This window comes from Protomyctophum bolini (assembly GCF_963924005.1).
Source record: "Protomyctophum bolini genome assembly, chromosome: 7".
Classification (NCBI taxonomy): domain Eukaryota; kingdom Metazoa; phylum Chordata; class Actinopteri; order Myctophiformes; family Myctophidae; genus Protomyctophum; species Protomyctophum bolini.
Window position 1 is genome coordinate 29,115,025 of NC_137868.1, and position 72,089 is coordinate 29,187,113.

The 72,089-nt window shown below is 41.3% G+C and overlaps 2 protein-coding genes across 2 annotated transcripts in view; both read right to left on the bottom strand.

Moving 5' to 3' along the window:
• The window catches only part of slc6a3 (solute carrier family 6 member 3), a gene marked incomplete at both ends in the record, with an annotated part of 17,548 nt that extends 17,344 nt beyond the window's left edge, over positions 1-204 (bottom strand). Inside the window, one exon of the mRNA XM_080767411.1 lies at positions 118-204. Within this exon, the coding sequence (XP_080623537.1) occupies positions 118-204 (87 nt within the window). The remainder of the gene's footprint in view (positions 1-117) is intronic.
• A 10,782-nt stretch (positions 205-10,986) lies between these two features.
• Positions 10,987-43,938, bottom strand: LOC308318192 (lysophosphatidylcholine acyltransferase 1). Its single transcript, XM_080767634.1, has 14 exons — positions 43,686-43,938; positions 40,251-40,390; positions 34,006-34,220; positions 27,760-27,872; positions 25,912-25,972; positions 23,681-23,739; positions 23,040-23,074; positions 21,617-21,671; positions 21,312-21,394; positions 17,812-17,937; positions 16,560-16,713; positions 16,062-16,160; positions 14,048-14,189; positions 10,987-11,933 (listed from the first exon to the last, which is right to left on the bottom strand). The coding sequence occupies exons 1-14, from the start codon at positions 43,800-43,802 to the stop codon at positions 11,704-11,706; spliced, it is 1,629 nt and encodes a 542-aa protein (XP_080623760.1). The 5' UTR covers positions 43,803-43,938; the 3' UTR covers positions 10,987-11,703.
• Positions 43,939-72,089: the final 28,151 nt, after the last annotated feature.

Here is a 72,089-nt window from a genome sequence, read left to right on the forward strand (position 1 = left end):
GGTTGGATAGAATTAAAAAGTCAGATATGGATGGATGCAGATGGATGGATGGACAGACATAACACTTTTTTCTCTTAAGCTCCCCTGATTGGCTAAATGTTTGATTTGCCTACTCACCTCTTTGGGACCCATGGTATTTGCGTCATGTTTCTCTGGGGCTACCACTGGAGACATCAGGCCAACAGGGACTCTCCCTCTCAGCATGGAGGGGCTCACAGCCACAAGGAGAGAAATGCCAGAGAGTGGCACAGAGAGGTATGCTACATACGGTAGTAGGAACGTAGGTGTACAGTACCAAGGGGAGAGAGAACGATGGATACATAGAGAGACAGGGAGAACGCAGATATATACTGTAAGTACATACACACATGCATGCATACAGTACATGTACATAGTATGTGCATAGATACATAGAGAGAGCGAGGGATGGGATAATCAGTCATTTTGTTCACAGTGCCCGGCTTGCCGATCGCTAGCCATCACCTGTTGCTCAAGTGCATTTGAACTCCAAAAGATAAAATATGAATTATAAACCAAGTTCATGTAACATTGTTTTACTACCTTTTTGATGTGTGGGGGGAAAAAGAAGATAAAAATAGGAACATTTTCAGCATGGATACAACTATGAACATTGTCTATAAAAAATAAACCATACCTAAAACTGTTGCCATAGAAATGCTCAAAGTAAATTATGTACTTTTGCCAATACAATAAGCCGAGATTTAAGTAAATTATGTACTTTTGCCAATACAAAACGGAAGTAATGAAAATATACGAGGAAGAAAAGAAATGTGTGTTCAATTCATTTTAAACACAATTTTTAAAACTCTCACCTTGTTTAAAAAAAGAGAAAAAATAAAAGCTTTTCCAGTCCTGGATGGTTGACTTGATAGTTTATTTCCAGCCTCCCCGCGTCTCTTCTGCGCACTGCAAAATGATACTGACCATATTTGAAGACCCTCTCTATAAATACAAGACTTGCAAGAAGGGCAGCCTGCAGGCAAGAAGGGAAAACACGATAAGGAGGTAGCAGAGAAAGAGAGAAGGTGAGTGTGGAGGACAGTATAATCTGTGATGAGTTGGAGTAGCTGTGGAAAAGGCGCAGTGTACCCTGTGGTCTGGGTCTGGGATGAAGATCTGTCTGTGGGACCACTCCAGAAATTTGAGACCCAATCACAACATGCGACCCCCCTCCACTCTCCCTGTCCGTCACTCCCCTAACTGTCGTCTTCACTGTGTCCACCCCCTACGGTCACCCTCCTCCACCCCCCCTCCTTCTCTCTCTGTGTCCTCACTCATTTGATCAGGTTGTTGCTTGATTTGTGCGTCGTTTCTTTCTCTTGTGACTCGTACTTACCAGATCAAGGTATCGTTATAGGGCTGCAACTATTGCTTATTTTTTTGATTGGTTAATTTTGTCAATTAATTTTATAATAGCAGAAGCAGTTTTTTTAAACCCCCCCCCCCCCACACACACACACAAACACACACACACACATTTATCATCAAATCAGCGCAAAATTTGTATTTATTTTTATATAATAATTTTGTCTGTTTAACCACTGTCGTGCAAAAATAGCGATAACAGCCGATCTACAAGCTCACAACATTTTACATTGTGAAGTTTGTTTATTTCTTTTGTTTGTCTGTTTTACATTTGGTGAATGTTCTTCTCCAAAGCTTTGCAAATGTTTGATCCAAGACACCCCTCAGAAACTGATCAAACTGTGAGCTACTATTTTTTTTACAGCTAGCAAGAATAAACAATCCAATACCAAATAAGGTGCTGAGAAAACTGCTTGCACACTTCTGGGCTCCAGTTTATAACTGATTTATTGCACCAAAAGAGTGCCCCGAGTGACGGTTTGAGCTCACACACAATTAGTCAGTCTGATGAAATCTCATCATCCTTTATGCATGTGTAAGAAACTGACTATAAGGCAGGCTTTTCTTTCTGGGAGGGATAGAATGATAGATTGAGTAGTCTAAGAGACTATTTGTGTCTGGGGGTTTGGTGAAGAGTGTGGTGTAGATGTCTCTCCCATTATAGATTACACACGTGTCCAAAAACCTTACATTAGTGACTATCACATTCCACACTGAATTCATTTGAATCAATGTATCTGAGAAACTGTGAGCCTGGAGAAACAGCGGACCAGTTTACAAAGTCTAGACTAGAGGGTTTAAGTGGTACAGTGTAAGGATGAATGTGGTATATTCGTTCAAGTTGTACAAAAGATGTATCAGAAAGTTGGGTAACGTAAAACAGCTGCACAATCAAAATAAATCCACAATGTCTTGTAGGAGAAATTCAGACTGCTGCAATGTTTAATTTATGCTCTGTCAACCAAAAACGTTACACGGCATGGAAACCATGCAAGGCACCAACCTGCTCAACGGGAACAGTTGGAGGTTCAGTGTCTTTCTCAAGGACACCTCGACACTAAGTCAGGGCAGAGGGAGCCCGGGATCAAACTGGGAACCTTCTGTTTCCCCAAGTGGAAACAGAAGGCTTCCTCCTGAGCCACTCCCACTACAGATTCAAGTTATTATTCAACAGTTATTTGTACCGGGAGTTCTTGGTGTCGGTGGCAGTGGCCAGCTAGTCTCATCATCCTTACTGCTATCTTCTCTGTTACACTTGGTAATGCCCCGTACAGACTCGTACAGGGCATGATGTGCTCGTCCTGGTTGATGTTCAGTACCACACGTAACATTCTGGTGTAGCACCGCCCAGGGATTTCTGTAGGGTTTGTGTTAGTGTCCAGAACTAGACTTTAGTTTAGGCCATATGAATGAAAGCTTTTCAACTAATGGTCTGATGTGATAATCAACTAGATACAGCAGGCAACTCATCAAGAAGTCCTACTTTGAACAACTTGTTTTTTTAGAGAGAGAGAGAGAGACATGTACTGTGTTACATGCAGGTTCAGGTGTCTGGAACCGTACTTTCTGACATATCACCATCAGGCCACAGCAGTCCCGTCTCTCTCTGTCTCCATCTCTCACCACACCATGCATTTCTGCCATTAGGCAGAAATCTCATTACCTGAAATGTCCAAGCGGCCTTAATAGAATCAATCGTAACACTCGGGCCTCTCCCATTTCAAAGTGAACCAAACCGGCACCGGGGCATCAAATAACACAATCAGCCCGGTCCCCACGGAGACATTTATGATACACGTGTCCAGAATGACAGCTTGTTGTTTGCAAGCCAATCATAACGATCAATCTCAACCCCAACCCTGCTGTCACCACACACATTTTGAAGTGCAACCCATCAAAACTCAGCATGCATATCAGAAATCGTTGAGCTGATGCGAGCTGGTTAGATAGACAGGTTTCTCCAATGATGACAATGTGGGCATAATGGAGAGTCTTGTTTTCATAAATTCAACAGCTGAGACCCAGTGAACAGAGGTGTGAACAGAGTGAAGAAGACGCAGAAGAGCAGTGGTTCTCACAGTGGGGTCCCCAGCTAAATGATTGATAGTTAGGAACTGGTCTATAACTCTGAGAGCGTACAAATGGAACCCTTTTTGAGAGCATACATTTAGGGCCTGCTATGTTCTATTTTATTATATAATACTTGACTAGAGACCGGTCCAGGTGTGCCTTGGTAATACAACTTATAAACAATTCTGGATTACATTTTAATTCAGTATTTTCCAACACAGTGGCAAATTCAATATCCTGATCGATCAACAAAGCTTTCACACTCCCGGAATAAAAGTCTAAAAGCAGGTGCGTAAGTGAAGTGGTGAACATAAACAATAAAAGACGTTGCCTTAATACAGGGATTCCAAAACGGTGGTGCGTGAGCTGCGGTGCATGACAATAGTGTAATGGTGGGGGTGGTGATATTGAAAATAAATAACTACTAAATACATGATTTCAAAATAGAATTTTCATGATATAAAAAGTTTGATGTAATGTGCAGTACACGTAGTACAATACTTTATTACTAAGGATGACCATCTCTGTCTGACTGATATATCTTCGTCTATCCACCACTTTACTCCCAAAAGATATCTGAAAGTGGATGAACCCTAGCTACTCACTTAAACTTTATATTCAGCAAACTAACAAAACATTAGGTTTTAATTGAACTTTAAATGTACATGAGCTTCAACAAACCCATAAGATTACTTACTTTATTATAAACTACTCATGTTTTATGCTGAATCTATATCCATCCATCTGCTTATCCGGAATCAGATGGCAGAGGTAAAAGTTCCATATCCATTTCTGACCTTGTCAATAATCCTGACCTTCTCCCCCAAGAGTGCACGCTCTAGAATAGAAATACAATGTTCACAATGGCATCATTTCATTAATGTCACATACTGGTACCAGGGGATGAGAACTATGCACAAAAACAAACTCCACCCACTTTGTTTTACTGTGACGTGACAATAAAGCTGATTCTCTGGTTCATTACTAATACATTCAAAATAATTCTAAATTCTTCCTGGAAATAATCATAATCTAATAAGTGTGTACCCCTGCGACATACTAGCGACATGTCCAGGGGGTGTACATCAAAGCTGCCTCATGCTACAGAAACAGGCTCCTATCTGCCCTATGCGCCTCATGGCTCGGCAAGGGCTTCATGGCTCGGCAAGGCTTACTTACTTACTTTACCTTACTTTAAGTGTGGTAAAGGCATCCTTGCTCTGACTCCAGCATCAACTGGGACTGGTGCAGCTCTAATATCACAGTGGATTAGAAGATGGCCTCACTGAGAAACAGTAAAAAAAATCAAATAATAAAAAAAGCTAATAGGGATAAGAATAACCTATCAGGTGCTATATGATTCCTATAATCTATAATAATAATATCTCAAATATAGCACTTTTCGCAAGGACACTTTAAAAGGGGGAGGAGAAAACAAAATACGTAATCAACTATTGGGAAAAACACAAAGCTAAACTTATTGAATGGAATATTTGATGTATGATGCATCTCTCAATAGGTCATTCGGGTCTGTTCAATTGGACCCACCCTATCTTTGCCTTCATTGATTACATGTTGTTGCCTATATGGACATAATGTCTCTCATAGTCATAACCTAAAGAAAAAACCCCACAGGGTGTCATTGCTTGTTTGAGACACTGACGCTTCCTTTGGCAATTGATTGATTGATTTATTTTCAAGCAAAACATAAAAGAATTAAAAGAAATCACACCCGCGTGACGTGAGGGGCGCTCTTATCGTACATCATCATGACGTAAAATAGACACTGTCTATTTGCTCAGATACCATGAGGTAAAATTGGCCATTCGTCAATGGGAATTTAATGTTTGTGTAGGACAAACATACAACATATGGAATGTCAGAACAGGTAAGCTCCATACAGTATATGAAGATCTAAGAGTGGTAGCGGGGACAGGGACATTCTCTTGAGTGTACAGGGTTTGATGAGGGTCCAGGTAGGGCCGGGCCTTAGTTTTCGGGCCTGTTGAGAACTCTAGTTTTCACCGGCTGCGGCTGCACTAATAACTTTGGGGCAAGCCTGTCTAGAGTTTGAATGTTGAGAACTCGTTTATATGGGCTTAACTGCGACAGCAGGTCGCATTTACTATGACATCAGGGATATCCATACCTGATGATGTCACGATGACCTTGGGCGGGCACCATGTATGGGGGCTGATGTCACATGATGTCACGATGAACTGAGCAACATATATGGTGGCTGATGTCACGATGACCTGGGGGCTTTCCTGGTGTGACACACTGACGGGAAATGCAAGATTCCATGGTAAATGCAATAAAATGGACACAGACATAATAACTGGGTGGGGCAATGGGCATGCATTTCCAACTTGCATTGTTCCAAGTAGGCCAGTGCCCAACAGGCCTGTCTGCTGTTATAGAAATGTCATTCTTATGTTGATTCCATACAATGGAACAAGCTACCACTAGAATATAACAAATCAAATCCTCTTTAAGGCTTTAAGGTTGAAGACCTGGCCTACATAAAGCATTACTTTTGACATGCCTGCTATTTACGAACGTAAATAGTATTGCATATAGTGAATGTTGTAACTCATCAGGCAGACAGCCACCAACTTACCATGAATATGAACATTCATAACAGCAAGGACCACAACAGAAGAAGTCCATGACTTATAGTTTCACCCTTGACCATTTTCTTACATTCTTAGATCTGACATACAAGACAACAAGTATCATTAATTGTCTAATGAACTACCGGTAAATCTCTTGAAAAGTGTAACTGGACAAAGCTGGATGGAAATGCACTCAGGAAAACACGAATATTGTATCCGACGTCCGTAGGAGACCAAGTTGAAGCGCTTGTTTAACACCGCCGGCTACTAGTAGTTGAAAGTAGTGGGGCTCCCGTGTGCGCGGGGCTTTCTTACATTCTAATACAGCCAGAAAACCCCATTCTGGCAGCCAGCTTGGTGGTAGTGTGCCTTGCTAGTCATTAGACTCCCAATCCACACCTACAGACTACTTTTTGTTGGCCGATAAAGTCGGTTTTGTGAGGTTAAGGTTAAGTTTAGGCATCTTTTTTGTGAGGTTAGGGTTAAGGTTATGTTTAGGCATTATTTTTGTGAGGTTACAGAAACAAAGGGCACAAGGATATTAGCTATGGAAAGAACATACAGAATTTCACCTCAAGAGGGAGACATACACTTACCTATAAGAAAGTCTGAATGGTTTCGTAAACACAAGCTTCAGCATCAGGCCCAGGACCTCCAATTTAAGACTCAAGAGGAGGAATCAGTGAATCAGCAGGTCAGTGGAATTCTAGAAACTAAAATAAAAAGATACCACTGCAGTGTCAGTACAGAAGTGAGACACATTCAAGAGACATGCATCTTTCATTATGTTTTACACTTTAATCCAAGAGTCACATACGTAGACAAGTTATATCATAGCAGTCCTGAACAGACACATCCAATGTAGCCTGCAGTATTAACTCTTTATGAAAATACGTTAATAAAATAAAACCTCAAGTTGAGGAATATAGAAAAAGGACATTAACAGAAAGGTACAGAGAAAACAGCAAGCCCGTGATTCCATCCACTTACAGTACTCAGCCATCAGAAAGACACAGCACCCTGTTCAAACGTCAGAGCACACGGTCCTTCGTCTTAGGCTCTCTGCTGGACAAACCATTGTAAGCAGGCAGCGATAGAATAAATAGAATATTAGCTCTTGCATGTTGAGATTTTTTTCAGATTGACAGCAGTTAGAAAACTTGAACGATTCTCTGTGTGAGGTATTTGAATTCAAACGGAAAAGAGGAATGTGGATCAAGAGTTTAAAATGACAAAAGCTGACCCACTTTAGAGCTCCAGTCAAGATTTGTCTGACAGCGCCTAAACATAACAAACTGCCTATCTTTGAAGTAACACATAAATTACATTAATCTTTAGTAAAGAAAATTATTCAAAACAAAACATTGAAACCTTTAGTGGTACAATGCCTCAAACATCAGGTGCCATTTTTCAAATCCAGACTGGAGCCGTGTCCAAAATGATTATACTCACTATATAGTCCACTATAATGTATAGTAGGCAATGAATGAGTGAATGATTTAAAACTCAGCATGGGTCTTAAAAAATAAAATAAAAACCTTCCTTGTTCAGTCCTTATTTACAATTCACAGTCATATTACATGCTTGACAAGACATGTTATCAAACATTGTACAGTAACACAGCAAATGGTGAACATTGATGGTGCAGTGTCACCAGGATACATTGATGCACACATTTTGCCTAGACATTCCTCTGAACAGTATGGAGGCCTTCATGAGTCTCTTTTTTTAACCATCTGATTTACTACTATTTTTAAGTTGCGCACCACTGAGCCATACATATTAAAGCATTAAATATTCCCATCACATTTGATGGGAACATCTAACCATTGTTGTAACCAACTAAATGTTCTTCTTAAAACTGTGTGTGGTGGGAGCTCAGGAGAAGCTGTCTAACATTTTCTCTTCAATAGCTTGTGTATTCTTATTATATAATAATAATAATAATGATAATAATGAAAAAGAATAACAAATCAACGTTCAAATTATTCACATTAGCAAGATTAAGCTACAGCACTGTAACCTTAACATGCATTACAGCATTCAGGCATGAGGGAGAGGGTCAGAAGAGAAAAATAGTTCTATAAAGTGCGAGCACGAATACATAGTTTGTGTTACAACACAAATAACGTGTGGTGATACAATCTAATTACAGGAATGTTTTGGGTTGATTTTTCATGTGCAGCCCGTCATATGCGTTCAACATCACCTCAAGGCTTGACACATCAACCTGCATACTTCAAACATAAAAATAGTTAATGCATGTAGAGGATTCAAATAGGATACAAAATAGAAGCTGGAAAACAACTACTTCTGAGTGAAAATACTACGTACAAGAGCGGCTTTGAGGAGCTTCTGATTGTGACAAGATTGTCTATACATTCTTTTTAATCATTAAAAAATAAATCATAAAATAAAATAATTATATATTGTAGATTCAAGGCTATCGGTTTCCATACAAAATCTTAATTTTGTATCTAAGCAGTCAACTCAGCAATAGTCATAATAGTAGTATAGCAATAATATAACTTGATAAAACTTGCTTGAGGAATACAGCATGGAAAAATTGCAGTATTATACAAAGGGGGGGGGGAAATAAAAACCCATGAATACAATCTGCAGAGGAGAGAAGATCACAGATCTTTTGTCATGGCAGTGAAAATAAAAATAATTAATATACATACATCAAAAATTCACAAAATGCCCTGCATTTGGAATATTCAAAATACATATCAGAACTCTTCAAAAAGATCAATCTTGACAAGGCTTAGAGAAGATGTAAAATATTGCTTCACTGAAAGCTGTAATGCAGACACAAATGTACAGGGCCATGAATGTGATGGAGAAGTCATGTACACAATGCTCACAAACATGCCAGACTTTACGCATAATACATGTCAAAACCTTAGTTGTTTTGACTCATAAGGGACATTCAATGTCAAACACTCAAATTAGTCAAACTATCAACGCACAGCTCTAGATGAGTCCTTTAACAACTTGAACCCCAGCATCCATATTCTGGGGAGAACATTTGCCAGAAATAGTAGATCTACAAGCTCAAAATGACAAATGAGCAACACGTTTTGAGATTGTAGATCTGCTATTTCTTTGGGCAATGAGATTTGGTGTAGACAGAAAAAAAAGTGGTACAGTTGCAACTCAATGTCACTAAAACTTAAGGTTTTAACTCAAACTTGAGGGTTTAAGAAAGTAGTTAAATTGTTTCACATCATCTGCCCTGCAATGGTATACATTCCCCCTTTACTTTCAGAAGTGTTCTTTCAAACGCTCACTGTGTCATTCATCAATAGTTGGTAATAATAATAATATAACAATTTTTGGGTTAGTTTCTCTACCCCCAGAGAAATATCTAGCAACTAGTTGAAAACAAATATTCCTTCAAATGTAAGCAAATTATTGTAAGTAATATTCAGGTAACATGTGATAGTATAGTATTATTATAAAAAGAAGTGCTATATCATAGTATAAAAGATTTTCCAGAATGTTGAAATTCTATATGCATTTTAAACTGTTTTTGTGAATAAAAAAGAAAAGAAAAAGAAGAAATCGGACCAACCACATGATGTGTAGGCTACTGTATATAGCAGCACATCAAGTACAACAGATTATTTGTAATACGACCTGGAAAGGCAATTCTGTCCAGACTAAGAGAGTCTGATTTTGAAGTTTGGCTATCTGTATGACTCAGTCTTAGATCGCCAGCTCCTTATATATATTTTTGCAATTTAACGTCGTTTTCTGAAGTGTATGGCAGACCGAAAATAACCATCATATCTTTCTAAAAATTAAGTTATACTAACATCCACTGCAGGCTTATAATACTGTACATTTAAAGCTCACACTGAGCTGTCACGTGTAGCAAGTCAAACGATGAATCAATCACCTATACAAACGGCACCATGGCTGGGGCATTTCAAACTCCAGGTTGGGCCTTCAAACACGAGTATGACAGTGCAAACATTTAAATAAAAGCACCAAAGCACCAATTGTGCTGTACTAAAGACCAAACAATACAACATCTTCCATGCATATAGGCAAACAAAACAAGGAAGACAATTTTGGTAACGCCTGCACGTTTAGCATGGTGAACGAGATTTTGAAGCGAAAAATGTCTGAGTATAAAGCCACTATTATGCTTCTGTGGAACAAAAGTCTGACGTGACGTGTTGCATGCATTTCTGTTGCAGATTTTTGTTGCTGATGCATATGAAGTTTAAATGTTTTGTAAAGTTATGATTATTGCATCCCTCACAAGTTGCTCACTCCCATCTCTGTATAAAAATGCAGTATACCAGAACAGCGGAAATGTCCATGAGTTGACTGAGATATACTGTAATAGGATGGTGTGATGCAACCGGAATGCAGATTGTAAAGTAATACAGCATGGTCTTTGGAATGATCATTGACCAGAGTGAGTGACAAAAGTGAGCATGGTTTGATACCAAAAGTTACACATTCTGATACAAAATCACATTTCCCTACTTAAAGCCATTGCACCACTGAATTGAAATGGGCAGTAAAATCTAAAAGACATATTCACTGACTGTGTTTTTGGTCCATGTCCATTAAAGTTTCAGACATAAAAAAGAGGGGAAAGCTCTGCATATCTTATTAGAAAGAAAAGCCTTGGTGAGGATTGTTTGCGTGTCGAATGATAACTCATGCACACAGGAGCAGCCCAGTGAAATGTGAAAAATGACGACATCATACAAGTTTAAATTGTTTTTGTTACTGAACCCTGAGCTAAATGAATATATATGTATATACATATACATACATGTACACACACACACACACACACACACACACACACACACACACACACACACACACACACACACAGTATGTATATATACACACACACACACACACACACACACACACACGCACACACACACACACACACACACACACACACACACACAGTATATATAATGTATATAATATAGTATAATTTATAACAGACTCATATTGATTATAACCACCTCTCTAAAAACACTGTGTGAGCACCTCGAGTTTAACCGTTAAAGTTTAACACTTCAAGTGGTTAAAACATTTGTCACTGGTCCTCTGTGGTCTTTCTCCTACAGACATCCGCTATACTGCTCAGACACATATGAGCCCATGCATTTAAGTAACGCATTTCAGTTCAAAAAGGCAGCTACCATTAAAAAGAAGAAATAAAATAAGTTAAAAAATAAAACCCACTGATTTCACTAAAAACTAGTTTCCTTTACATAAAGGGCCTGCTTGCTTCCCTCATTGTGAAAACATGCACAGTCAAGTACCATGTTGAAAAATATACCCCAGGAAAATCAGGAATTTTTGAGTGCTTGCCCTTCAAGTATTCAAGCATTGTATCTGAAACTGCCACCGTTTGGCATTTAGACGTTCTTCCACCAAGAACAACTTAAACAAAAATAATCTAAAAGAAAATAAACTCTTATCAGACAAAAAATAACCCCAGAAAATGTTCTGGAAAAGATAATAAAAAAGGGGGTGAATGTCTTCATTTTCGTAGTTTTGGCTAATCACTCAAATACAGCTTACTAGCCACACACACATTCCTCCACTCTCTCACCAGGAGAGGTGAGGACCCCCCTATAAACTATTAGGTGTGTTTTTTAAGTCTGTCTATTGTGCTGTAATGGTCTTTAGGGCTGAAGTCAGGGCAGATACCGTTGGCTGTTTTGGGAGTGGCAGTGACTTTGTTGTTGGTGACAGGGAGGCTGGGTTTGACCTGGTGTCCACGGTGGTGGCAGTTATGGAGGACTGCATTGTCTGTATACAGGTGCTCCTCAGCGAAGTCTGGGTGCTGCTCCACAAAGCTTCTGAAACTTTCTGCAGCAACACCACAAGAGGGCGCCAGACACAAAGAGGAAAACGTTAGACGATTACATCATTCTCAGAGAAACTGGCATTGCTGAAGGGCCACTGTTATCATTGACGACACAGCTCTCAATGATGACTTGACTGTCTCGCACTTAATAAAAGACACTGGAGAGATGATGAATGACTGGTGACTGGGGTGTGATAAAATGAACTGACAGTGAATATACCACCCCGAGCTTGGCCACATGGAACATCAAAGTACTTTTATTGATGTGAATTATATTAACATTATTATTTCCCAAGCAAATTATATTAACATTATTATTTCCCAAGCAAGAACTCCATTCAAATGGAAAATCCGGAACAGTAATTAAGACCTAGGAGACATTTTAGAAGATGTACGAGATGGGAGTCACTTTAGATTTAGTCTATGATTAGTGGAAACTTTTTATTTTCTTCTTTTTCTTCAAGTATTTAAGGAAAAATACTTGAAGGATTTTCCTTCAAGTATTAATTAGTTATTATTTTATTTTGTATTTATTTTTGTTGCAGAATCTAATTTTCCTTCATGTAAAAGAAAAATGATGGGGCGCTCAGGTGCCGGGGTACAGTACATCTGGCTTTGTCGAGTGTCTACACAAACACAATTGGCCCGTGTTGGGGGAATGAAGCTGGGCAGGGAGGGTGATATTTGTGACTTAAGCAATATTACACGAGAGGGTGTTGTTTAATGGGATTATTGCCACGACAGTGATGCGGTCAGGAACGAGACGAAGTAGAGTTCCGCAAGCATCACTGAAGTGGCAATAATCACGTTAAACAACACCCTCGAGTGTAATATTGCAATTCTACAACAGTTACCCTTAAAACTAAGAAAATCGCTGAAAAAATATATATGTTTAATGACAGATGTAGTCACTACGACCACAAATGTCCCAAGAAACTAGCTAGCCTAGCCACGAGTTTGCTAGCGCTCTGGGAGAACAGAGCGGCTGAATTCTTTGTTTTGATTAGGTGGTGAACAGTGCTGGTTTGATCCACGGCTAGAAACCGTTTCAACCAATCAGATTGCTTCCTCGAAACGACCTGTTGTAGAATGCACATTCTCATACGGGCTGGGGCGGCACCTGTCAGAATGGAGTGTTGGGCGGGGGGAGTAGGACGAGAGCTGAACGTCCACCCGGTGGGAGCTCCTCACTGGCAGGTGAGCCAGTAGGATACAACAGCAGCTCCTCACTGGAAGGTGAGCCAGTAGGATACAACATACAACAGCAGCTCCTCACTGGCAGGTGAGCCAGTAGGATACAACATACAACAGCAGCTCCTCACTGGCAGGTGAGCCAGTAGGATACAACATACAACAGCAGCTCCTCACTGGCAGGTGAGCCAGTAGGATACAACATACAACAGCAGCTCCTCACTGGAAGGTGAGCCAGTAGGATACAACATACAACAGCAGCTCCTCACTGGCAGGTGAGCCAGTAGGATACAACATACAACAGCAGCTCCTCACTGGCAGGTGAGCCAGTAGGATACAACAGCAGTGACAACACACATAAATGTGTGGGGAGGATACATTTCCATAATGGAAACTCTAAAAGAAAAATGATGGTACAGTTTTAAAGATTAAACATCTTAGAGACAACTACAATGGAGACAAACGTGACAAATTAAAATAACACAATCTTCCTTCAGTGTACACCGTACATGTGTCTCATTGTATAAATTATACAAAACCCATTCAATGAGATTTGGTCATGCAAAATGAAGGTTGTGATATTCAATTGTTGAAGACTGTCTTGGATAATTAAGGAATTATGTGCGAAGGATAAAGACTTAATGATTGAGATATGCAGAGCTTTTTCCTCTTTTTTTATGTCTGAAACACAGTCAGTGATTATGTCTTAGAATTAACTGCCCATTTAAATGCAGTGGTGCAATGGCTTTAAGTGGGGATTTTGTATCTGAATGTGTAACTTAAGCCATATTTTATACTTCATCATATGGCGGTGTCACATGGTGATGAGATTGTAGATATGTTATTGAAAGTGTTAAAACAAGTAAAGAATAATACATGAATATGCAAATTGTCCTGGGAAGCATCAATATATGATAATAATTACCATATGTGATCTTGCCCGTGTCTTCCACGTCAATGGCACTAAACAGGTGTGACACACTGAGGTTGGCCACTCCCAACGCTGTCTTTAGGATGATGGCCAGCTCCGTCTCTGTGATGGCTCCATCCTCCTCTGCCTCAAACATCTGGATACATTATGGATGAAAATATGCATTTGTGAGATTTCCCGCCAGGTGTACAACAAAAGAGTTGCTGTCAGATAAACAAGCATATATTCTGTACAGGCCCACAGTGTGTGTGGCAATAACCAAGTCATTTCCTTCTTGTGTATTCCCCAAATTAATGAATGTATAAGTAAACAAACAAATAGTTGCTGCTTTGGAACAGCTGGTGCCATTCTTTTGTTTTGTTAGATTGCCAATGAAGAAAATGAAATGAAATATTATTGAACAAATACAAACAAAGAACCATCATGTAAACCTTATGGGATAATCTGTCTCTGAGTGGTGTCCATGACAAGAGCAAAAGCCTGCAGTTTCTTTATAAACCATGAATTAACTTCAATCTAAGCTTGTAGTAACAACTATTAGAATAGTATGCACCTGTTGCTAATTTTATCATTTGCACTAGATCCATAATTGACTGACCCGCAGGGATCTGTTCTTGGTCACCTAATTATTTGCCTCACAAAGACTCTTCACTAAAATGAGCAGATCTGCATAATGTGCATATAAGCATTGCGAGCTTGTATGCTATTGTTTGTCAATGTGTACATCTTTTTGCCATATGTGTTCGTCTATTATGACATGCCAGGAATAGGGATGTTGCATGTGGCTAAGTGTGCCACTGCCAGGCAATAAACATAAAACATTTACAATAAAGGTGGCACTACACTAGCCGATAATCGGGCATTATTGACGCTCGGGGTGTGCCCGACTCAATCGATCAGGGCCACTCAAAGCGCAATCGTGATTGGCCTGATCAACATCAAGAATGTTTGATATTTGCGCTTCCCCACTCCGATTATCCTGTAGTGTGTGGTGCTATCAGATTATCCTGTAGTGTGTGGTGCTATCAGATTATCCTGTAGTGTGTGGTGCTATCAGATTATCCTGTAGTGTGTGGTGCTATCAGATTATCCTGTAGTGTGTGGTGCTATCAGATTATCCTGTAGTGTGTGGTGCTATCAGATTATCCTGTAGTGTGTGGTGCTATCAGATTATCCTGTAGTGTGTGGTGCTATCAGATTATCCTGTAGTGTGTGGTGCTATCAGATTATCCTGTAGTGTGTGGTGCTATCAGATTATCCTGTAGTGTGTGGTGCTATCAGATTATCCTGTAGTGTGTGGTGCTATCAGATTATCCTGTAGTGTGTGGTGCTATCAGATTATCCTGTAGTGTGTGGTGCTATCAGATTATCCTGTAGTGTGTGGTGCTATCAGATTATCCTGTAGTGTGTGGTGCTATCAGATTATCCTGTAGTGTGTGGTGCTATCAGATTATCCTGTAGTGTGTGGTGCTATCAGATTATCCTGTAGTGTGTGGTGCTATCAGATTATCCTGTAGTGTGTGGTGCTATCAGATTATCCTGTAGTGTGTGGTGCTATCAGATTATCCTGTAGTGTGTGGTGCTATCAGATTATCCTGTAGTGTGTGGTGCTATCAGATTATCCTGTAGTGTGTGGTGCTATCAGATTATCCTGTAGTGTGTGGTGCTATCAGATTATCCTGTAGTGTGTGGTGCTATCAGATTATCCTGTAGTGTGTGGTGCTATCAGATTATCCTGTAGTGTGTGGTGCTATCAGATTATCCTGTAGTGTGTGGTGCTATCAGATTTCAGATTGAAAAAAATCGGCTAGTGTAAGGCCACCTTTAGATGTGCTTCAATTTATCAATCTTCCATTATGATTTGAATGTATGATTTGAATGTTGTAGACAGTCTGGACTGAATGACATTTAATTGTTGGAAATTATATGATGATCCTGTAAGCAAGCATGGAAAAAAGTTATTCCCACGTGCCGGCTAGATAAGCATGAAGCCTGGAACACAACGTACCTTAAAGGCCAATCTCATCGTGTCCAGAGTTTTTGCAGGTCTGCATACAACAGATAAGGCAATCACATATTCTCTGATATCCATGGAGTTGTCTTCATACTGGAAAATAAAAATAGGCATGAGAATCGAGCAGATGGGGTCAATTATTTTCCCTTTCTGCTCCATTTTTCTTTGGTAGAATTGAGTGGATGTAATTTTGATTTACTAAGACCTTCCTTTTATTTGACACTACGCTATGGTGGCTGTATTGGAACCACACCAACATAATTAATATAACAGGAACCGTGGGTTAGATCGGTCTCATTTATCCCCTTTCGTTTTTGATTTGCGAGTGCATGGGAGTGATTCGTGTACAGTGTATTCTGTGAAATCAATTGCTTTCAGTTAAATAAACTAAATACTAATAGTACTAATGCAACTAATACTAATAACATTAATATAATAATAAATACATAATAATAATAATAATAATAATAATAATAAACACTTAGTCCTGACCTCGTCAAAGAGAGAGAACAGGTCTCGCAGCAGGTCTGAGACGGGCACATCCAAATACTGAGCAAAGTCCTCTAAGCTCAGTTTCTCTCCCTCTAGCTTCCTGGCTCTGTTCCCATAATCCTGCAGAACCTTCTCTGTGTTTTGTGGTTTCAAACTGCCACAGAGGAGAACAAAATATTTAGAAGTTAATACCTGGCGGGTACTCTGGTTTGGTAGACTGTGATGCCATTCCATCATCCAAAAGCAATGAGGAGAATGAAGACCGTGTACTGTAGTTAGTTAGTAGACCCACTCCGACACACTGCTGATCATCCCTAGACGTAAACTATGCTTGTTTACAGTTTACAGGTTGCATAGAGTTCCCACTGCCGCCTCAGTAATGCAAATGTTTCTATTATGTTACATTACATCCCACTTGTAATGTTTCCTTCAATGTTACCAATCAAACATGCTTGTGTCGTGTCTGTGTATAGCCCACCACACACCGGCTGCGACCGTCTGCGGCGCGTTGCCGCGCGGCGCCGCCTGGAAAATAGAACCGTGTTCTATCGGCGCGCCGGGCGGCGCGGCTCCGCGCGGCGCGGCTCCGCGCGGCGGACGGAGCCGGTGTGCGTTAGGTTCATTGAAAATAATGGAGGCGGCTGTGTGCGCCGCGCGGCGCCGCGTGGGGGACGCAGCCGGTGTGTGTCGGGCTTATGTGTGTGTGTGTAATTGAGCTCAGAAAACCCGAAAACCCCAGAAAATCTACTGAATGTTAAAAGTTCAGGTTTTTTGGGTGTAATTGAGATCACAAAAAAAAAAATTAATGTCACAATCCCTTTAACATGTTTCCCATGCTAATAAAGCCCCTTTGAAATGAAATTGTTTTGAGAGAGATTAGTAAGGAGGCTTTTTGAGGCCTTGAGTGAGAGAGATAGCGAGAGAGAGAGAGAAAGAGAGAGAGAGAGAGATGACTGATGCTGTGCATCATTGTGCAGCAAATAATTAATAATTAAGTACTCAAAGTCCCTGGATATACTGTATATCATACTACACTGCACTTTGTTACGTGACATGGTTTCAACTCATCATTGTATAATTCAGTACTGTGGCATTCGCTAAAACAGGGGTTCTCAACCCGTGGGTCGCAACCCCTCAGGGGGGGTGGCCAAATTCTTTTGGGGTGTCCCAAAATGATTTAAAATAAAAACAATGTATGTATGTATCTTACATTAGTGTGGGAATAATGCTTAAGGAGGTTCAAGGGACTCACCCCAGCCTTCTTACAAGCTTGGCAAACTCTAAGAGACAGGTGTCCACTGGAAGTCTGAGTGGGCCCTCTGCCATGGCCAGCTGGCAGTCCTCAAATGAGCAGTCAGTGATGGGGACCCCCAGAGCTCTGGAAGACAGCACAGAGTAGACAATGACTACTACAGTAGTAGTAGTACTGTATGTGCAGTGCACACCATACAGTACATGCTTTAAGACAGTGGTTCTCAACCTGTGGGCCGGGGCCCACCGGTGGGCCGCAGGGGTATTGCACGATTGATTGGAGCAGCATCATGCTGTTCGTTTGGCTCAACTACAGTAATGAAGTCAAAGTGGTTGCATTATGATACCAGTAGCCTGAGAGAGAAGAGCTCAGATTAAATTATTTATGAAATGAAAGCGAACGTGCTATAGATCATTTGATGCTGCCAAGCTTTTTCATTTCTGTTGGGAAAGGGATAAAATAATAGCTGGAGTCTCATTGAACAAACATTAGCAGTTATTTCAGTTATAAAATAATTTGACGCAATGGCTATTCATGGCACTTTCCCATAGTAAACTGGTACACAATCAAATTTAAGTATTTCAGTAATTGTTTCACCTGCAAAACCGAGAAGACTTGAGAAACTGCAATTATTTTTATTGCAACTAGTAGCTTTTAAGTTATAATTGTTAGTATAGCATGAGCTCAAGTACAGGGGGCGTTTCTACGACATACAGTTGAAGTTTTGGTATTTCTGCCACCCCCTATGGGCAGAAGAAAACACAATTTTGAGGGTGTAATCTATAGAGACCAATCATACTATAATTCTAACAATGTCTGTCTGTCTGTCTGTCAGAAACACCGCCTTATCTCATCATTGCCTGCACCAATCACTCCTTTTCACACAGGCATTGACCATATGAATATGGAGGTATTAAAGGAGCCCTTTTTTCGATTTGACACATTCATGATTAATAATGAATTTATTAGTGAATAAAAAATGCGCCCGGGCGCAGTAGCCCCGCGGCCACGGGGGAAAATATCTCACAACAGGTAAGGGCTAGTATTTGTAATTGATTGGATGTTGCGTTCGTGATAGTGTATTTTTTTTAATTTATTTATCCCACGATATTGTAACCCATTTTTCACCCCTGTGTCAATTATCTAATGTGATCCTGGGCTCTACACACCCTCCACCAACCTAGCCCCCGACATGGGGAGAGCAACAGACTTGAACTCATGCTTCCTTCATGACTGAGTGTCCAAGTTGCTCCTTTAAACCTGACAGGGGGGGTTTCCCTAGTTGGACGTAGCGCATGGAAGGAACATGTTATTCCAACCAGTTCCTTTCCCCTCCATCAGGCGCCCAGGCTGGCCAGGGGGAGGCAGTTTAAAGACCAGGATTACTGCATGTTTTTTGTAAGGGTACCTACCTACCCTAGGCCCTAGGGGACACGGGGAGAACATGCAAACTCCACTTTCGCTAACCCCGCCTCGGGTATGGGCACTGATGAGGAGGAGGAAACACGCCGCCAGCACCCACAGCGTCCCGAACGGGAATCCAACCCAGGACCTTCTATGATAGTGTATTTTTATGGCAATTACAGGAAAACAGTATTGGGTATAAAAATTGTTTGATGCTCATTGAATCACATTTCTGCAACAAACACTGACACCTGAACGTCAGTGTTTGGTAAAATATGGGACAAAAATGTGTCGATCGAACACTGCATTCATGATGTTTGCAATTTTTGGGCCCCTCACGCAAACATTGGAAAGCAATCATGAACAATGGGAATGAAATATGAAAAATCTGAATGATGATTTGTGTGAGTTTTGGATAAAATATGTAGCAAAAACTGTTTTTTTGTGTTTGCACTTTAAGAGTTTATGGGCTGGATTTTGAAGGTGCGTTTTACCATGTGGTAATACATAAATTGGCCTCGCTCTGCGCACAATCGTATTATGAAAGCCTTATCGTCCCGTGTTGAACGCACACACATATGGAATACGACGTTGCTGAATATTTTAGCATTGTGGGAGTGTCCATATGTTAATTATTTTCGCTTTGCGCAATTTGCTATTAAGCCCCTTGACCTGCGCATAACGATTAGACGTGGGTCTAGGCACCTCATAAACGCAAAAAGAATTTAAAGCACTGTTTGATTTTACACTTGAGCGGCTCTGGGACGCTGCTGGAGTGTTGACAAGTCTGTTTATTATAAGCGGCTTCTTTTTCTGTAAAGTTGCTTGTAAATATTGGTAGTTGTGGTTGCTTTTCTTGTTTCTAAAGGTTTCTCCTAATGTTGTTTAAACCAGTGATCCTCACACAGCACATTCACATGTCAAGGATCCCCAGATTAATGCATTTGCCCAACTTAAGGACGGCTAATACAAAAATGTAATTAAAATGTTACTTTTGAAAATAGCAGATCTACCAGCTCACAATGAATCACATTCATTCATTAAAACTATGAACTCTGACTGCAGGCGGATATATAATGATCATTATAACAATGTGCAAGAAAATATTTAAAAAGATGGAAGGACTTTATATTTGTGGACAATCAAAATATGTTTTTTATTTTAATGTGGTGTCATTAAAATTAATCTGGATATAGCAGACTCACTATCTAGAAAATAAAAACATGGCACTTCATTTAAAATAGGTTACAGACCCCTGTTATATGCGCTTATTTTGGGATTATTTTTATAGACCTATTTACTTGTTTCTATGAGACATGGCAACAGCCAGCAAAAGACGCATCCATTCTTTTTGAAAGGTTGAGATTAGAAACGACCATAATTATTTCATTTCTCAACCTTAAAAATAAATAAAAACATCTCCATAATCCTTGAGAGGTTTGCTTTCATACGCTGTATCACACTCGATCCAAGTCTTCTTCAATAAAATGCTACGAGCGAAGACCATACCATCACGGGCATACGCACCACGCATTCAACTCATTACTCATTTCAAATATAATATAATTATAATTTAAATTAAAATATAATTTTACTGGTGTTTCTCAATAGAAACAACTTATTTTGAGGCATAAAGGTGACAGCATGCAGTGCAATAGGAATAATTAACCCAAATGTGACAAAGTCATATGTCATGTCTTCTATGGTGCCAGCCTGAAGAAATGTAATAATAACGATCCCCAAAGTGCGCATTCCGTATGTGACATCAGCTGACTGGTAAAGAAAATAGTACGGACATGTTGATTGGGTAACTCTCAAACACGCCTTAAACACTCCCATGACTAATTCAAGGCCGTTTTGCGCACTCCACGGGGTGTCGAAAGCGCTTCTTAACATGCTTAAAATTGCAATATGACATACCTCACGCCCCCAGCTCATATTACTGTAATAGGTAAAACGCACCTTCAAAATCTAGCCCTAAATCATCACAAGTCATTAAAGAACATTGTATGGAAGACTTCTGTAACAGCCCTGTTAGACATAATTTGCTTATTATGAACAATTTAATGTTAGTGTCACTTTAAGGTACCACTTACTTGGCCATGATGCGCCTGACATTGTTGGCAAAGAGAGCAGGATTAATTTTCTCTTCCTCAGAGGGTGTGTAGATGGGAAGGAACTTCAGAAATGCAACAGGTGAACAGGAGAACAATGTCATGATAACAAAGGCATCCAACAGTTAGCGAAGATATTTTGTATAGAAGGGAAATAAAGGAGGGGGCCTAGTATAGAGCCCTTGAGGATGGTGGTCAAATCAGTAGGGTTTGACAGGTTAAAAAGATTAGGGCTTTACTTACAAATGTTCACACACATGTACACACAAACCCACTCTGGCACTCACCTCTATCTCAAACTCATTGTGGAGCTGGCACAGTGTCAGCCACAAGATCTCAAACCTGGCAAATTAGACAAGATAGCAAATCAAGTAGCAAAAGTATACCAGTAACGAAGTATACAGAGCTTACGCAATAGACCCCCCCCCATTCATATGAAGCACTACAGTCAGCAGTTCTCAATGCAAGTCAGGTAGTGTGTTCTTGAAACATGAAACGAGAGACAAGAGTCATCCGAGAAGGCAGACAAAACTGTTCAAGAGTTACAAGTGTGTGTGTGTGTGTGTGTGTGTGTGTGTGTGTGTGTGTGTGTGTGTGTGTGTGTGTTCAGTCAGTCAAGCCAGACTGTATGCAGTTTTGCTGCTATAATGGGAAGGCAACTAACAGCACCCTGGAGACTATAAACGAGTCAAAAAGGGTCAAACTCAGTCAGAGGATACTGTGAAGAGGATAATAACCACAGCCTTTCTGCCACAGCCACAACTAATCACTTCCCAGGCCATTCGATCTCTTAACGTTGTACTTTGAGTTCATATGACAACTCTTACATCTACAGTATGAGGAGGCACGTGAGGAATGACAGAATTATTCAAGAGACAAAACACCTCAAAATCTAAATCATGACTTGCTTCAAATAAAGTAGTGTGCTTGGGTTTGACTGAGAAGGATAAACAATACAATGATAAACATGTTCTGCTATTCAATGAAAGACTACAGCAACACAGCCATTACTTTAGTTTTAATTCAGATGCTGCTGTAGGGAGTGTAGGGCTGTACGCTACTGTATGTAATACCGAACAAAGTATCTGGTAGTGTACCACAACTTACCAGTTACATTCAAAATGTCCCAGAATTTGGTTAGAGGCTCATGCCTCTACCCTACAAGTAATCCACAGACTTGCTAATGTCACGCAATTTGTCACATACTGTACATGGTCAAAAACCATAAGCCATAATAATAATACTGAAGCATTTATGGTTTATCAGGATTGCTCTAATTCCATGTTTCCAGTAAAGCATGATTAATTCTCAACGCATATGACGATTGAACTAATCATTCTTGACAGCCAAAACAGATCTAAAAAATATATAAAAAATATAAAAGCTCAATTGCCATTTATCTACAGCAATGGCGTTGAGGGTAGCATTGATTAATTTGCTTTAATTGTCGTACATTAATGGCAATGGCGCAGTAAGTGTTAATGTGCTATTACTAGAGGCTTAATACCTGCACATACTGCAGATGCGAAGAACAATTTAACTGGCCAAACAAACAAAAACAAAATGTACTGAGGAAGATTCAACAGACTGAACAGGCATATATTGCCAATACTTGAAATGTGATCCGGGGACCACTTTAAGAAAACAGTCATCACAATGAACAAAACATAACAGGCATAAGGCTTATTTAATGGAAAATGATGTACTCACGCTCCAGGCCCCTGCCACGTCCATGTGATTGTGTCCTAGAGACAGAATAAATGAAAAGTAATCACTGGAGCAAATGACTGCATGTGGAATGGAATGCAAATTATTTTAAATTTAGTTTTCTGAGATCTGGGTTATAATGAAGGAAGACCAAGGCAAATATGGCATCTGTTTGCCAAGTGTGTGCTGTTTGAAATATTCAGCAAAACATTTCTGACAGTTCCAGGCAGAAATATAGCAGCTCCAGACCCAGTAGAGAGCCATAATCACAATTGTACACAAAATCCACCATGACCTATACCTGGCAGATGATTTTGGGGTGAGGAACACTCGCACACACAATAAACATGCATGTTCACTACAGTTTGTACACACAAATTATGTATGAAAGGACATGCACCGCACACACTCACACTAAGACTCACACTCACACACACACACACACACACACACACACACACACACACACACACACACACACACACACACACACACACACACACACACACACACACACACACACACACACGGTATGTGTACCTATAGTAAATTTATGGCAGAATTTTATATTTTCATTGTATCCTAAGCAAGGCCAGCTAATATGCATGTCATGTTTCAGTTAATCCACTACATTGAATTCTTACCATTTTATTTGGATATCGAAACACCACTGGTTGCACTGGCACTCCTGGGATGAATGCTCCTATAAGAAAAACATGCCAATTAAAGTAATATATCACTTTGTCATAACATTGTGTGTTATAGATTAATTAACATTGTGTGTTATAGGGGTCTGGATGTTCCGGGGACCCCCGGATGGTAACTCTGTCATTTCTCTAACGTTTCGGACGCAGGGTGGCTCGCCGGAACCGGGCCGTCACCCTGGGTGCGTTCCTGTGGGTCTGGAATTTCCGGGGACCCCCACACAGAGTTGAACCACTCACTTCACACGGGTGCGATTTTTACTTACGATTTTACATCATTGATGATTTTTATTTTCTGGTGAAAACCGATTAAATAATCTGGAGAACGGTATTTTGAGACCAATCTGATGCTATTGATTATATCATGCATCCCTAGTTTTTTTGTTAAAGCAAAATGTACTGACTGCACTTTTGAAAGAGAAAAACTAATGGAACACCAATTAAATTTTAAGATTACACATCTGCAGGTCATCTATAATTGATTGCATTTTGAAAGTAAACTTGACCACCATATTGGAAATGTCTATGAAGGCCACAGATGCAATATTATTATGGTATTGCTTTATTTGTTCACTTTACTTAAAGCTCCCAATGACCAAATACAGTGACTTATAATCACACTACAATGCATTATATCAGTGATTACAATGCATTATGAAATTGTTTTAATGTATTACCACACTGATAATAATAATACACTAATACACCATGAAAAGCATGGTGATAATGCATTGGTAGAAAGTGTAACCAAATGTTCCAACAATGTGATGCTCAAAATGAAAAGGCAGATTGACTAAAACATTCTTTCTGGTATTATCCAGTCACCTCTGGAGACAGCCCTACAGTATATACATACTTAAAACAAAAACAAAAAAAGTTTGATTTAAAAATAACTTTTAGTATGGCAGGAGCAAGACTATTAAGGATTATTTCCTTAGTTATTTGGGTAACAGAGAAATTGGACTCATTGAGATCACTCTTTCATTGCCTTGACTGTATAAGACAGTGTTCAGTTATAACACAGACGTCCCTATAAAAGTAAATTGGAAGTACAGTAGTTCTAGAATTCTCCCACTGTAATCTTCCCTTGACATATTAAACTATAAATACACCCACAGGAAGTCAGGTCATCTCAGCCCGTCTCTGACTTAAAATACAATGACTGTCGTCCTGCATGAACGCTGTACTTCATGGTCAATTAGTTTCCAATTCGGTGACTGCTTTTATGTCTATAGAATGTATAGAAACTTTGACAAGGAGAGTAAAAAAGGAAGCATCCATGCGTATGAGTGTGTTTGAGAGCAGAATCCAATATTTATGTTTTTGTCTTAACTGGCAAGGTTGGCTGGTAGAAAAAAAAGCTGCCCAGACATTTTATTACCGGTCAAAATGATTGTTTTCTTTTGTAATTAATTAATTCATAATTTTTATTCCTATTTAGCATGTAATCTCATATGTGAGTATCAATCAATGTTATAGAAAATATGTGGCCCCATCTTCTGTTTCTGCAGCGTGATGTACAAGTACACCCTCTGGACATGATGCTTGCGTCACTGGGACTTACCCCAATGCAACCCTTGATGTCATTGGGTAACAATGGGTCATTTGTACAGTCTTTTGTATGATTCGGCTGGGTATTGAACCGCACCCTCCCAGTCTCAGGATGGCCACTTTAACCACAAGAACACTGAGCTGGTCACTAAAGTGTAAATCACTAAAAAGCATGTTGCTTAGCAATAATAGACGTTATCTTGTCTATAATGGCGAAATAGAACAGTAAGAGTTATATTCATATGAACGTGACTCAGGAAGTTGAAGCAGGTTCAAAATTGACAAGCCACACCTGCTGCAAGACATTAATTTCAAAACAAGGTCATTCGGCAGAATAAAAGCTTGTTTTGCAATACAATTACGATCTGAATTGATACGTTAGCTGCATCGATTAAACATCATGACATCATGAGTCATGACTGACTTGAGAATGGTGGCTTGCAACACAGGAGCTTTAGCATACTGAATTGACAACAAATCAGAAGCTCTATCCAGATTCATTATTATCCTATGGGCAAGATTGGCGTGTGTGTGTGTGTGTGTGTGTGTGTGTGTGCGCGCGTGCGCGTGCGTGTGTGTGTGTGTGTGTGGGTAGAAAGATTAAAAAGAAGCATCCCCACCTGGTTTGAAAGTGATTAAACAGGATCTATTGGTGCATGTTCCTTCTGGGAATATCATTATCTGTAGGAAAGACAGGAAATTCTACATTATGGATCACGTTATGGATCACGTGTTAGGGTATTCACACTATCGGCCTATTCAGTAAAACATGCAAGTACTTTTTCCACCACTGGTGGAGGATGGCACGCGCCCACACCAGACTACCACTGGTGAAGGATGGTACGCGCCCACACCAGACTACCACTGGTGAAGGATGGCACACGCCCACACCAGACTACCACTGGTGAAGGATGGCACGCGCCCACACCAGACTACCACTGGTGAAGGATGGCACACGCCCACACCAGACTACCACTGGTGAAGGATGGTACACGCCCACACCAGACTACCACTGGTGAAGGATGGTACACGCCCACACCAGACTACCACTGGTGAAGGATGGTACACGCCCACACCAGACTACCACTGGTGAAGGATGGTACACGCCCACACCAGACTACCACTGGTGAAGGAAGGTACACGCCCACACCAGACTACCACTGGTGGAGGATGGCACACGCCCACACCAGACTACCACTGGTGAAGGATGGTACACGCCCACACCAGACTACCACTGGTGAAGGATGGTACGCGCCCACACCAGACTACCACTGGTGAAGGATGGTACACGCCCACACCAGACTACCACTGGTGAAGGATGGTACGCGCCCACACCAGACTACCACTGGTGAAGGATGGTACACGCCCACACCAGACTACCACTGGTGAAGGATGGTACGCGCCCACACCAGACTACCACTGGTGGAGGATGGTACACGCCCACACCAGACTACCACTGGTGAAGGATGGCACACGCCCACACCAGACTACCACTGGTGGAGGATGGCACGCGCCCACACCAGACTACTGCAAACCCTGTCCTGGAGCTCTATCTGGATGAAGCTCAATTTAAAGATGGAGTGCCACAATCTTTTCCAGTTTTTCATGTGTCTATGAGGTGACAGTACTTCATTCGACACCCTGGAGTCGTTTTTATGTGCAATAGTGTAATAACGTTGTATTTAGAGTTTCTTCCTGGAGGCTGAACCCTTGACAGTCAAACGGGCCAATGATATAAACACTGATAGTGTGACGTATTACTATTGCACACACACACGCACCTCCCCCTCTATATATATATATTTAAATAAGACAACCTCTGTGGGCGGAGCTGCCTGCCACAAGTGCCACATACACACGTGTGAACTGAACGGCGCAGCCAGTTTGCTGCTCTGTGCCTAACTGTGTGGCAGATTTTCAAACAGTAATTTCACACATTACCAGTTCACAGCAGAGCAGACTGTTTTTCGTTAGATTGGAAGCAAGTAAATGTTCACGTCGGGTCCTCAGGATTAATCAAGGAAACCACAACAATCCAGCTAGCCTTATAGCCTACCTGCTCTGCTGTAGTTGCTCTTGCTGTTCTCAAGGAGTAGGTTGTTTATTTTATAATCACATTGGTCGGGCTTTGATACAGAGTGTAGTGTCACAGTGTGGATTCTTGTTGGCTGTTAATATGTAGGTCCTAATACTTATACAATTACAAAAAAAAAATCACGGCACTCCATCTTTAAAGCTTACGGGTACTTCAGGCCAACGGTGCATTCACTACTTATTATTTATTTAAAATATAAAGAGCTCGAACTCAATGTTTTCTTTATATCTGCCTGAATCTCCTCCCAGGTTATTCTGTGCATCTACACTAGTACTGTACATATGGTGTGTGTGTGTGTGTGTGTGTGTGTGTGTGCATCCATGCATGCATGCATGTGTGCGTGTGATCACTTCATCTACCCCCACCTACGTACCTGAGGCCATTGGCCTCCAGAGTGTGCTCTCCGTTTGATCTCCTCCACGGTTTTCTTCCTGGAATCCTGGTCTGAGCGTGACACAAACACCGGCCTGATGTACTTGATCAGGGCTGGAGGACAGAGAAAAGACAACAAGAGAAAATATAAACACAGGAGGGAAACATATATATATATATAGACTAATAAAGTGCTTTCTAATGATTATGAATATATATATTCTGTCACAGTGCACGTTTTTAACTCAAATCTTTGCTTCAGATCATATTTTCACACACACACACACACACACACACACACACACACACACACAGGGGGCTTTTGCGCGCGCATAGCGCGCATGGACATTTTCACGAGTTGGGGGGGATATCCCCTCCACTTTCGCGCTGAGGAGGGGGGGGACAAAATTACACAGATGTGTTGTGTTTTCCACAGATTTCAAGGCAAAACACTGCTAACACAGTTAACACAATTAAATTAAAATGCAATACAGATGTATTAGATTAATGAAATGCACATGAATTCATGAAGATTTTATTCAATTAACTCCATGAATTTTTCACAGCACCTTTACACAGAACCAGTACAGTTGTGGTGTGTCTATTACAGTCTATAACAAGTCTGTGACCAGTGACATGGTGTGGATGCCCTGCCTGCCCAGCTGCCGTCTTGCTGTTGTTGTTGTCAGTATGTACCTGAACATAAACCATGGGGATGGGGGTTATAATCTTTAAAAATGCAGTTAGCCCACTACAATTTGTTCTACAGTCTGTGCAGGGCTGTAGCTGATGTTTTTGTTGCGCTACTCACAACTATCTTCTGGTTGCTCTTGTAATGTAATTATTTCTTGTAATGTATTTGTGTTCGAATTGTATGCCATGTACAGTGTAATCAGGGCGTCATTGTAAAAGAGAGCTGGTTCTCAATTGACTTTCCTGAATAAATAAAGGTGAAAGAAAGAATCTATTATTCGTGAAATGTTACATTTAGACCAGTTCATTCTTAATGTCCAACATTCTGCTGCAAAAGATTAGGCTGATTCTTTGCATGCAGCTGACAATAAAGATGATGTGCCAGCAAGCGATAGGTGTCCAATGAAATTTATAATTGTGTATGCTGCTTGTTTTAGCCAGTAGGTTGGAAATTGGCAGAAGTGTTATTTGGCTCTTCTGTAATACAGTAGTTGAAGCCTGACTAGACTAGGCAGGAGGTGGGGAGAGGAAAGAAAAAAAAGATCCATGGTCACAGATTTTAACAGACTTTGGCCACTCATAGTCGCATACACTGCTGCCAGGAACACGAGCACTAGGGGTGTAACGATATAGTAACTGCATCGAAAAATCAATTTTAATTTCAAGAAGAAGTATATCGAAACATTGAGTATGTATCGTATCGTTTTGCAATGGAAATAATCGGTATTGAATCATTTTGCTATGCAATTAATTAGGCATGTAACGATTCACTCAACTCACGATACGATTCGTATCACGATATGAGGTTCACGATATGATTTTTCACGATATTTTAAACAAAAAATATTTTCCAGAAAAATTACCATTTTTTTAATTTTATCTAATTTATCATCCCCCCGAGCTTTTTTCACATTTTTTATTTAACTACATTGCAAAAGAAGTAGCATTACTTTTGACAGTGCAGAAACATAATTGCTTTCCTTGATGAGCATCAAGACCATCATCACCTGGGCACAGTCAGACACACACACACACACACACACAGACACACAGACACACACACACACACACACACACACACACACACATCTCACCTCTACAGTGCTATACTACTGAAAGTGACTCATTTCTCTCCAAAAGCACTTGAATATGATGGAATATGACTAAAGCTCACATTTCATCACACACCATAATTCACTACCCCACCTTGGAAAAATTGAAAATCGATTCATATCGTCGGGATTAATATATCTATATACGATATATCGTTGCATGCCTACAATTAATCGATTGTATCAATACTACATTTTTGTGCGTGGTATTTAGCAATTTTTAGAAGAAAAATTAAAAAGAGGGGTTTGATTACTTCATTTAAAATAATGTCAATGTATTTTAAATAGTTACTGTATCGATTTCAAATCATTGAATCGTATCGTACCGGATCACCATAATGAACCAATATCGTCCATGTATCGTATCGTCAACCATGTATAGTGATACGTATCGTATCGTATTGTTAAAATGTATCGTTACACCCTTAACTAGCACACATTACTGGGTTGGTGGCATGGCAGGCAACTGGCTGGAATAGATACAGTAGTTAAAAGGAAGGATCTACTGTCACTCTGACAGAGGAATACATACAAACTACCCTATTGGCCTGAATATAAGACTATGTTTTTTCCAAAGGAAATATCCTAAGAAACGGGGTCGTATTATAATCAGGTACTAGACTATTTGACATTCAATGTTCTTTTTACACAAATGAGTCTTGAAGAATGGGGGTCGTCTTATAATCAGAGTCGTGTTATATTCGAGACAATACGGTATATACGGCATATACACCTCTACTTCCTTCCAAAATAGCACCCATTACCAAAGAAATGTATAAATCCCTTGCACACCAATATTGTCCTGTCAGCATCTGTGTACTTATTGCTAGCTGTACCAAGCATGTAAAGAATGGGAGTAGAAAGACCATCAGTACAAGCACTCCTCTCAACCTAAACTTCATGTGTGCACGTGCAAATCAAGATGGTCCAGTCTTATGGCTAACAACAGATAGCCATCCGAAGCTAATGTGAGTAGCCTTTTGACTAGAGCAGATCAAAACATTTATACAACTGAATTAACGCAACTTACGTTTATTGGCGCTTGCAGACTAATCAATTAACAATCAACGCAACTTACGTTATTTGGTGGGCAAAGTATTAATAATCAAGCATGATTATGTTGAAGCACACGGTACAGTGGTGAGGCCATTCAGCATTATGGCACTTACAGTACAGCATTTTACAAGGGTACAAATGTCATGTGTGCAATGCATGGGTTCCGCATGAGACTATTAATATATAGTAGTTTCTGAAAAGCACAATACATAATCTCCTGGTTCGGAAAGGCTTCCCGAACTATAGTTCTGTGAGTCAGGACATCTGGAGGTGCACGTGTTACGAGAAAAAGATCTGCGACAGCCCTTCCAAGGCTCGGAATAACGTCAATTTTAAAGTTATATCACCTCCCTTTCTAAAATAATGTTGGTCGTCTGAAGGAGTATGCATTGGATGGATGGCAAAAACAGAAACACTCCAAAATGAATGCAAGTTGCAAAAGGCCTGGTATATGGCAAGTGATGGTTTACGTCAAAAGTGTAAATATGGATACTTATAGCTCATTTATAGTTAAATTAACAATCAGGATTTTGCTATAAAGGAGGAGACAATAGTCTGCTGACACCACAGCTCCAAATTACCATGTGGGGTTAATCAAATTCATGCAATATAGCAAAAGTATCTCTTGGAAGGAATCAAGAAGATAGTATGAGGACCGAATGCCCACAAGAACATGGATTCTGTCAGACATGATGCAATTAGAGGCCAGCAGCTGACCTTAACGCCCCAAGTATTGATTTACAGCGTTTCGTTAGCAGACAGCAAGGATGGTGTACCAGAATGAGGAGAGAATTTGCATGTATGGGCCACATGCTGTGAAAACATGCTCCTTTTGAACAAATTATTAACAAATGATTTCATCAATGGGGCATGGCATAGAGGTGATCAGCCTGTGGCACTGATGAGGTGTGATGGAAGCCCAGGTTTGCTTTGATAACAGCCGTAAATTAATTTGTATAGTTCAGTCTTGTGTCTCACACCTTCCTCTTGACAATACAACCTAGATTATCTGTGGGGTTCAGGTCAGGCCAGTTGGCTGGTCAGTTAAGCACAGTAATACCATGGTCAGTACACCAGTTACTAGTAGTTTTGGCTCTGTGGGCAGGTGCCAAATGCTGCTAGAAAAGGAAGATCAGCATCAACATAAAGCTCGTCAATGTACGGTGGCACACAGTGCTGTAAAATACCATAATAGATGGTTGTGTTGAGACTCTGGACTTGACAAAACACAGTGATGATTTAGGCCATGTTATCTGCTGGTGTTGATCCACTGACAGTGAAAACTTAACAATGGTTTCAACACAGCCATTTTTTTTTTAAGAGTTGTGCTTCGGTATGTTGACCAGCTTCATGGAGATTTTCCTTTCCAGCTCGATTTGGCACCTGCCCACAGTGCCAAAACTACTAGTAACTGGTGTACTGACCATGGTATTACTGTGCTTAAATGACCAGCCAACTGGCCTGACCTGAACCGCAGAGAATCTAGGGTGTATTGTCAAGAGGAAGGTGTGAGACATGAGACTCAACAATACAAATGCATTGATGGCCATTGTCAAAGCAAACCTGGGCTTCCATAACAGTGACCTCCATGCCACGCCCCATTGATGAAATAATTTGTTCAAATGTAGCCCAGACCAATTATGGTATGGTTTTAGTGGTAAAACGTAAAAGTCGTAAAGTATATAATATAATAATATTTTGAGATACTTAGATTTTTTGATAAAAACAAAAAAAGGTTTTAAATACTTTTAAAATGAACTTTTAGACAATATTCTAATTCATTGAGATGGAGCTGAATATATATTTTAAATCACAGCAAATATAAACACAAACACTCTCTATGTGTGTGTGTGCTCGCCTCACGCTGTGTAACTCCTCACAAAGCAGCCCCTCTCTTGCGCTCGCTTACTCCATCATTCTGGGGTTGTTCATTTTGTAATATGTTTGGATCTCTCAGTCTTGGGACTGGACAATAATGGCTTAATTATTTTGTTGCGGGCAGGTGAGCTGGTCGGAAATTAAATCATTGTGGGCAAATGGGCATAGTCAAAAATCCAACAGGAGTGAACAGGCGAGGGATTAAGAGTCCCATAAGACACTGCACAGCTTGTCTATAGAGCACAAGTGCAGTAATTAGTGTGGGCACAGGCATAGGGGAGCACACACTGTTCTTACCAGAAACCAGACAAAGACAGACAGACAAGAAACCAAGAGAGAAGGTTCCCTGGTACTATCCTTTTGTTTTTTTAGGAGCAGTGTTTTAAGGACAACTTTAGTTTGTTTCAACCAAGGTTCATGTTTTAGGTTGTTAGAGAAAGTAAAAGACGAGGGTTAATCTTTCTTCATTTTCTGCTTTCTTTCGTTTTAGGAATTTTAGCTGTTTTTGACAGGGGGGCGGGGGCATTCGAACAAGGGGCTAAATATGTATTTCTTTACAAGATTTTATGGCGATACATTTTTTTATTATTTACTATAGTCCTACTAGACCCCAATAAATTACATCTGGCCACAAAAGATCACAGGATCTACCGAATGTGTCAAACTGACATTGAGCCTATGACACACAGGGCTGTATTTTGCGTGTCTTAAGTACCAGGTCTTATTCCCTAACTTGAGTAAACTAAAGACCTGGAGGCGTGATCAATGCTCTTTGGACACTCAGAATAGCCAAATGGCATTGAACACACCTCCAGGTCTTTAGTTTACTCAAGTTAGGGAATAAGACCTGGTACTTAAGACACGCAAAATACAGCCCACAGTGTGGCTTCCCCCCAGTAGGCTACCTTCACATTCAGTAGATCCTATGATCTTTTGTGGCAAGATGTAATTTCCTGGGGTTAGGACTATAGTAAATAATAAAAAAAGAAATCGCCATAATATTTTGTAAAAATAAATACATATTTAGCCCCATGCTCAAATGCCCCCGCCCCCTGTCAAAAACAGCTAAAATCCCTAAAACGAAAGAAAGCAGAAAATGAAAAAAAATCTACACTCATCTTTCACTTTCTCTAATAACAACCTAAAACATGAGCCTTGGTTGAAAAAGACTAAAGTTGTCATTAACAACTACGGGAATACTGTTTGGACATACTTCTGCATAGGATCCTTCCTGTATAATATAATGGTGAATGTCAGGAAATTGGACATGATGGAAATGTTACAAATAGCACTTACAAGTATCTTAGGATTTATATGGTGACAATAATTCTATGGTTTCTTTCGGTGTAGAACTACAATTTTGTATTGTATTAGACATTAAATTGCAACCATAAGCATTCACCCTCCCTCTTTTTTCTTTTTACCAGTGGTGTAGACATGCACAATAGCAATATATTGTACTTCTAAATCAATAACTACAGACGTATATGCCGTTACTTAATACTTACTTCCCCAAATCGGTATATCCTTGCTTTCGGCCTTCATTACAATGGAGGCCATCGTCATGGTGACTGGGATGGCATCAAAGTAAGATGAGTGGGGCGCCAAAGTCAGGATGGGTGCTTCTGTAGGCAAAGCCTTACGACCTTTCACCGTAATCCAATGGAAGCCTCCAGCAAACCACATGACCCGCATGATGGTTTTTAGAGCCACATCCACGAATCTAGGGATGAAGCAGTCACAGAGATGGAGACAGAATGAGTGAGACTTCTTATATTTAAGTCTACAATACATAGGTCACTAATATTCATTTCAAACCAAAACTCATCGCACAGCTGGCGCTGTCATGATCATGACGAGTATTTTCAGACAAATAATTGTGTGTTAACGATTTAATTGACAAATGTAATACCTTTATATGCCTCAGTAATGTAATAGTGGACATAGCCAAAAGCCGATCTACAAGCTCACAACACATCACATTGATGCTTTGGGAGTTTGTAGATGTGCTACTGTATTTCAGCAATTCCTTTGAAAATGTTTGGAAATAATTATAATTGCAATCATCTCTATTAATTTCTAGCAGGTGTTTACGTAAGAATTCTGACAGGCAAGTGTACAATACTGTATGTGCATTAGGCGTAACATAACAAGCCAGTGTATCAGGTCATTTCCACCACACACGCACACGCACACACACACAATGTGGATCTAGAAAAGATATGCAAAAAATCAAACTAGATAAAGCGCCCCTCTGGGCACAGGTCTCCACCAGGGCAGGTCAGGTTGTGGCGTCCATGGTGGCCCTATAACAGGCCAATGTGAAAAGGGTGGGATATATTCCTCAGCCTAGTAGGAAAGTCTGTGAAAAATGTCAGGTAAATTGCACGCTGTGGTCATGATTTGAGGCATTTTGTTCCAAAAATGTGTTTTTCAAAAGTCCACCTGTTGGTGGCGCTATAACAAGCCAATGTGAAAAGGGTGGGATATATTCCTCAGCCTAGTAGGAAAGTCTGTGAAAGATTTCACATAAATTGCACGCCGTGTTCATGATTTAAGGCTTTTTGTTCAAAACGGGCCAATCCTGCACACTTTGAAAGCCAATTGGCATCCGGGGAGTGTTTGTGCAAAATTTGGCATCGACCGGTTAACGGTGTTGGAGATTAGCTGTACACAGACGGACGGAGACACGGACGGACGGACGGAGGCGCACACACACACACACACACGGACGGAGGCACACACACACACACAGACGGAGGCACACACACACACACACAGACAGAGGCACACACATACACACACACGGACGGAGGCACACACACACACGGACGGAGGCACACACACACACGGATGGAGGCACACACACACACACACGGATGGAGGCGCACACACACACACACACACACGGACGGAGGCACACACACACACACGGACGGAGGCACACACACACACACGGACGGAGGCACATACACACGCCTTCGGCCTGGTGGAGACAATAAGTCCTTAGCACTAGGTCTATGGATGCAACAGGCATGGTAGAGGTTGAAACAAAAAGAATGGAGGGACAGATGGAGAGAAAAAGAAAGAGTGAACAAGAACTAAAGAGACCACAATACTAATGTTAGATTAGAGACAAAAGGCAAGTATGCATGGCATTCACCTGCACAACTCCTCTCCCACCGTCATGTGTTCATCTATCTTCAGCCATACAGACTCCATTTGACACAAATCAACACCACATTGCTAGCCCGTTTGTCCAAAACACACTATCTGCTTTCCATGTTTCTACTTCGCCACTTGTCTTGCACTGACTTGCATGCTGTAAAGTCAGTGAGAGCAAATAATACACGTGCGAGTATGAAGGAGTATGAGAGTGACAGCAAGCCAAGGTCAACTCTACAGCTTGGGTCCATCTAAAATGTATTTAGACCAGGGTTCAGCTTCATTTTATAGCATGGACGCATGCGCATCATATGTAAAAAAATATATATGTTGCCGTTATATTAATCGGACGTGGGCTTGAAGTGAACAACGGCATCTCTGTGTTTGTGTCTCTCTCTCCACTAACAAATTGACTATTGACTGTTCTCTCTTTGTGTGTGTGTGTGTGTGTGTGTGTGTGTGTGTGTGTGTGTGTGTGTGTGTGTGTGTGTGTGTGTGTGTGTACTGTCTACAGATGATGTGTGTGGAAGAGAGGGCAACACAAGCAGTAGGCTCATTTCTTAATGGATATAGCGATGTTTAGAAATGCAATAACAATAAAACTATTTCACAAGATCAATGTGTTACTAAGGCATACAGTATACTGAAACATTTATTTCATAAAATGAGTCAGGCAGGATGGCCATCTGGGAAGGTCAGTGGTTCAACTCCCTGGCCTCCCTGCATGCCCAATGATACGTGTCAAATTGTCTCTTGTCGAAGTGAAGGCAGGTTAAGGGAGGCAAGGCAAGTAGCAGTTTTTGTATTGACCTGTACTTTCATTTGAACTGTACCCATTCTACAAACTGAATACAATTATCAATCAATCAATCAGTAGGCTTAGGCTAGTGGCTAGCATCCAATTCTGTAATGTTTGTTATGACCCAGCCACTTTTTAATGTTCACATGGAATTCCTCCCAGCCAAAGCTGTTTCACAATAAATCACGGTACAAAAGTTAGACACTATAGTGTTGGGTGACGATACGATACGTCAATCGTGATTTTACGAGTCCAATCGCGAGCCGAGGGAGGCTAATGTACTGTAGCCTACATGTTGTTTACGCTCCGGAGTCCGGACAGCTCCGGATCCATGGAGTTTAATAATTTACAGTCACACCAGAATGCACACTGCTGTCTCGTGTCTCATCACAAAGCTGACGCCACGCGTTCAGATCTTGTGGATCTGTATTTCTTTCTACTCGCGACCCACGAGTAGAAAAAACTGTAATCACATTGCACGAATATATTGGCGATTTTGGGCCAGACGATGGGCGATGTTGCTATATCGCCCAACCTTATTAGACACCTGTGAAAAAACAGTCTTTTCTTTAACAGTCTTGTCTTTAAACCATTATCAGAGAAATGTCACTGGTCATGTGTAATGCACTTGCATAACATTCTTTACTTACAAAGCTACTGTGTAAGAACCACCATTACTAAAATACAGTAGATGTAAAGCCCTAGCTTGTTGAACATGAGCAATGCATTGGAAGCAACTGGAAGGAAAAATCGGGGCAATGGGATGGGATCTTTAGAGGGTGCATTGGAGTAACATATTTTCTCTTCCGGTAAAAATATTTTATTTTCTGGCCAAAATGTGTGGTGGGGGCTCATAGTGCATCCACTAGGGAAAGTAGGCTTTCAACTCCACAAAACCGTCTTTGTATTGGTGAGTAGTGGAAGTGTCCTTTTTATTTTTGCAGCAGTCGACAGGCAGTGCCAGACAGTGCAGCCTTTCATGCGTGCACAGGAAGTTAAACGTACCATAGCGTTAACGAGATGTCCTCTTAACGTTATGTCGGGGGTATAGCAGAGCCGTGAAGAGGGCACTGAGGGGGCAGGGGCTCAAAACCCAGAAAAGGGCACATGTGTAGGCGTGCCACGATTTTTGGGGATGGTCTTTTTGTGGGGTCCATCACTTGTGCCATTTCATGTTATTGTACAGTAATATAAGCAATACGTTCTCATTAATCTGAAACTAAAACTGCCAATGGCCCTTATTGGCCCAGAGAGACAGAGAGACGGAGAGAGATGCAGATGTTGTGTCCAAATACTTATGTGTTCATGCTCAATTTTACATGTTGCTCTCTGACACTTTGAGTTAATCCTTTTCCTTCCTCTTTGCTTTTATCTATATTTTATCCTCTCTTTCTCTTTCTGCCTCGGTGTATGTTATTATGCTCTGTAATGTGAAGCACTTTGGTTTGACCACGGCCGTTAAAAGTAGTGGAATTGGCCCCCCACATAAGCCCTTATTGGCCCCCCATTAGCCCCCCACATGCCCTTACTGTATATGGACTGAAAAAACAATAACTTTTTTAGCCCCCCTGGCCCCCCCTCTGCACGTGCCTAGGGTTATAGGATATACAGCTCCATCAGCTGAATGCATGCAACTACAGTATAACTTGTATCCAAGTTGTCAAATAAGCATGTAAATCAGAATATTTTCAAGCGAATCACTAAGGTGCATCACCAACACTGTCTTACGTATACACATGCATGTGTATTTTTCACAGCGCCATATTGACATACACATGCTGGAGAGAGAGAAAGAGTGAGTGACAGAGAGAGAGACAGAGAGATGCAGATACACGTTAAGTGTGTCCAAATACTTGCTTTTGACTGTATGTGTTCCTGCTCAGGACAGCAAAACTATTTGCATTGACGGTTTCGGGCCCAAAACATGAATGAACAATGGGCTCGTGCAAGGAGGTCGTTTGTGAGGTAGGATGTGCATGCTTTTGGACCTACTGTATGCGGTCTTCAAACTCAGAAGAGAGGAGCATGCGCTGCATGAGCAACTTTCATTGAAATGAGTGGGCAAGGAATTTCAGTCCTTCCTCCAGCTATTATACCAGACCTGGGCATTGTACGGCCCGCGGGGCCAAATACGGCCCGCCGGCTGACTCTGACCGGCCAGCGAAAGATTACTTGATAATCAGAAAATAAAACATACTTTCTAATTACCTTATGGGTTGACTAAAACCGCATCGCTTTTATTTAAAGCCCATGCATTCTCACAGTGCACACAATCTGCACGTCAACCGTGCACATGAATTGCGTGTGATTGAGAACCTGTCTTCCTTCCTTCACCCCCCTCATATGCGAAAATGTCGGCTTTTTTGATTTATTGTTGACAACGTCAGTGAATGCAAATAGCCATGAAGCATGTAGCTCCACAACACGGTAGGCGCAGGCACATGCTTTGATACCAAACTTCCTCACAGGAGGACAAGTTAAATCCCATTATGCTTCATTGCTTTATTTAACCCACTCTAACCCGCCTCGGCAATAAAGTGTTGATGTTTTAAGATGCTGCCGAAAACTAAAATAGAAACTAAAATAGTCACTCTGCCTATAATTTCAGTCAAATGTTTCACATTTTGTTTACCATTGCTTTGCAAAACAATGCCATTTACTGATTTTTATATAGAAATAAAATTGATATTATGCATAATTAAGTTCAGCCTTTTGGCCCGGCCCTCCAAAATATTTTCTGTTTCTCATTTGGCCCCTTGGGACAAATAATTGCCCCTGTATTATACAGTAGCCACACTGCTTGCTACCTAACAACTACAGTAGCTAGGAAGGCAAAGGCAAGTCAACATTACCAGCATAAAAATAATTTTAAAGTTCTCACTAATCACCAATTCCGTCTACATTCTTCCGCTTGTTATAAGATGATGATCTAGCTCCAAATTACTTTAAGATCATACATCACGACCAAAGTCTCCTTTCCTTTAAAACGATTTAGTCACCCACTTGCTTATTAACCTCTCAGATGGTAATTCTAGCCTTTTTTGATGAGCATTCAATGAGAGGATTATACCCGTTGTTGGATTTTCTTGAACATATCATTACGCCTTCAACAAGTCTGACAGCGGAATGAAGGATCAAGCAGTGAATGCCTTACAACTGAACTACAGAACCTCTAGAGGGATTTTGAACTGGGGAAAGAGGTGATGTTATACGACGATTGATTCTCAGAAACAGTTTATTAATTATTTAATTATAAAGGCATGACTCTGCTGGAGTCTAGCCGTCTGTTAGAGGGTCGTTCTGTGTGTCCAGATCTAATCTCACAAACTACTGGACCAATGAGCAACACATTTCTTGTGCACACTACCAGTGGGCAACAGAGTTACCGCCACAAGATGAGTACAGTTTTAAATGTTTTTGTGGCTTGCGCCTTTATTTATTTTATTTATTTATGGAGGGACAGACAGTAGGCTGACCGGAAATGGGGAGAGAGAAGGGGGGGTGACATGCAGGCCATCGGGATCGGGAGTCGTACCCGCGGCACACTGCCAGACTGGATTACCAGCCAAGGGCATAACTCAATTCACCCGTTATCCAACCGCATTAATTATATCATCCTATTTATATTAATCACACCATCCGCCAACTGCGGTTACCTGCAGCAATTGCGGCTAAATCTGCCATCTGCAGGTCTCTAGTAGTACTGGCTACTGCACGTGTCAAATGTCATCCTTTTATATCACATCCCATGTATACCACATCATAAAAATTGCAGGGTTTTGCACTCACCTCCTCCAAAGACACTGGGGTTCGATGACAGTCTCGGAGCGCCCCACTGAGGCCAGGAATGCGAAGGGCCAAGCCAACAGCATCATGAATGCCGCCATGAGGAGACGAATGGGGAATAGTGTGACAGTCATAAACGCTATCTGCAAAAGAGCAGTAAAAATGGTCAATAGCTTTTTTTTTTAAACAAAGTACAGTAAAAAATGCTGACACTGTTGAGTTGTGCTAAATCTGGATAAAAGTCATGAACCCTCATCACCCAACGGAGTAGGGGGTCAAGTAAATAGTGTGCCAAGAAAGCACTTAGGCTAAGCACTTGCCTGACACAATATGATCATCCTAGCATTCAACAATGCTTTACAATGTTTATTTTCACCAAATATAGCCACTTTAAAAACAACACATGTATAAAGGTGGCACATAACTGGCACATAACAGGTGTTCAAATCATCCAATTGCCATCGAAGGCATATGAAGAAATGGCACCCTTTTCACATTGGCCTATTATAGCGCCACCAGGAGGCCACAACCTGACCTGGCTTAACAGCTACAAATACACTGCCTGTGCATCTTTTGCATCTGCCCGTGTGAATGCAGCATAACGTGGTAGAGTAGAGACGCCCACCCCCACCCCACGCCGCCGTGCATACCAAGCCACATATCCAGGTGCTCCTTTGAGAACTATCCCAAAATAGTTATGTGCAGAGCAAGGCAATATACAGGTAGAGCACAATTCTGGAATGCGTTTCCTTCTATGCTGAAAGTGGTTGTGGCTGCGAACCTCTTTATTGTGCCATTTCCAAAAAATGCATTCAAACCCAAAGCATGAAAGGCGGGCAAAAATCCTTGATTATGTGGGCTAAATCCTTGATTTTGAGATGAAATATGCCGGCCGTGGTTTTAAATGTGATTGATGTTGAATGTTGCAAAATATGCAGATTTTTATTTGGCCCCTGCATAATCTGCAGGTTTTGGCTGCGTTAATCTATGCGATCGCAAGTTCGCATTGTTCTAGAATTGTTGTTTATACAATTGCATTGTAGGAGTTAAGGCTATTCAGAGTAGAATATTCCTTCACTTTTAAATAGAAAAACAAAGCATACATTTGTATGTCTGCTTAGGAGGTAGCTTTCATCTAGAAACCATGATGTGATGTTACGGTAGTGTAAATAATGGAAAGATGGGCGAGGACTTTTACTGTATGTGTCAAAACTGGTCTAAATAACATTGTGGGAGATAATCGGGGTAAGAAAATGTCCACCCACCTCTAGTCTGAAAGTGTTTATAAGATAATGCTAACCAGCCTAGTTTAAATTTGCATAAAAGAAAAAGAAAAAAATGCAGATTTATTAAATCATTTATAACTTAGTCACTCGTGGCCAGGGTGCCGACACACGACACACAACCACTGATATAGGGCGTGATTCCGGAATATATTTCCTTTCCGATTATGCAATTGCTAAAAGAAAAAACATTTAGACCCAAAGCTTGAGTGCACAGATGTCACTTAGACATCTATACTTAATAGAAAAACAGTGTAGTGGGATTTAACTGAATTCAGTGAAGAATATTCAACTTTGGTTTGGTTTGACACGGTCTTAAAAGCCAAAATGAAGCATACATTTCTACAGTTCTGCACAGGGAGTGTAGCTGTGGCGTTCGACTAGAAAACATAATGTGATGTTACTGTAAATAATGTAAAACAAAAATGGGCTAGGATTTGTATGCATCAAAGTCAAAGTTTTATTATGGGTGTTTATCATCACAACATCATCTCTTTCACACTAAACACACACCAGTGTTGCAAGAGAAATTAGCTACCAGAAAACAAGCCCAAAAGAAGTGACTAGGCTATGGCTATGATATATCTGATCGGATCACAGCGAAAAACACAAAGCAGGCAGCTAGCTAGCCAGCAGGCAGGCAGCACTGTGGGACGCAGCTCGCTCGAGAGGCCGCACGATTTGAGTCTCGAGCTCAGCAAGCAGCAATGTCAGCCGCATGGGAGCATGATGAAATTTAGAACATTTTGCCTTATAATGGTTGTTGATGGTACCCCAACTTTCAGCAGCTGTCAAAAGTTCCCCTAGGGTGGTTGAATATAAACCAATGTGGGATATGTTAGTAGTCACCTTTACAAACACATTGGTGAAGAAAATTCTTGGTAAGAAATGTATTCCCAGATTTGACTGGTAATACTGATAATATTCCCTGACTAATGGCAATGAAGGACCGGGAAGTCTGGCGTGGCATTGTGAAATCCATGATCTGTGGAATGAAATATGATGATGATGATATCCCTTTGGATTCGTGGTTAAGTTGTTGGCTTTCCACGTGGGAGACTGGGGTTTGATTCCCAGGTGATACAATGGTGCCTTGAGTCGTGACCCAGATCGGGTTTCTCCGTGGGAGGAGGTGCCTTACAAGTTACAACAGCCTGATGACCTAAAAGTCTAATATCTTTCCCCTGATTTACAGGGATATCCTTTTGGCTTTTCTCGGGTGTTTCACTCACTCACTCACTCACACACACTCACACACAGCTTATTGATATCAATCAATTTGCTCCACAATTACATCATTGTGTTTATAACACCCGTCTGAACTCTGGTTCCGCAAGGAGTATGCATACATGCATATCACATGGAAGTAAATTGATGAATCCTGCCATGCCATAATCAATCCAATCATATACATGGACATGATCACATGCATGCAAGCAGTGGCTGATAGGCAGTCAAATCACAATCAAATAACTGGTTTGTTTTGTGTGAGGTCAATAATATGCATGCCAGCTCGAACAGTTGGACATGGTGACAACGTGAAGAGAAATTATTGGTCGCAGTGGTTCTCAAAGAGGGGTCAGGAGGTCTTGAGGGGTCGCACTGTGTTTTAAGCTTTTGATCTGCTATTTTCAAAAATATATCTTTGTCACATTGGATGTTCTTCAAACTCTATGACAGATCTGTGTGGTTGGGGATGCACCACAGGAGTGCGTGTGTTTTACACACACAAAAATGATATATATATATATATATATATATATATATATATATATATATATATATATATATATACATACACACGTACACACACACACACACACACACACACACACACACACTAGCTTGGATAGTAAGCAATAACACAGGCCAAGATGCAGCCATCAGGCTGCCATACATACAGTACATCAGTAATACAGTACAGTAATACAGTAAAGGTTGCAAGTCGACTGTGAGAGAGGAGAGCAACATGTTACTTATGAGGCTCTTTAGCTAGCTGGCTAGCTAACAATAGCTCAGCTGACTGGCATGCAATCAAGAAAAAATGTCAAAGCTAATTAGAAACGGGATCATTTCACCTGTAAGAACACAACAAACAGCCTCCAAACCGACGCGCTGTTCGGTAATATGATGGAACGAGTTGAGGTCCATTTACCTTTGCCTTTTCAACAGGGGTGAATCTCAAGACGTGCACAAAGGGGTTTCTGAAGGGGGGAACATGGTCCATCGTCTTGCCATCTCCTTCGCACCGTCTTCTCCGGTGCAACAGCATCCTTTTCACAATCACACAGAGTCGTCGAGGATGCAACAGCGCTGCCGAGGAGGAGGAGAGAGCAACAGAGGGGAAGAAAATAACAAAATCTCAGCCCGCTGCGCAGCTTCTTTCTCCGTCTTGCACGCTGGCTAATTCCGGGTAGCAGTGCAGGTTATTAACTTGTTATCTTCCCTTCCCGTGGACCCATACAGGACTCTGCTTGAGGATTAGCAGGGATATATTCTGAGTCGCGTTCCTGTAGTGCGCAGTACAGTACAGTTGCCACTTGTCCGCTGGCTGATGATGATGATGATGCTAGCTAACGGAGCTATCCTCCCCCTCCTCCTGTCTGAGCGCATGCGCCGAACGCGCGTCCGTCCAGTATCCACCTTTTACAGTCTATCTAGGACGGTTATCCACGCACGACTTGACTGACTGTTGCTACTTGCTACTTGCTACACGTTATCGCGTGAGTGCTTGTTGTTGTGTTGACAGTTGTACTTGTGTGTTGTATATGGCTGGCATAATGTAAAAACACAGCTGTTGCATTATTAGGCTTAATTGGGAACAAAACAAATAGATAGAACAAGTGGATTGAATTAATGAATGGATGGCTGGATAGATGTTTTTAATGGTTGGATCCACTACTGTAAGAAGTATAGTTAGGCCAATATTAACTGACATGCTACCAGAAAACTTGAGAAAAGTACATGGACACAGCTGTTTTACAGATATACCACAGCTTAAACTTACAACTGTCAAATGGACACCTAAAGCAGGAACCTAAAGCATTAGGTTTTGCTTTCCCATCAATCCACTTCACTTTTAGTTTTAGCCTCTTTTTTGTATTTAAGTAGGCTAGGCCTAAGTAAGCCTTGGTGAGCCATGTGGCACATATAGGGCAGTAGCCTATCTCCTGTCTCTGTAGTGTGAGGCAGATTAATGTAGTCTACCCTACACCCCCTGGACATGACTAGTACAGTATTGAGACTGGCCCCCAAATCCAATCCAACCCTTGATGCTGAGTGCCAACCAGGGAGGCATTGGGTCCCATTTCTATAGACTTTGGTATGACCCGGATGAGGAACCCCGGCACTTTTACCACAAGGCCACTGAGCTGCATGGTCTGGTCTTTTTTGCATATACAGCCTATTGGAAATAGTTAAATCACTGTTTTATAGCTCAGCTCCATTTGTGGGTTGGTTGGTTGGGAGTATGAATCTGTGTGCTGCTGATCGATATTCTATATGCTTGGCAGTGCTCATCTTCAAGGCTGACTGTAGAGGGTGTGAGAAAAAAATAAGTGTGTACTGTACTAACACTGACTTTATAATGCCCTCACTGCAATAGACCATGAGGCTCGCATTGGACTTCACAGTCACCTCAAAACTCGCCAAAAGAAGTAGGCCTAGAAGTCATCATCAGATACGATGGACTACCATAAGAAAGTAAGTGATTGTGTGTGTGTGTGTGTGTGTGTGTGTGTGTGTGTGTGTGTGTGTGTGTGCGTGTGCGTGTCAAATTAGGCCAAATATAATTATATAAGAATGGTGAGATAAGGACACAGATGGCTCACTGAAATTCTAATCTTATATTTATGGTTAGTGGTAACACTAAATATTATGACTGCATGCTTGGTTTATTTATCCTCATGTATGAGATAAAACTGTGGATCAATTGGGCAAGTTGAAGTACACATTTATTTTTTACATTACAATTTAAAACCTCAAACTGTAGTTGGGAAAATGGCAAATAATGATTTGATAACAGATGAATCTTGTGTTTTAAGTCAAACTGAGTAAACTTGTATCTCAAGTCATTAGGCAGGGGACATCTTTAGAGCTGTATTTTCCTCACTGGTTTGATTGGTTTTGAATTTTCCTCACTGGTTTGATTGGTTTTGATTAGACATTTTTAGAGCTCTGCCTACTTTGTATTGAAGGTGTCCTCTATTGCCATCTAGTGTTATTTGAACTCAAGTACCACATTTTCATACCTGTTCACATTCTACCATCTAGTGTTTAAAAAGGAACACTACAGTGGGGTGCTGTTTGGTAGCACATGCAATATCTTACATACAAAAATAGCACCATCTTGTCAATATTGTTGCATTTTAAATAACCTCATCTAGTGTTATTTGAGTTCCATTACCACATTTGTATGGGCTACCTGTTCACATTCTGCCCTGTAGTGTTTAAAAATGTTGAAGCGGCTAGAATGCTGTTTGTGTACACATCTAAAATACAAAAAGCAGGATCTTGTCAATATTGTTCCATTTTAAGCAGGGCCGGCCCGAGGGGCAGATGGAACAGTTCCTCGCCTAGGGCGCCAGGTCGCTAGGGGGGCTGTGTAGCCCTCAATATAATAAAATAAAATAAAAATAAATGAAATATTCATGGGCGACCTCTATACTAATCTCGCATTGGTCGCCGAGAGGCATCGAACCGGTCCTGATTTGAAGTAACCTTCAAGACAACAATGGGATAACACAAACAAACACACTCGCACACATTTCTCTCTTGTTTACTCCAGCTGACACTTTTAAGTTGTAAGTTTAAGCTGTGGTATATCTGTAAAACAGCTGTGTCCATGTGTTTTTCTCTCTTTCATATACTATTAAAATACTCCTATATCACAGCCCTGCCCTGAATTCTAACTGAGGATTATACCACACCTTAACTACTTTCATGGTGTGCCTTAGGCTATTTTATTCATTTATATAGTCATTTTCTAAAATTAAGAAAGGGTTATATTTATCTCACTAAACTCACTCGGGAACAGTCTATGATATTGTCAAATTGATGATATTAGGGAAGTCCATGATTATATGCCGATTTGTGGCTTTATATTTTTGGGAGATCTGCTGATCCAACCGATTTCCCACTTCATAACTTCCTCCGGTCCACTGCAGTGATGTAAAGTAACACAGTACATTTATTCTGTACTTAAGTAAAATAATAGGTACTTTAACTTTACTGGAGTATTTGCAATTTTCTGTAGAAATATTATAGGTTACTTTTACTCCACTATATATGTTTGAAAACTTTAGTTACTAGTTACTTTGTAGATTTTGATTATTATTCATCATCATCACCTTTATTAATACTTGGAAATACAGTTGAGGGCAAGCCCTCATTTTCAATGTAGGCCAATTTAAAATAGCAAATCTAAGCGTGCACAATGCATTACAATGCGACGCATTGTGAGCTTGTAGCCTAGATATTCTACTTTTTTTCCTTCCCCCGTTACACCCAGAAGTCGAAAAGTCTAGTAAATCAACAACTGTGACTCCAGTTGACTCCAAATTTAAGCCACCGCTCACTTCACACGGGTGTGATGTTTTAATAACATTGAAAAAGGAACGAAGTTTCCACCCGACAGCAACGATAGACACCAGTGAATATTGGCATATTATATACTGTATATTATATAGGTAGTACATATATAATTAAATCAGATACGCTCCCTGTAGTCACATTTTGTTGCAAAATGTACTGCCGCATTGTCCTGTGGACTGGCTTAGACTTTTAGTTATTTATTTTACTTTGCAGGAGAACCATAATTGTAATGGAATGTGGAGAGAACAAAATGAACTGTTCAATTTACACCATTGTGATTTCCTGCATTTGTTATTAATGGCGTTGTGCGAACACAGCAGTTTTCAGAGTCTTCGTTTCATGAGCCTATTGATTGGATCACATGTTCATATATGCAGTGGAGTGTGTAATACCAGCCCAGCCACTGTAGTTTGGAGGCTGTACTTTGTTTCTCACACTTGATTTCTCTTCGTCCGCACAGCAACCGTGTTCACACTTACCGTCTTTATAATTGCAAGCATGTCAAGATCAGCCAGGCACACATGCCTGGGCGTGCGCGCACACACACACACACTGTATGCACATGCATAACTTACACATGCCGTATAGGCACCTACACACACACACACACACACACACACACACACCGATCAGCTTCATATTTTAATTTGGTGTTGGAGCATGTAGTGAATGTGCCCTATGGGCTGACCATATCAGGTCATGACATTTGCATTTGGCAGGAATCACATCAGACAGGGTTAATACCAGAGAGGGAGGAGGGACAGGAAAAACAGACGACAAGCTTTGCCAACCACTTCCTCCTCCTCCTCCTCTCTCTCTCTCTCTCCCTTTGTCCCTCTCCCTCTCTCAATCTCCTGGCCGAGGTGCTGAAATTAAAAAGGAAGAAATGCAATTTAAAGACATGGGGTAAACAATCACAAAACACTTGTTTCGGGAGGAGACACAATTTCCCGGTGCCTTGTCCAATTTCTTTATGGCCTGGAGGGGTTCCGCATGCGTTTGAACACCTGGTTCTACACCACTGATTAAAATTGTAATGCTGGTGTTGAATCAATCCTTATGACATTTTGGAAAAACACAACTATCAAGACATTTTATATATACAGCAACAGAAACACACACACACACACAGGATGGATGTATACAGGATATATATATATATATATATATATATATATATATATATATATATATATATATATATATATATATGGAGGAGGGTCTTTCTGCTTAGAAATGGAAAGGTGCAAGGTGGTGAATATATACTGTGTGCCTCCCAACTGTTTAGTTTTATGGGAAAAAAGGAAGTTTCAATAATAGTATAAATATGTCACTACTGCTGCCGTATAATTTGTAATGAAGCCCCCATTTACAAACCATTTCTATTACCATAACTGTAGCGATGTACAATAAACCTACGGTATTCACACTGTCGTATGAGACTAGGCTATAGGATATTATTGTGATTTATGTAATGTATGAGCAAAATTTCGTTATAACATTAATACATATTTGAATTTTGTTGAGTATATATAATCAACACAATTCTAGATCTAATATAGAATCTAGAAAGCATGCATATTCATTGTCCCTAAGAACATTGGCTGAATACATACTTAGTACAGTGTGCTACACATTTGCAAGTACTATGGTCTATGAAAAGAATATTTTTTCAATATCCAATGTCAAAGCTGAATGCCTTCATGTTTTGTTAATGTTTTGTGTTGTTTCCTTGCACATTCCATGATATACTTTTAAAAGGGATCTTTCTTTAAACAAGCTGGCTCTATACTGTAGAAAGGTAACAACATAATAGGCTGTGGTGTATTCCAGCACTGAGCTGGCATCTGGAGGCCATTATCTAACATGCTTACAACTGCACGAGAGAACAGGAACCGGTCTACACTATGGGCAACAAATTTGTCAATAAAATTACTTCTAATCTTGTCAGGTTGTCTCTGGATTGCGGAGATGTTGGTGTGTTCCTGCATTTCTCTTGCCTGGAGATGAGAGAGAGAAACATTCACATACACTGAGACAGGTATGTAAAGAAAGGGCTAAAGGCAAGAGATAGCTGAGAGGTCAAAATAAGGCAATAAGATATTGAAAGGACAATAGAAAGGCGTAAAAGAGGGGGAATGAGAACAAGAGTGAGACTGTCCAGAATGGTGTGTTGTTGTATTATACCACTCTACCCCTCGGGCCAAACATCTGAGGTAGACTGACAGACGCACACCACAGTAATGTTTTACCAGCCCCTGCGCCCATGTCAATCAATGGCCAGCGTGTTCCAAAACATATTCAACACACAAAGAGAACACATTGACTGGAGGAAATGGATTGTGTGCTAGATTGACGGGGGGACTCTCTGGATATGTCAATCACCGAAGGACCTTTGCTTACCTCCTCCCAACCAAGCAATTCAACAAAAGGCTGGCTGTTATACTTTTGTTTCATTTTCTCTCTTTGCAGGCAACACCAAGATATGAATTTATTGTTACAGCATACAGCTGGCTTCATACATAAACAAAGTTGTGCTGCCAAGGGAAAAGGTCAATAACACAAAGCATACAGGCTGTATCAGCTCACAAAACTGAGCTTTGCGAAATATCTTTCCGCTAAAGCAGTAAGCAGCGATTCTCAACATATTGCAAGTGGGCGGCGGGCCCCCCAAATAATTGACAAAAGACAAGGTTTTGGAAAATAATGTTATAATAATCATTTGGATACCAATAAATTTAAGTATACTACATTAGTTCCACTGATTAAAGCCGGGACACAAGCGATTGATTGATCATTTAAAATAACTATTTACGAAATATGCGGTTCACCCGTATGACCTCTTAACACGGCAGTCACCTTTGAGATTATCAAGTGGGCCCTGATCCAGTTGAGAACTCCGCTAAATCAGAATTTTACATATGTTCATGATATGCTGGGCAGCTGTTTGTCCTGAAAAATGACATGGCACTGCAGTTACAAACAATAGAACATTTGACATCTGAGAGAGGTCTCTATCCTGTTGCTGGCATCCAATCTAAGTGGATTCTGTTCTTTCTTCTCTCTCATCCTCTCAACCTCCCCATCTCCCTCTTCCAGGTGCTGTGGTATCTCACAGTGAACACAACACCCCACAAGCCATGAACATCCGTGGCTCTTTGAAAGAGGAAGCCACTTTGTTTCTCTTCATGGAAAGCACCTTCCTTCCACCATCCCACCGTCTTGCTCAGGGAGAGAGGACAGCAGCTCCCGACAGAGAAGCAGGTTTAGTAACCAAAACCACATGTTCGGCAGCACAGCCAGTTGTAAAACAAGAGAGATCTTTGTGGCGAACACAAGTGCTTGGCTGTCCTCTCACATGCCTGTCTGTCAGCTCCGCTGGCCAGGCTGGACACCTGTACCACTGTAATTTTAAACGGGGCAAAACGCAGATGCTACACACATGGGGAGTGGCAGGGAGATTATGGGTGGGTGCGTTGTCTGTAAAGAATTCAATAAGTTATGTTGAGTGGGCCTCTTTTGAAGAATCAAGTTTGATGGGGGCTACACTACAGTATGATCAGAGACCTTCCATCTACGTCAGCTCTTTCACGAACTTAGCAAAAGATTGATGTTTTTTCACCTGAATGCCATGCGTTTTATGGTAATGAATAAAGCAGCTGTTACATTCATTTCAGAGATTAACTTTGACAAAGAAATGCATCTGACATTGTGGACTGAGCATCGAGTGAGTGTGTGAGAGATAGAGAGAGAGAGAGGGAGAGAGAGAGAGAGAGCTCTCTGAGAAGCATTAGGATTTTCAACAGGCTTTGATCTTCTCCACATAACCTTCACCTGCTCACTGTGCCCTCAACCCCCTTCCCACTTCTTTCCCCTCCCTTCCTTCTAACTGACCACGTCATCCTCTCTCTCCACCCTTCCCTCTGTTCTCAGGTGACTTTCATCTTTCTATTGATCCTTCTTCTCTGTCCTTCTCTTGACCTGTCTTAGAAATAGAAACATGATATGGACATTTCCATTTCTACTGTAGCAATGCTGCACTTACAGTATACCAAAAGTTCATCTTCAGCTGAGCTTCCCCAGAACACAGAAGTATAGCGTGCTTATGACCCAAGTACCCAAGTATATTGAAGTGACCTGCACAGTGCACACTCCTCCTTCCCTCTGTCCACATGTACACACTTGCAAGGCAACATCAATTCATTAATGCATTCTCACTTGAAAGCATATTAAAAATAAGTCAATATGCTGCAGCAGTGTGTGATGCATTGCAAGTTGGAGAATGGAGAGAAGAAGGAAGAATGAGAGAGAGAGAGAGAGAGAGAGAGAGAGAGAGAGCATTTGTATTTGAGGATAAATCGGGAGGTCAAGCCTTTGGAATGTGACTGGATGACAGCAAGCAGGAAGAGGGAACAGATTATCTGTAGAACACTATCATCGCACTCTCACACATGCTTGCCTGGCACAATGTTGATGCATGCTCATGCAGTGCACACACACACATAGTACATACGCATGAATGCACATACAGTAGTAAACAAAAACCCACAAACACAGTCACACATGTCTTCCCAAGCACAGTAACACACACATCACATACCATTATATACCAGTGCCACCCTCTCGATATATATGATCACGCATATGTCAGTCTGACATCATCAAACCCTCTACACTCCAGACACGCTATACAGTATATGGCCATGAACCCTGGCATTGTGCATTTTTTGGTTAAAGTTGATCCCATGCCAAAGCGACAGCACTCGCCCAGCAGTCTGCCGTCACCCAAGCGGCAATCTGCCCCAGCAGCGCAACCTCCACGCGGAGGCCAGTGTCGCCACCACCAGAGTCTCACGGAGAAGTACTAGATCTGCATATTTGGTGAAGCTCTAAACTGAATTTCGTTGTCAAGCAATGACAATAAAGATCTATCTATCTATCTATCTTGAGCCGGCCAGCAACTCTACATCTGACCTCACTGACACCAGATTAATAGTTTAACTCCTGCTTCTCAACTGTGCCGTATTAAGAAGCTCTGTTGTTTCAGCGTGGCCTCAGGCGTCTTACTGGTATTTTTGCACACACGCGTGTATGTGTGCATGTGTGCCAATGTGTTTATACATGCACGCATGCATGCACGCACGCACGCACACAAACACTCTGGCATGATATCGTCGGGGCAAGTGTTGGTTGACAGAAACCACCGATCTGTCTCAGTGCTAAAACCCTGATAAGGCAGGTGTGCGAGCGTGCACATAAAGTCCAAGAGGGAAGTACGCACATCTAAAAAAAAAAGAAAATAATAATCACAGGTGCTGAACAAAAATAGTAGAAAATGTATTTAAGGTCACAACATTTCGACCCGTGCGGGTCATTGTAGATAACTCAGATAACTCATTCCTATTCAATACTAGAATGTATTGAGCAAACTCTGAGCAAAACCAGACCTTATACTCCATGCGCTTCTTGGCAACATCACATCTTCATGCCAGGCCAGTGTCTCTCCACTGTGAAGTGTAAAAGAACACAGCCAACATCACACAGTGTACCAGGTGTTCTGCTTCATAATTCAGCAGGAATAATGCATTATGTATATGATTTGGCTTAAACGATACACACTAAAAGGCAAACCACTCCAGCGGTTCACATCAGACGTAATGTGTGTGAGAAGGTGAGTTTCTTAACCCATTAAAGGATAATTCCATGCTAGAAGGCTTTCTTACCTTTATATGTAGTTATGTCCCCAACAAAGAGGTCCAGGTGTTATTTTGTGCAAAAGTGCATTATTGGCTATTTCCCCTAATATAAGCCCTCAATGGGGGTTGGGTTTTTGAGCTAATTCGCTTATTTCCATCTAAATAAGTAGTAAAGTGTGCCACTCAGGATACTATTTACATTATGAAGAGAGGATATATACAAAAAATATAGATATTTGAGCGATGGAAATAAGCGAACACCCCATAGCCCCATTCAATTGAATGCAATTGAATGCAATTCATTGAGGGCTTATGGTAGGGGAAATAGCCAATAATGCGCTTTTGCACAAAATAACACCTGGACCTCTTTGGTGGGGACTATAAACTACAACTACAAATAAAGGTAAGTGTGACAAAGCGGGTCACTACCCAGAGCAAGGAGGGATACGACACAGGCAGTTGTTGCCTCAAGAAGGCTGTTTTATTCCTCTTAAGCCAGGGCATAACAATTTTAAAGCATCATAATAATACTTTACACAGGAGAGCAGATGGCTCTCTACTGTCCGGACAGAGGACCTGACTGATGACTGATTTAACCTGTTGTGCCTTGATCAAGTCCATGCACAAGTCCAGTTATAGTTTGACCAAGGCCAGGTGTGACTGCTTAAATCAGTCATCCTCCCTCTCACAGTAAGAAAGCTATCTAGAAACCCACTTAAAGCCCACACGGGCTAGCCCAGTTAGGACCCACTTGGGTCCCACATAAAATTGCCAAGGTAGGGCCCACCTATGACCCAGGTAGAACCCACTTAAAGCCCACATGGGCAACCCAGGTGAGAACCATCTGGTGCCCGCTGACATTTCCATATGGGTCCCATATAGTTATCTCACCTGGCTCCCACATAGGCAGCCCATCTCTAAACCATATGGGACCCATGTCGGCGTGCTGGCAGGGTATATATACACCTGTGTATATATATTATATCATCATAATGTTTCGACCACGGTCGAGATCATGGATTTCACAATGCCACGCCAGACTTTTCCTGCTTACTGATGCATGTGTCCCTAGCGATGACATCAGGGAACTACAGTTTTCTACCTCTGGTCTGCTTTGAGGCAGGACTCCAGAGAAGAAGGGAAGATATAACCTCATTGTCAGCTCTGTAGCAGGGGTGCAGTACATAGTTCAGACAAGTCATTGGTCCGACAAATGACAACCCACCTCATCTCCTAACCTCACCCAACCATAACTGCAAGCACGAGAGCAGACACTAGTCCGACATGCGGATGAATGTCGGACTAATGCCCTGTCTGAAAAGCGTCCACCTCCCCTGTAGCATGTGGCCGGCAAACTGTGTTCTTCTCATTAGAAGGCGGGTGTAAGTGCCATCCAACTGTCTCTCTAGTTTCTTTGAAAGTGTCCATGTCTCAGAGCCATAGAGTAGAACCGGCTCAACGATCGTCCTAAATATTTCTTTACTTTTAACATCCTACTAAGCTGGGATGACCAGATCTTATGCCTGTCATTGCAGGCTGACAAGGCCTGTGTGTGTGTGTGTGTGTGTGTGTGTGTGTGTGTGTGTGTGTGTGTGTGTGTGTGTGTGTGTGTGTGTGTGTGTGTGTGTGTGTGTGTGTGTGTGTGTGTGTGTGTGTGTGTGTGTGTGTGTGTGTGTGTGTGTGTGTGTGTGTGTGTGTGTGTGTGTGTGTGTGTGTGTGTCACTTCAATAACCTGAGTTGCGATGCCTCGTCAGCTCCATATTGCCATGTAACTCCAGCACTTCATTCGTTCTCGCCTTCCTTCGTTTCATCTTTCCTTCCTTCCGTACTAGTTACATTACTTTTCTCCTTCACTCCCTCCGTCATTGTCAGTGCTGAACTCTGTCACTGACAAGCACCTCAATTAACAGACACCAGCAACATAATCATCCTGTCAAAAGGCAGCTTTGGCCCAATTACGCCACACATTAAAGAGTCAATGTGAATACTTTGTCAACAGATGAGGCCAATGTCAACAAGACCAAGCCGGACAGAGAATGATAGAGAGTAAGGGAGTGCGGGGGCAACAATAAATGCTTTGACAAGCCAGATCAAAAAGGCGGACACAAAAACAAAATGAGTCCCCTTTGATAGAAACAAGTGGGAAGGGGCGACAGGAAGGGTTATGGGGGGGATTTGTGGTCTGATGGATGGATGGCTCGCGCCACATTTCTGCCCTCTAATGTTCTTGGGAAGTTTTTTGGAAGTGCCCTTCCCTGTCTCCGTGTCTGTCAACAAGGCAACAAATGGATCTCTTTCACTCTCTCATTTCTCTCTTCATCACTGCCTGTTCTGTTCTCTCTCTCTCTCTCTCTCTCTCTCTCATCTTTCTCACTCTCTCTCTTCCTCTCGCCATCCATCCTGTTCTGTAAGGCAGATGCTGTTTAGACTAATTGAGCATCTGTGGTGATGACAAAGGTATCAAAGCAATGGGACTCTCACACTCTCTCTCTCTTCTCTCATTTCCTCTCCTTGTCTAGGGTGTCTCTGAAGAACAAACTCCTTATGTGTTGTTCAAGTGCTTGCACTCAGACTCCTGCATTCTTAGACAAGTATTTATGGAAAGACATTACAACCTCGACCTACTTTGACATAAATGCTCTATACCCAGTGGCTCCTGCAGCCTTTATGCTAATACCTTTGCAACTTTTGGAATGTCTTAGTGCTAGTCTAGTTTAATGTATTTTGACGTCGTAATTATGAAAATCCGATCTACAAGCTCACAATGCGTCGCGCTGAGACACGTTGTGAGCTTGTAGATCTACTATTATATACTACTATATATTCAGCATGCAACCAAGTGTAAAATGACTTATACTGGATCTATTGTCCACTAGCCACTTCCTAACATTTTAGTCTATTTTTTATTTGTTGACGAAATTGACAATATATTTAGTCTTAGTTTTCATCATCATAGCTTAGTTTTCATTTGGTTTCCATTTTGCTTTCGTCAGTGAAAGAAGGTAGTTGACCAAAAAAAAGTGTCATAGTATTAGTGGACGAAATCAACGCTGTAAAAATAATAACATACAACATTGTTTGATCTGCACCGAAGTACCCTGCAAGTAGGCCAAGAAAGTCAAACCACAAACATTTCACATTTTGAGAATTTTACTTTTGTGTAATATTCTTTCACATTTTGTGAATCAGAATCTCAGATCTCACGTGGGATAGTTATTAGCAAAGGTCTGCCTATACCGTCCTATAACATCACAGAAGCCACACGTCTTGCTTTAAATTGATATTTTTCGTGATTCTTTCATCTTTAGGTCTATTATGTGATTTTTTTTTAATATGGGATTTGATAGTAATGTTTTGTATTGTTTGTCTGCCAGACGGATATCTCCAACTGTTGATTTACAGATTTACATGAAACAGTTTCACTTTTCACACCAATTGTGATGTGGTGCTGTCTATCGGCATACATAAGAGGCAACTTGATTATACTTAATCATCTTAATCGACTTAATCGTCCCTCCATTATTGGCCTCATCAGGAAGAAACTGGGGTTTACTGGAGAGATCAACTCAACTGAACAAATATTGTGCTGAACTATCTGACATGTGGAAATTGCATAGGCCTAATTGCATTGCACTGACAGATGTCTTTCTAGTTCTCTTTATGTGGCTAAGATCTGATAACATTTCTTCAGAATCTGATGTGAGGAGCTTTGTGATGATGAGTTGATTTATTTTACAAAAAAACACACACTGGCATAAAAAGAGAAATGGCATAACAGCATAAGACTCAGCTAGGCGGAAAGAAAAGATACATGGCTGTTAATATGTTAAGGAATAGTAGATTATCATATCTACATGACAATGAATAGTGCTCAAGTAAACACATATGATGATTGTATCTCTTATCATGACTGAATATCATGTTATTTACTTACTTACTTACTTACTTTCTTACTTACTTACTTAAAAGGTTATTTAACATAGACAATATTAACCTGACTTATTAGGTTGTTGTAATACTGCCAGTGACCAGATGGAGGAGCTCTAGTGATGTACTTCCCATGCAGTGTAGGCAGTGCGAAACATTTATAAAGTGTGTGTGTGTGTGTGTGTGTGTGTGTGTGTGTGTGTGTGTGTGTGTGTGTGTGTGTGTGTGTGTGTGTGTGTGTGTGTGTGTGTGTGTGCGTGTGCGTGTGCGTGTGTGTACGTGTGCTGCATCTGAGTGTATAGTCCTACTGTACTGTACATGAGTGTGCAGTGCATAACTCCATTATGTGTACGTGTACTGTACATGTATCTCTGTGTGTACCCATGCACATATCTGTTTGTGCATGTGTCAGTCTCTCTATGCATGACGTATATGTGCGTGCGTGCGTGCGTGCGTGCATGCACACGTGCGTGCGTGTGTGCGTGCGCGCGTGTATGTGCGTGCGTGCAAAGTTTGTGCATGCCCATACGTATGGGTGTGTCTGTGTTGATGTTGTGAAGGGACTCACTATTGGTGAGCATATGCATGAATGTCTGCATAGAGTGTATAGGTGTATATCAGTGTTTACCTGTGGGAGTGCATGATACAGCATACCAGTGGTTCTCAAACCTTGTTGTGCCAAGGCGTACCACTGCGGGTCCCCCGACCCCACTTTGAGAACCACTGCAGAAGTCTCTAGATGGGTGCTACACCAGAATGTTGCGTGCAGTACTTAACATCAGCAAGAGTATGATGGAATGCCATGCATGAGCCAGAAAATAACAACCAGGAGAATGAGACTAGCAGGACTGCCAAAGACACCAAAAGCTGCCAGTCAGCAAGTTAGTGCCGTGGAAACCAACACACGGGCACCGGTCACGAGGACGTCCAACATTAAAGGCATAGTGAAATGAAAAATATGTTTTTCACACTTTTAGACCATATCCGTGATCATCATAGGACAGAACATCATCGTTCTGATCAAAACCATGGACAGCGCCATATTCAGAGTAAATAAGGAAGATTGTTGGGCCGTAAACCAGGAAGTCAATGGCTGTGTGCGCAGCAAACCAGTTCCGGGACGGACAAGCAAGGCTAACGTTGCTTAGCAACGGCCGCTGTCAAAAGATTGATTTTAGTGATCGTGTTTTATATAATAAAAAATGACCTAAACATGTGTCCACACATCCTGGGCCTCCTACGGGTGTAATTATGAAGACGTGTGGATACGTCCTGGGCATTTAACATAATTGTGGATGTACTCAAGAAAGACGCAGGAGCGCAAAGCACCAAAATAACTGTCCAGATGTATGGAGAACCGGGATGACTGTAAGCAACGATGGAGGGCTCGTCTGAGGACGACCTAAGAGAGTATACTGTATTGTAAGCACTGTCCCCATACTGACCAGAGGTTGGGTTGGACCAGAGCAGTGCTAATTATATGCATATTATTAGTAGGCCTAATATTACGTATGCTGCTGCATTGTCTGCAAGGAATCTGAACAGAATAACGTTTTATTCTTATGTACCTGTCCTATACACAAGATGTAACAGTAAAGCAAAACCTTGAACACAGAAATCCGAAAATACAACTCTTGAATGTTACAATGTTATTTAACTTCTGAAAGTAAAATGGAAACTCTGAAACACTTTCAGAATTAAATGAACACTGATATCACCATGGTCATGATATCACCTACACTACAGTATGGTCATGAAGTGTAGGTCATGGGCGAAAGAATACAAGCGGCCAAAATGAGTTTTCTTCAACAGGTGGCTGGCATCTCCCTTAGAGATAGGGTGAGAAGTTCAGTCACACGAGAGAGATTCGGAGTAGAGTCACCGCTTCTTCGCCTGGAAAGGAGCCAGCTTAGGTGGTTCGGGCATCTGGTTAGGATGCCTCGCGGGCGTCTCCCTAGGGAGGTCCTCGAGGCACGTTCCACTGGGAGGAGACCCCGGGGAAGACCAAGGCGCAGTTGGAGGAAACACATCGACTCACTGGCCTTGGAACATCTCGGGATCCCCCAGGAGGAAGTCACTAATGTTGCTCTGGAGAGGGAAGTCTGGAGCACTCTGGTGGAGCTGTTGCCCCCGCGACCCGACTACGGATAAGCAGTTGAAGATGGATGGATGATATCACCATCCTATTAGAAAACAAAGAAATACATATAGCACATACTGTACTTACACAGTAGGTTGTTCAAATGTCACTAATGTTTTATGCACAGTTTTATCATAATGTGTCATGCCCGTGCACATAGTGGACTAGAAACAAACATTAATATCCAGCATTTCACACATTCTCTGCAAATGACTGCACAACTCTACTGTGCTAAATGCTACTGTATAACACTTTACAAACACAAGTCATTTGGGCAATTACATCATGTTCATCATGGATATTTACTTACAGTAAACTCTACTTTTGTTTGACGTGCCATATGGGAATATGGTCAATAAACAATAAAACAATATATACAGAGATTAATCCTGTTCATCTGGTTCTCAAAGTGAGGTCCAGGGTCCCAATACAGTGTCACAATAATTTTAACAACTTATTTTTTCTGTGTTTGAACTTTTTTGAGTCATTGTGTTAACTCAAAACTTCTCTTCTGGGGATCCCTGACAGAAAACCTTTTCAGATGGGGGTCCACGGCCAAATACAGATCAATTTGGGGGTCTTTGGCACAAAAACATTTGAGAACTTATAGTGCTAAACATTATACATGTAAAACATCAATTTCCAAATTCTTGTCAGAAAAACACTCCCCCCCCCCCAATATATAAAACCAAGCTGTACTAGTGTTCAAGCTGTCGTGGCACAATGGTTGACATTGGTCTAGCAGCAAAGAAAACAATGACTCTACAAGCTCCTATCAAACTCTTACTTAAATCCCCCTCTTACCCTTCTTTCATGCTCTGTCATTCTGCCTTGTATCTGGCCAGGACTTACACGTCTCTGGCTGTGACATAAGGGATTTCCATGTTGTCCACTCTTAACAGATTACACAAGGACGCGAGACAAAGGGACAGCAACCCGGACTGTGCATTTATTTGCCTTGTAAAGGAGAGGAGAGATGGGAGAGGGGGGGGAGAAGGGGGTGAGATAGATAGAGAAGGAGAAAGAGGATGAGCGCAGAACGATGAAGAGAAGGAAATAATTAGTGTGGCCTGAGAGAACAGAGATGGAATGAAAGAAAAGAAAGGAGAGACACAAAGAAGGAGAGAAAAAAAGGATGCACTACTTTTTACTCTGTGGTTATCACAAGCCCAAGCCGGCTTCTTTATTCTACCAGGAGAAAATGCTAATCATCAATCTTGGGCTGCATGCTACGTCTCTGTTTAATAGCTGATAGAGAGCCTCCACTGGCCGCTTTGCCTCTTTGTTTAAAATGACATATAATGGGACTAAGCCTTATCAGTGTCTCCGTGCATCCCCCCCCCCCCCCTCTCTCTCTCTCTCTCTCTCTCTCTCTCTCTCATTGTTGTTCAACGTGAACGAATAGCAGCCAGGATTGATTTTGAGCCAGGGATAACTTAATCCATCAATTTAACATGAAATGAATATGCAAGCACTGGGGGGAGAGACTCATGGCATCAGCGAGCCACTTCAAGGATGAAAAAGAGAGGACAAAATAGATGAAAGAAGAGAGAGGGGAGGAAAGACGTAACGGATGGGTGAAGTATTATAACTTACTTCCTACCAAGCCCTACTCTCGTCCTCAGTGTAAATCCATCACCAGTGGTTTTCCTTTCAAGCCATACCTCAAAATGACAGCCACCACAAACTGTGAAGAATTCGACCCAAATTGGTAATCACAATTCACTGTTTTATACTTGAATAAGACTGCTAATGAAGTGTCCATCTTTGGGAACATTCAGAACAGTACAAAGTACCCTCAAGGCTATACTATTCCACTCCACGTTATCTCCAATAACAATGTGGTGCAATTTTGGCCTTTCTGGTGTGTGGGTTATGCTTGAAAATCAAGATGTATTTAATTAATTAATTTGTTATGCACGATAGAACACATTTTTAGAAAGAAAAGAAAGTACTGAGAAGTCTGGGTGTTTCTTTAAGCCTCTATAGTGATGTTATAGGAACAGGAGACATACCAGCTGAAGGGCCTTGTATTGAATTGACAGGGTAACATATTGATTACATAATCTGGATCGACTTAAGTTGTCTGATTCTACTTTAAAACCCAGCGAAAGCACTGCTGTGGTCCTTTGATGTTGCTTTGAAGTGTGTGTGTGTGTGTGTGTGTGTGTGCGTGTGTGTGTGTGTGTGTGTGTGTGTGTGTGGGACAGACATTTTATTTTATTAGGATTTATTTAACTACTAATTGCACTGCATCACATTAAAACACAATTGCACCACTACCATTTGGTTGAAGGGCAATGCAGTTAAGTTTATGCATACAGTTAAGCTTATTGTATATGCCCTATCTGTTGATAACCTTCAAATCTTGCTCAACTTTCTCAACTTTCTTCCCATTTTACCCTCCTTCAATTTAGTAAAGTATAGCTGTTGAGACACATGAACCATTCATGTCACTTGGGTATGTCACAGTAGGTGAATATTCGGCGAACATAGTTGATCTACAATCTCACAATCGCTGCATTGTGACGTGTTGTACGCTTGTGGGATATTTTCTTATGATTTGATATAGAGGGAAAAAAGAAGGAGGCCAACGATAGACTGCTGGGGGACTCAGGTGAATGAAGTACTCTGCAAGCCAGAGTATACATCTTCGTTATGTCACTGATCACATGACCCCGAGTTCTAGAGTCTAGAACTCGGACTTAGTCTAGAATCTAGACTAAATAGAAGGGGGGGGGGGGGCTTTTTCTTATTTCCACACAACAACTCTAAGGTATATTAATGGCATAGTTCAATGTTGAAAGTGAGTGGTTTTCCCCTTTAAGTGGTTAAGAAACTATATGGCATCTACAAGATATTTGCTATTCAGACCCTGTGAGTTGACACAATCAAAATAATGACTTAAATCTAAATAGCAAGCTTAATTTCCATTTCACCACCTTCCAGCAAGTACCGGTATTGCTGCTGCTTATGGCAGATACGGGTCAGCTGCTTGTCTGTCACATGATCAGGAGGGAAGGAAAACATTAACATTGGACATGAGCTGGAGCAGATGAAAGCTGTGGGCCTGACTGTCAGTCCTCCGAGGTGATGTGTGATGTCATTACCTATTCATGAGTCCTAAATGTAGAGCAGAGGAGATGGGCATGGCTAACCCTGAATCATATTGTGGCGGGGGCGGGACTGTGAAAGCCGTTTAATGTAATCAGATTTGATACATCCGCTGTGCTTTTGTTAACTATATTTACTGTCTGAGCCATTATATATATATATAGAGTGAGAGAGAGAGAATATACATTTTCTATACAGAATATAGAAAATGTTTAATTTCGAAGTACCATTTTGTTTCATATTGGACAGAAAAATTAAACATATACACATTTTCTACTATTGAATGTAACTATTGATACAATCCTCCCAAGCTTTTCTCTTTTGTTTCCCCCATCCGTTGAACATGGGACAGGACACCTGTTCCTGTGTTCTACTGAAGGTCTGTTTGAACTTGCGACCCAGGAATGCCTCTGATGAGATGTTGTGAGTGAACTGCACCTTTTATATTCCCGCTATAGTTACCGGTACTCTGTTGCCAGTTGAATACAAGTCTTGTGTGATCACAGACAGGGACACAGCTGAGGGTGCTACTGTTTCAAAGCACTTGGAAATGATCTCTCAACAGAGAGTGGAGGGGATGATGATAATGGATGGGTATTTGTGAGTTGTTTCTGAAAGCTTAGGAAACAGCTTTCCCTCTCTCTCTCTCTCTCTCTCTCTCTCTCTCTCTCTCTCTCTCTCTCTCTCTCTCTCTCTCTCATATTCCCTGTCTCTTGCACATGTACTCTGAGAACAAATAGAAAAGTATAACACTTTGCCGTCCTTTACGATGCTGTTATTGTTCTGACGCTACATTGCAGTGTTCCACAACAACGGACTGAGTGACTCGAGTGATTTTTCAGTGTGTGATTGTGGAAGAGAAGGAGAGAGAACAGAGTTATATAGGGCATGCATATTGCATACATTAAATGTGCGTTGGTCAACTGTCAAAGTCTGATATTCACAATTCTAGGAAAAACAGGAGATGAATGGATTCCAAGCTACAGTATAGGACATTCAACAGCATAAACATTCTGCAACGGACAAACTCCTGAATGCAACATAATTCCAATAAAAATCTCTTCATCTCTTAATAACAATACACCTCGGCACACCATGACTCACAAGTCCAGCAAACAGTTTATTAATTTCTCCATGGCTGACTGTGGATAAATAAATGTTAACTTAGTTCCAGGCTTGTAGGGAGACAGATGAGAGCAGGTAAAAAACATTGTCACTGCATGTTTCTAACCTGATATACACATACTCTCTATCTACCATAGTCGGTAGCAAGCAGGCCAAAGAGGTTACGCTACAGGAAATGAACTCAATATCACTTTACTATTTCTATTTGATAGAGGAAGGTGTAATGTATGCACGGCCAGACTGTGCGGGACAACCCTGCCGTGTTATTATTGACTATTCATTTTTCCCTGTTTGTCATTGATGTATGTGGGCTAAGGAATAAGTAATGCATATGTAACCTATAGCTTATATACCCCTTTTTAAATATACATTGGCCGAGAAGTAAAAGACTGCCCCAGTGATTTTTCCAGGGTCCTTATCTGCATTCGCAGGTTGCCCAGATCCATCAATGTTTATGAAGCCGAGGCCAGTGTAATTCTAGTGCATTTCTCCAGTTGGAACGCACGCACGCACGCACACACACACACAGACACACACACACACACACACACACAAACGCTTCCATTATACTATGAATGTCTCCTGCACAGCCAGTATGTTTTCTTTCTTTCTTTCATTTTTATATCAGGCCAGGACCAAAATCTTGAATTATTTTTTAGAGGAAAATTTCCAAATTTTGTATGATAGATAAGAGGTAGATAGGGCTAGCGGAGGCTCCTGGCTGGGCGTCACTGGAAGATAACTAGGTTTTATTAATGACCTGACAGTAGTGCGGGCCTAAGTAATTAGGCTGTTCCCGCTCTCTCTCTCTCTGCCTCCCTGCCTCCCTCTCTCCACCTCGATGGATGGGTGAACAAATTTTGGCGATAGTTTGATAACCAAGAGGACACCTCTATGCAGTGGGAAACACACAAAAAACCAGGAAAATGAATGAGCACGGTAAAAAAAGAGAGGAATGCCATTGATGTTATCAACGCTCATTCGATTTGCCAGGGGAATGCAAGGCGGCTATCGGTTACATTCACCTGTGAATGTTTAATTATCCCACAAATGCATATGGGCGTGTCATTAATAACATTTGACTAATGATTTAATTTTCTCTTTTACTCTAGCTCTGTCTGTCTCTGTCTCTGTCTCTCTCTTTGTCGCTCTCTCTATGTCTGTCTCTCTTTTTATCACTGTTTATCAGGTTTTTGAAAGTGGATTACACCATCAATTAAATTAAATTATCTATTTCTCCTTGCAGACAAGTGTTAAAATTGGGCCCAATAACCCTAAAGCATTATTTCAGTTTTTAATATTATGGCATCTGTCTGATTGTTGTTGGATCCAACATCCTCAATGTTAATGTGAGCTCAATGTTAATTTGATGTTATCATCCTAATTATGGGGAGAACTTTCGCAGATCTGCAAGCTTTGCAACACGTTGTAGCATAGGCTAAGTTACATGTTTTAAGCTTTGCAACACGTTGTAGCATAGGCTAAGTTACATGTTTTAAGCTTTGCAACACGTTGTAGCATAGGCTAAGTTACATGTTTTAAGCTTTGCAACACGTTGTAGCATAGGCTAAGTTACATGTTTTAAGCTTTGCAACACGTTGTAGCATAGGCTAAGTTACATGTTTTAAGCTTGTAGATCAGTTGTTTTCAGTGAACATATTTAACACATTAACGGACAGGTATTTATTAATTCATTATCTGCCACTGCCACAAACATTTGAGTAATAAATAACCGTTGGGGGGTGATCCGGTGTGATCAGAACTCATTGTGATGTCAGAACAGGCCAGCTCCATATATGGAGATCTAGGGGTGATCAGTGCCTGTTGGGGGTTGATCAGGTGTGATCAATTGGCTAATAAAGGGCGGGGTCACGCATAATTGTGATGTCAGGTGGTCTGTAACTGAGTTAGAGTGCAAAGTGACTGTGAAAGGTGGAATGCAAAAGTAATCAACTGGCAGGATTGTGATGAACATATCATTGTGATGTCAGAACAGGCCAGCAATGTCAGAACAGGCCAGCTCCATATATGGAGATCTAGGGGTTTGATGAGGTCAGATCAACATATGGAATTGATTCTGTACTGGCCATATATGGAGCGTGTCTTGAGTGTACAGGGTTAATCGTTAATGCTCCATATATGGAGATTTTGGGGTGATGCCAGACAGGTCAGAACACCATTAGGATGTCAGAACAGGCCAGCTCCATATATGGAGATGTAGGGTGATCTGGATTTGGGCCCTGTCCGGACCCTGGGCAAAGGCTTTTGTGCTGGTTCTGCACAACCGTGGATCCGACGGACTCGACACCGGGCACTGCACTCCCTGTGGTGGAGTGGAACGTGTGTGTCAAATTTGAACTTGTGGGGCGAACGGTTCTCGAGTTACGTGGATTACAGACATACAGAGATGTGGTGCATTTATAGTCTATCTATAAATGCACCAAGTCTCTGTACGTACAGTACGTATATGTGTACATCTGTAATCCACGTAACTCCAAAACTGTTCGCCCCATTGACTTCAAATTCGACACACGCATTCCACACCCCCACAGGGAGTGCAGTCCCCGGTGACGACTGTCGAGTCTGTCGGATAGCCGGTTGTCCAGAACGAGCACAAAAGCCTCTGCCCGGCCTCTGGACCTGATCACGCCTATATCTCCATATATGGAGCTGGCCTGTTCTGACATCGCAACACTTCATATTTGGGCATGCCGCATGCCTAACACAGATCCATATGTAGGAATAAAGGGACACATACAGAAATCTCCATAATATATGGGCATAAAAGGGACACAGACAGATGGGTGGATGTTTACTCTGACACGGTACAATGGGTATTGCATGCGGATCTCCAACTTTCATTGTTACCGACTCGGTGCTCTACTGCCAGGCACCGGTCTAGGAGATAATAATATTAACTTGAATTCATATAGCGCCTTTCAAGAAACCCAAGGACACTTTACATTACAGAAAAAAACAAACAAACTAATTGCTTTTGTCTCCACACGTCTCAAGATTTGCCATTGACCACAGTAGGAGAATTCAGGTCAAATATCCACTACATTTTGTCCCTGCCCGTCTCAAGTTTTGCCATTGACGATGAACGGAGAAATTACGCCAGAATTCCGCTAAATATGACGTCAATTAAACATCAAAACATTTAAACGCCATTGACATTGAAGGGAAAATTTACATCATGTTTAAAAGAGCAAATCAGCTATAACCAATCACAGTCAATAGGCATTCTGATTGGCTAGTATGAGATGATGCATGATGACGTATCATCGAAACATTAAACGCCATTGACCACCGCCAGAGCTATTCATCTGGCGGTGAAGAGCGAAATCTATCATGAACCACTGAAAAGAGCATAGGTCGTAAATGGAAGTTATGGTTAAATGCTTAAAGTGAACTAAACCAAAGTGATAGGCCTGCAACACGACCAACCTGTGGAATTCAAACAATCATCACTTCATGCAGACAGGATATAAATTAGAATATATTGCTTCAAATGTGGTTTGTTGTTAAGAGTATATACAGAAGTATGTATAATCTAATTCAAACAGAAGACACAAATACAAAAACTAGACAGAAACATTAATAAAGTCATTTTTTTAATCACCAGACTAATCTCTTCGGCACACGTCATCTGTCCTCAGAGCCATCTCCACCCATTTCTCTTTTGGTCCATTAGTGAAGTATCTATCTTTCTATCTCTCATAGCAGATGTAGGAGGCAGCGGAAGGGACTCAGATACATTAGGACAGGCAGCTGGTCGGTGAAGTGTTTAAATGTAATGCTATCCTTCCCCAGGGTGCTGGACCAGACACTCAGACAGTGTGTGTGTGTGTGTGTGTGTGTGTGTGTGTGTGTGTGTGTGTGTGTGTGTGTGTGTGTGTGTGTGTGTGTGTGTGTGTGTGTGTGTGTGTGTGTGTGTGTGTGTGTGCGCGTGTGCGTGCGTGCGTGCGTGCGTGCGTGGACATAATTTGAGCATGTGGCTGCATGGTGTGGCTATAGCCTGCACTAAAATACTCACTGTCCATTTAACACCACGTGCAAATGGAACCAAATGGACCTGTAAAATGTTCCATTTGGATATATTTGTACACTCTTTAAGTTACACAAGGATAAATGAATGCTGAGGATTATTTTGTGGAAATATTCACACTGTGTGTTTGCCTGTGTGCCTGCACAGCTGCAATGCGTGGGCATGCACCTTGTTTGAGTTTGTGCGCACGCGTTCGTGCTCTTGTGCGCATATGTGACAGTGAGCAGCGGCGAGTCACTCCAGACAGATCCAATGTCCACTTATCACACAGCAGAGGATAAGAAGATTATCGCTCAATCGAATGCCACCAACGTTATCTGCACTGTTACCTCTCTGACCGGGATGGCCTCTCTTTTCCTCTCCTCTCCTTCTTTTACTTGCTCCCTCTCTCACGCACACCTGCAGTCAAGACACTCAAGTGTCTCTCTTCAGCTGTGTTCTATATTCTCTCTCCACCACACCCCCTCCCCTCTCTGTGTTCTCACTTTCATTTTTCTTTCTGTATTGCTATTTCTGTCTGGTGCTCTCTCTCTCTCTCTCTCTCTCTCTCTCTCTCTCTCTCTCTCTCTCTCTCTCTCTCTCTTCTCTCTCTCTCTTCTCTCTCTCTCTCTCTCTCTCTCTCTCTCTCTCTCTCTCTCTCTCTCTCTCTCATGTGACCTTATCTCTGCTACAAACCCAGACATCTGAAATCTTTGAGCTTTAGGGTTAGTTTCAGCTGTGGTAATTCTCACTCTTTCCACCCGCTGAAGGCCTCCTTGGCTCCTTCCTATCTTCCTATCCTTCCTATCTATGCCATGACTTTAAGCAAGCTCCAGATAACCGTTAGTCTCAGTTGTAGAGGGTAATGATAACATTGCCTTATGTTGTTATTGTGTTGTTATAATGTTCTTTTCTTTTTTACAGTATCCAATTATTGTTTTGTATTCACTTCCTGTAGAACTGGAACAAATGAGATACCCTCAGAGAATTTCAGTGATCAAGTGTAATCTCTACATGGGCGCATTGTTAATGTAACATTCTCTGACCTATATTGGCCACGTGAGTGGGTTCATCCTGGCCGACAAAATGTCAAGTGATCCTTCAAAAGTCCCTGTGTGGGAAGATAATGCTGATCTCCTCCTCACCTCTCTATCTCTGTCTGCCCTCCACAGTCCACTCTCTCTCTCTCTCTCTCTCTCTCTCTCTCTCTCTCTCAGTCCACATCTCTCTCTCTCTCTCTCTCTCTCTCTCTCTCTCTCTCTCTCTCTCTCTCTCTGAATAATCTGTCTTTTGTGTGTGTAATAATTTCCTGGGTCTGTGATGTTAAGTATATCTTGTTGAGCAAGACATATCAGCATTTGTTATTTTGTTTGCGACACTATTCTGTCAATATATCCAAACCACAGTAAAAAAAAAAGTCCAATAAAAAGACATACTCTCACACTCTATTGGTAGTGATTGTAAGTGGGAAGCATGCATGCACAGTGGGGGTTGGCAGCGACAGTACACATGGGGAATTGGCAATGACTAAATTGGGGAGAAACAACAAAAAATGCTCTAGGCAAAAATAATAACAGATACCAACAGGGAGAGCAGGTGTGGTAACCTTCCTGTGCTCTCATTATTAAAACCTCAGTTTAAAAATACGGAAGTTCCGCATTGTGGCAGACACAAGAGTCATCCTTTTTTGTATCTCTGTGGTTGTCTGTCTGTGTGTGACAGACACAGAGATAGGGAGAGAAAAAAGAAAATGGAGAGACAGAGCGAGGTTGAGATGATAGGTGAAGCTAAAATCATGTGAAAAGACTGTCTCTGCAGTGCGGTTTGGAGTTTGGAGAAAAAGCACTTGTGCGTGTGTGGTTAAAATTGGGCACTACAAGTACAATGTAAGGGCTATAGGGGTAACAGTACAACAAATACTGTATATGTGTCTGTGCATGCGTCTCTGTATTGCATGTAGTACAATATTTCAGTGCTGATTAGAAAACATACACTGTCATGTACTGAAAACCACTACCCCGATCATATCATTAATGTTTTTTCTACACAACCCATGCAGACATAATTAAGAAAATATGTAACTGTAGCCTATACTATAGTATAATGTGTAGTACAATTCATGTAATCAAGTTAACAGTCAATCTTTGGTTTGTCATGTACTGTATGCGTGTGTGTGTGTGTGTGTGTGTGTGTGTGTGTGTGTGTGTGTGTGTGTGTGTGTGTGTGTGTGTGTGTGTGTGTGTGTGCGTGTGTGCGTGCGTGCGTGCGTGCGTGCGTGCGTGCGACGCCGTGCGTGCGTGCGTGCGTGAGATTGAGAAAGAGAGTGAAATCCATGTAGTAATAATGGCCTCGGTGTGTATTCTTGGGCTCAAAACAAGACAGACTAGATGTTCTCTCATCGTACAGTGATGGATCTGTGGTCTGAGATGTTGTACTACAGGAGTTTATAGTTGTAGTGTGTGCGTGTGACACATTGGATGTTCTTCAAACTCTACTATGACAGATCTGTGCGGTTGGGGATGCACCGCAGGAGTGTGCACGTGTGCATGTGTGTGTGTGCTCGCGAGTGTGTGTGTGTGTACTTGTGGGCATATGTGTGCTGCTGCATACAGTGTGTATGCATTAAAACCAGTGTGCATCCGTGTACTGTGTATGCATACAGTACAGTCTATGCGTGCGTTTGCATGTGTGCATGCTTGTGTGCATGTTGGCGTGTTAGGTGGATCACTGCTTGGCATGTTGCACAGCAGGAGTGTTGTACAAGCCCCTAGAAGTCATGTTGTTCTGCTTTACATGCTCTGTACATTTGTTCTGCTAACTGACTTCCTCACTTTCTGTCGCAAGCCACCATTGTCTCCACCGACGCTCCATCCGTCCGTTCGTCCGTTAGTCCGTCCATCTCTCTTTCTTTCTTTCTTTCTTACTTTCATATACTGTGTATATATATATATAATTATATATATATATATATATATATATATATAATTATATATATAATTTACAACAGCCTGCCCATGGTGCATCTGTGTGCGTGTGTGTTTGTGCGGTGTAATTAGCAGCTGAAGTGAAATGTCTTTTTGCTGTACTGGCTGATGATGACAACTGCCTGCTGCCCCAACTAGACTTGACTCCCTGAAGAGAAGCTTCCTCTATATCCGCTTCAACTTACTTCATCTCCACGAAGGAGGTCCCACAGAGTGACACACACACACACACACACACACACACACACGCATGCACAAACACAAAGGGCCATTATAAAAATGCCAATTTATATTTCATATGTTCCCATTTTAATCTGTTTTGGTTGTGCACTTACGACTGGAGGCGACGTGGTTAAAGTATTTATGCCATGCAACCCAACAGTCTATCTATTAGTAATATGGGGGAGTGAAGAGAAACATATTCTCTGTCTTATATCCCATTTGTTGTCAGGATGCATTCATTCATTCATTCAGCAGTCCACCACATGAGGGTAAGGGCACAAGATGATCGCTGAGGAGAGACAGAAGTATGTGCGTGCGTGCGTGCGTGCGTGCGTGAGTGAGTGCGTGTATACAAAACTAGAAGCATGCCTAACACCACTCGGTCACGTCTATGTCGCAGTGTGATCTGAGTGAGACACACACACACACACAAACCGTACTTTTTGAATGAAGGTAGACAACGATTTGTCTTTGGCCATGCACTGACCATGTTTTTTGAGTGGTGCAACCACTCCAAGGAACAGCAATGTCCGTGTCCGCCTAACTACCGGTATGTGATGTTAACCTATGTGACTGTGAGCACGAGTATGAATATTAGTACCAGTAGGGGCGCTGTTGCCAGAAACAGAGAGAGAGAGAGAGCTGAACTGTTGCCTGCTAATGAGACACTTCCGCATACTCCGCATATGTCACAGTCTATGACTTGGCCAACCGAACCACGCACAAGGCTGTCTGCTCTTCTCATTATTGAATAGACTAGAAGCTCGAGCCGCCTAATGCCACAAATCTATGTCGCAGTGCGATCTGAGTGTGTGTTTTGGCCACTGACGTGTGTTTTCCGAAGGAGCTCCCCCAGAACTCCATATAATAGTGGCTTTTGTCAATTATACTGTAGTAGGGATGTGTGTGTCTTTGTGTCTTTGTTTCATTATGTCTTTATAGAGCAGTCGTTCTCAACCTGTGGGTTAGGAAAAGTGACGAAAAACAAACAAAGGTTGAGAACCACCGTTATAGAGCAAAGAAAACTGATCTTACCGTGTCATCTCGGCCATATTAAGGACTCTGATCCCTTAAATTGTCGAGACCGAAAGTTGATTTCGCTGTCTCTAGATCTACTATTTGAGCTGAATGTATAGCACTGGGGTTCATGTGGTTTACTGTCTGTCACATTAATTACTCAATTACGGTAAAGGTGTGAAAATGTGGTAACATCTCCCCAATTTGTTGATCACTTTAGGAAACACAAATTATAACACCAGTAGTAGTAGTAGTAGTATTGTCAGCCTTAACGCGATGTATAACAAGAGAGTAAATCGGATTAAGCTAAATGACAGTTCAATCTGTAGCACAGCCAAACAAAAGGAGAGTTGTCGCAGTAGTGTGACAATAAAACATGTCAAGGACAAAGGTAAGAATTAATAGTTACAAAATGAAACCCTGTTTCAGAAACATGTTTACCTCTGGTAAAATGCATATTCGATGACTGTGTAGGACTAAAAAAACAAAAAGTAAAACATTAAACTTTTAAAGCGATGCTAAGGTGCACAGAAGCATATTGTAATTACTACATGCCAGAACATAAGTTCAACGTCTTACAGAATGTATAAAACATAGACACAATGTTATTTTGGGTGTAAGTGAAAAAAGATTATGCATGGGTCATGCATTAAATATTGTAGCGCACGTTTTTGCTACTGTTGTCACCAATCAAAATTAATTATTTCTATTGTTA

What these genes read in the sequence shown, in the direction of transcription:
- LOC308318192 (XM_080767634.1), bottom strand. Translation starts at nt 43,802, where the DNA reads ATGCTGTTGCACCGGAGAAGACGGTGCGAAGGAGATGGCAAGACGATG. An exon ending in TTCGATATCCAAATAAAATG is followed by an intron (nt 23,075 to 23,680) that starts GTAAGAATTCAA and finishes TTCTGTCTCTAG; the next exon opens with GACACAATCACATGGACGTG. An exon ending in GTCAGGCGCATCATGGCCAA is followed by an intron (nt 17,938 to 21,311) that starts GTAAGTGGTACC and finishes GCTGTCTTCCAG; the next exon opens with AGCTCTGGGGGTCCCCATCA.